This window comes from Macrosteles quadrilineatus, unplaced genomic scaffold (assembly GCF_028750875.1).
Source record: "Macrosteles quadrilineatus isolate MER2022 unplaced genomic scaffold, UCM_ALF_1.0 Scaffold_5__1_contigs__length_97177068, whole genome shotgun sequence".
Classification (NCBI taxonomy): Eukaryota; Metazoa; Arthropoda; class Insecta; order Hemiptera; family Cicadellidae; genus Macrosteles; species Macrosteles quadrilineatus.
Genome location: NW_026542598.1, coordinates 5,582,474 through 5,654,562, shown reverse-complemented (window position 1 = coordinate 5,654,562; position 72,089 = coordinate 5,582,474).

Sequence of the window (72,089 nt, the reverse complement as noted above, 5' to 3'; positions counted from 1 at the left end):
ATACATATCGATGTATTTACTGAATGTGCGAGGGTAGAGAAGGCAAATAAAGATAAAGTTGAACAAATATCAAAACTGCCCCAGTTGTTGTTCAGTTACTAATATCAACATGGGACTGTTTTGGCGTTCACTAATGTCAGTCAATTCCGTACGGACAGATTCGGCGAATTTACCAAACTTGATTTATATTTATCAGATGATTTATAGCAACTATTTATACTGGCTCTTGGAAACTATCATTCGAGGTTTACATGCAAAATGATGGTACGCTGTTTACATTGAAATTAAGCTTACCAACAACTGAATTTATGTGTTAAAAATGATTTTTATTTTATAGTCTATTCAATGGTCACAATAAAAAAACTGTGTTTTTCTGATATTTCCATAGACTAGACTTTAAACTATTAGAACGAACGTCCTTCCTAAGTGTAATTTTTAAATATAAATAGAATAAGAAATTATATTATTACGAAGTTAAAATTATTGTCAGTTTTAGAGAAAAATGTAATATTTAAATTGAGTTGCTGACATAGTTTTTTTTATTTTCATTTCTGATTTCTGATGAATATGTAAATTCTTCCATGTGGATTATATGTTTCCCTACTTAGGATATCATCTCACACCATTATACACTCATCCTTCACTCATATTTGGGCTAAAATACGCACCTATCTCAATCATTGATAATTGAAAGTTGAAAGAAATTATACAAAAATAAAAATAAAACTACATATTGAGGATAGAAGAAACAATAGTAGTGTGAGTGTTGACAATTTTGTAGAGTATAAGTGATTATACTTGTTGCATAAACCTAAATCTTTCAAACGGAATCTCGACCACAGAAACGAGGATTTACCAACGCCCAAGTACTTAAAAAACTCCTTGTGTTGTACTGTTATGCTAATCACAATATTTTCACCTTCATAGCATTTCAGAAACTGTAAAAACGGGCTAGAAATAACGTGAGGGCGAAGATACGCTGAACAACAAACCCCTCCTACCAGAAGTGTGGAGTGTTTACTAATTGACACTTGCCCTTGTGTGAACTAAGCGGTTGTCTGTCTTTGTCTTTCATCGAAAAATATTTTCTTCGCCTGCTCACCTCATCCATTACTTTAACATACTGAACAAGGAATAATAAAATCACTTAAAGCTATCTAAAATCAGTTTAAAGGGAATTGAAGACAAAAGAAAATTAAAAGTATTAAATTGTAAATAGATTCGATAAACCCTTATCAGGTGGATGAAAAAACATAATGTTTTGAACATCAACAATAGTATAAGGGACCGACTCATGTCTAGGTATAGTTTATTTCGGTTGTAAAAGCAATATAAAGGAAACTCATATTTTATTTACCACTAATTATTTTGGCTTTATTTATTTGAGTTTCAGTGGAATTTCAATTTATTATGATGGATATTTTCCTGAATACAGAAAAGGCTAAAAAAGAGTGCACACAAATTGTTAAATATACCCTTAAATAAGTGTGAAATATTGAGTTGATGCTAGTGCACTCAAACGTCACCAACACGAAACACTCATCAGCACTACTCAAACATGTTCCGTTGCAGAACCAAAAATGAAGTTGCAGAACTCAGTATCAACTTGGATTTAGGATGTATTTGTTATTTTTGCATCTTTGAAATAATTAATCTTTAGTGGTTTTTGAAGTACGTTCACTGTACTAACTGTTTAGTTTTTATTAATTCATTTTAAATAAAGGAGACATTTTTTAGTAACAGTAAAAGTTTCTATTCTCAAAAACATAACAACAACTTATTTGTAAACAGATGTAAGATAAACATGAAGAATCATATGTTATTTTAAAAGCATAGAATATTAAATATCTAAACATCTTCCCCTTTGACAAATTCAATTTTTCTTTTTCTGATGAAAAATGAGTTTCTTCTGAATTGTTTTCCATTTTTATATTGCACTACGTATGATCTTGGAGTTTCACCAACTTTTACTATGATAGCTGGCTCCCAGTTCTTGGTCCGAACATCTTGTACATAAATGGGATCCTTTTCATTATATACTGTTTCTTGTTTTGTCGTCTTATCATAATAAGATTTTTGTTTGATTCTTTTTGTCTGCATTTGATCTGCTACATCTTGAAGAATTATCTTTGGCTCTAATCTTTGATTTGGAAGAGGTAATTTTGATCTTAATACCCTCCCCATTAGTAACTGAGCTGGAGAATAATCAAGTCCTGCAACAACACTGTTTCTGTAGTTAAGTAGGCTCAAATTTAGATCTGATCCTGATTCTGAGGACGTTTTTATAAGTTTTTTAGCAATACCTACAGCTTTTTCTGCTAAGCCATTGGCTTGAGGATAGTTAGGACTTGTAGTTTGTATTTTAAAATTCCACTCCTTTGCGAACTCTCTTAGTTCGTAAGAATCAAAAGGCATGTTGTCAGCTATCATAATCTGTGGAATCCCAAATCTTCCAAATATTTGGACTAATGCATTCTTCACGGATAAACTGTTTTTACTATTCATTTTGACCACCTCTAACCATCTAGAGTAGAAGTCAACAAGTATCAAGTATATCTTCCCAGCACATTCAGCAATGTCTGCGGAAACTTTCAAGAAAGGAACATTAGGTATCTCGTGGCAAATGAGTGAATCTTTGATGTTTGATCTTCTATATTTCTGACAAATATTACATCTGTCAACAATGTTCTTCAAAACTGCTCTTACTCCGGGCCAGTAATAGAAATTTGAGACAGTTGAATTCATTTTCCTTTCCCCAAGATGGGTCTCATGCAGTCGGTTGATAATTATGGGTCTCAGTTTCTTCGGAATTATTATACGGTTTTTGAAATACAGTAGGCCTAAGCCATCATTCAACTCAATGTCAGATCTGATATTAAAATAATGTGCCAGATCTCCACCACAAGGCAATGATGTAGGCCATCCATTTACATAATACTTCACAACTTGTACCAAAACGTCATCACTTGCAGTTTCTTTTTTGAACTCTTCAAGTCGTTCATCTGAAAAATTTACAATTCCTGTTTCGGTTACACAGTGTACCATATCTAGCATGGTGAGGTCAACTGGCTCATTTGTTTTTACGCCACATCGTGACAAGAAATCAGCTATATACATGTACTTTCCAGCCAAGTACTGTATTTTGAAATTGTAGGGCAATAACTTTAGCCTAAGTCTTTTTAATCTATTATTCTGTATTTTATTGATAGGTTTTTGCATTAGTGACACAAGGGGCATATGATCAGATTGAATAGTGATGTCTTCATGTCCGTATACATAAGCGTGTAGTTTTGAACAGGAGAAATATACTGCTAGCAATTCCTTCTCAACTTGGGCATAACCGACCTCAGCTGAGTTAAGAGACCTAGACGCCATGTAAACGGGTTTGTTGTTTTGTAGCAAACAGCACCCAAGAGCATCTTGAGACGCATCACACTGTATGATTATAGGAGCTGTCATATCAAAGGGAGCAATAATCTGGTCACTAGAGATTAGTTGTTTAATATTATCGATAGCTCTTGAGTGTAGATCAGTCCACTGTCAATGAACATTCTTCTTTAAGAGCTCCGTAAGTGGCGGTTATTTGTGATAAGTTAGGGATGAAAGATCGAAGGAAGTTTACCATACCCAATAAACTTTGCAGTTCCTTCTTATTAGAAGGGTTCTTTAGAGCTTTTATAACTTAAACTTTCTCTGGATCGGGACGCATACCATTTTTGCTAAAAATAACACCTAAATATTTAATTTCAGGTAGACAGTATTGGAACTTGTTTATATTGAATTTAATATTCAGACTTCTGGCCCGCTCTAGGACTTTCTTGAGTATTTCATCATTTTCTTCTTTAGAGTTAGAAGCTATGCATAAATCATCAAAGTAGACCGTTACTCCTGGAATATCCTCAAAATATCTTGCTACACACTTATGAAATAGTTCAGGCAAATTACTTAAACCAAATGGGCAACGTAAAAATCTATAAGTTCCATATATTGTGCTGAAGTTACAAAGTTGACTAGATTTTTCGTCTAGTTTGATGTGGTAGAAGCCATATTTTATATCTAAGATGCTATAAAATTGTTTATTACCCAATTTTGGAAATATCTCATCAATAGTGGGAATCGTGTATCTCTCTCTAACGATGTACTTATTCAAATTTTGTGGGTCAATGCATATTCTCAATGAGCCATCAGGTTTTTCAACTATCACTACATTTGACACCCATTCTACAGGCTCATTGACTTGTTCAATTATACCTCTATTTATGAGATCATCAAGCTTGTCTTTAAATTTTTTGGTGATTTTCAATGGGATACGCCTAGCTGAATTGGCTTGAGGTACCGCATTATTTGTCAACTTAATAGAACATTGGTCAGGAAAACAGCCCAAACCACTAAATACATCTTTGTAAATATCACATATGTTTTGTTTGCCATTACAAGCACTCGTATTCAAGTTTACTTTACCTAGGTCATCGATTCTTTGTATCAACCCTAATCTAGTGCATGCTTCAAGCCCTAAGATAGGTGTGGAACTGCCTTTTACTACAATACAATCCATTATATCTAATTTCTCATTCGTTTCTACTTGAACAGTAATCTCTCCCAAAGGTATTATCTTAAAGCCACCATATGCTTCTAGTCGTACCTTACTTTTTCTTAGTTTATATGATAAGCCAGAGTTCTTAATGATATCATAAGGCATTACATTTACCTCAGCACCCGTATCAAGTTTGAAATTGACACGTAAGGTATTGTCTATCAGTAAGTTTTTGAACCATACCTTTTGTTTGACGGCGTTTACCAAGTGTACAGAGTCAATCAATTCAGCCTCGTTTTCTTCAGCCTCTTGTTTTTTTTTCATCAATATTATACAAAGGTTGAGGTTTGTCTTTGTTCTGCCTTGTTGCTGGAGCACGTTTCTTCAAACAGACGTTGCTGAAATGGTTTGGCTTCTTGCACCAATTACAAAATTTGCCTAATGCAGGACAGGTCTGGTTATAGTCGTGATTCCTTCCACATTTCTTACATTGGTGTTCGGAAATGTTATATGATTTTGGCTTTATCTGGTCAGTACTGAAAAAAGGAACCCGGTTGTTTTCTTTGTTTATAATCTTCAGATTATTTTCAGCAAGCTCAATACTCTTGCAATATTCAATAATTTTGTCTATTGATGCATCATCCCTTAACAAACGTTCCTGGGTTTCTCTGGAAAAAATTCCAAGTGCTATCTGTGCTTTCATTAGTTTAGACTCTTGATCTTTGAAATTACAAATCTTTGCACGATGCCTTAAGTTAGCTAGAAACTTGTCAAATGATTCCCCTTCAGATTGTCTGCATGTGATAAATTTGAAAACATCCATAATTTCATTCTTTTTTGGCAAACAATAATTTCCCAGAACATCCATGATGGATTCTATACTTTCATCAGTGACATCTGTGACTAAAGAATTGTACAGCTGTAAAGCTTCTTTACCCATCAAATTCTTCAATCGTGCCACTTTTACAGGATTGGGTTTCTTCATTGTCTCTGTGGCTATAAAGTAGTTTTCAACATCTTCCTTGAACTGCTTGAAATTTTCTGGCATATTTGCCTATTAACGATAACTTATCTGGTTTATTGAATTCCATTTTTGAGCAGTAACAAACAAAATATAAATACACTCAAATGCACGACTGCGCCATGTTTAGTTTTTATTAATTCATTTTAAATAAAGGAGACATTTTTTAGTAACAGTAAAAGTTTCTATTCTCAAAAACATAACAACAACTTATTTCTAAACAGATGTAAGATAAACATGAAGAATCATATGTTATTTTAAAAGCATAGAATATTCAATATCTAAACACTAACATTTAGACCTACTTCGTGGATTATTTTAATCAAAAATTATGTTGCATTTAAAGATTGATCTGACGAAAAAAATATATAAATATGCTACAAACAATGGGTCGTCAGATTTACATAGTGTACAGAGTTTCGTCTACTACAGTTTCGAAAGATAATCATGCAATTACGCCTTATTCAATTGATTAAATAATAATAAAATCATTTGCAGCACATTCCCTTAATGCTATTGTTTTACGTGTTTGCGAGTGTATCAGTTTTATGTCAAACAACTGTAGACTCGCAAACGAAAAGTACTTTCTGGCATCATACCTGATGATGGAAGTTGATCTTCCAAAGTTTTAGTTGTGCTATGGACACACCAAGTATAACTGAAAAATCTAAAGATACAGGTTTGTATTTTTATATTTGCATCTTTATTTGTTCTTAAGCTTGCAACAGCCTTAGTATGAGAATTGAATATACTTCAAGCAGTCTAAAAGATGTCCAAAGATACAATACAATCCAATAAATTATTTCCCGTTGAATAAACAAGAAAGCCATACGAAAATATCCTTAAGTGAAAAAATACAAAGCAATCAAATTTAATTGATAATAATAGAAGTGAATTACAATATTACTTTAGTCTGCTAAGTTAAACTTGTGTATATGTGAAGTTGGTAATTCGTGCGTATGAGAAAAAAAACGGATTGCTGGCGTAGAATTGCTAAGACTGTAGGCCTAAGTAGCCTATATTTGCAAAGATAAAAGATTAGGCCTACATAGCTAATAAGTTCATGACAGGTAAAAAATAACCCCCAAAGTAAAAGTTAAAGGTTATTGACGAATCACGCCCACCCAATCGTGTCCGACATAGAGTAGGGAAAGAAGTGCTATGCATAGTTTATATCGACGTATAATCATGTGATGCTCAACACTGTTCGTCTAATATTGATCGCAACATTTTAAATTGATTATGGTTTATATTGGTATTTGGTCTCAAATGTTTAAAAACGTAAAGTTTGACATTACATACCTCGCTAACTCACATGGCACACGAAGTAGCCTTTGAATTCAAGTAATTCATATTTTATTTAAGTGGTTAGCAGATATAATCTGGGAATTTTCGTTTAGACTTGATGAGAAGGTGTGTTGAGCAGAAGCCAATTTACTGAAAATTCGATCTAACTTTGCAATTTTGTAAGTTTGTTTATTTAATTATATCTTTTGCCTCTAGGTAAAGTAAATTTGATTAGACATTATATTTTTTTAGAGTTTTAGCCAATACTAGAATAGAACAGAAAACCTCCGGAGTTTGTTTCTGTAAAAAGAACTGTTTGAATTCATACAACAAATGTTTACTATTCCAAATTTAAAAGGACCCTTCTTTCATGGGGATTCATGAATATGTTAGTATGTATCAAATTGCAAGGTACACAAGAAATGGGAGGTAATTTTTCAGGAATTACTGTAAAGCTCACATCCTTACTGTTCAAAGGTTATATTTGCACAGTTCTGTAACTTTTACTCGGACAGAATTAACTTAACACGTTGGGTGCTGATGACGGGAATTCCCGCAATTGCTTAACATTGAAATAAATGCAACTTTTATGTTCAAACATGTCGACAGCACAAATAGTGTTAAATGAATCGAGTTTCCGTTATAGAGGGAATTTTTAAATGTATCTTGTTTTATACAGCATGTTTTGCGTATACCATAATTTAGTGAACTATTTACTTAACATGGTTATTAAATTTTGTCAGACCAAATTTCGTCGAGTTATCTGATAAAAGTGGCCTTGATTCCATTAAAGTTTAAACACGTGTTTTATTTATTTTTTATTTTTATAAAAGTAGTTCAAAGTTACAAAAATACAGACCTCATTAGAAGGTAGCTAAGAAACATTAAGCTTATGAATGCACTTTTGTATTTTGAAGGCATAATACAACAAACACATACGTTTTATTTTAACAAACACATATTACAGCTAATTACACTTGAAATATAATGTTAAGTCTACACTTAAAGTGCATTTCATATACAAAATTTAATGAACCTGTATAAAAAGGTTCATGACCTTTCAATGGTTGAATTATTCATCACTAGTATTTAACTGTGGTTTTATTACATCATTACATCAACATACATTACAACCTTTCAAAGGCTGTCCACGTTTTTCTGTTCAGTCAAATAATAACGTCGCTTCATACAGTTGAAATCCTGCAGACTGCCGTAGTTATGTTAACTGCATTCTGTATTTGCGACTTGGCTGCACTGACTTGCCAGAGATGTGACAGCTTGTAGTTTTCTAAGATTTATAACTCACTAAAGTGTTTTACGACTGGAAGTAGATTGTTTCTGCCTGTGATATGGTGGACTCAATAATTCAAAGAGATGGCATTTGAGCAGAGAATTGCTTTAGAAATCGAAACCGTATTGGTGCCGCTTCTTATTGCCTCTATATCAGTTTTCATTCTGAGGATACTGAACAAAATGTTGGTTATGTTAAACGTTTGGGAAGATATTGTAATATGTTTAGAATGTATGGTTAAAGATGCAGCATATGGCTTAAATTGAGATTACGGTGTATATTTTGATTTTATAGTGATGCTACGTTTAAGGATGAATAATATGGTTGCTTATAAGGCATACCTTTGAGAATACAGTATATGTTTGAGGATACAGTGAAGAACAGAATACTTTTGAAGATAAAGTATATATTTGAGGGTATAGAATACGTTTGAAGATATGTTTTAGCGGCTCGGTAGCAGAGTCACTTTTGGCGCTGATGATACTCGGACAGTTAAAAACTCGGACAAATGATACAAAAATATTTTTTTTTAATAACTTGAAACCTCTGACAAATAAAAGCTCGACAGTTGATTTAACAAAATATTATTATCATTCAAACAAACCTCGGACATATGAAAACTCGGACAACTGATATTTTTATTCGGACAACTGAAAACTCGGACAAATGATGTGATCTGGTTTTCTTGTACTTTTGATCGTATCGCTTACTGTACTAAGGCTCAACATGTCTTAAGCTGGACTCTTGAATGCAAAATGAACTCATGTTGAAGAAGATACGTGTTCTACACTATGTCGTCACGCTTGAACAAAATGAAAAGGATAATATCTTTTATCTTTTGATTGATTATTTACTACATAAATAATAGTTGCATCTCGGTTTTCATATCAGTCGAATATACAACTCTAAATATTCTCTTTAGTTGAGAACTGCTATTTAGAAAATGAAGAGGGCGTCTTATCTACATGGAGCCGTACCCAGTTTTGTCGTTAAATAAATTATGGATGAATAAGCCTCTCTCAAAGTTTTTAGTCTGGGTTATGTTTATCTTTAAGGTATTGATATTAACTTCCAGTGTAATTTAACTTGGTAACATTCAAAAGAGTGTAAGACGGATTTAAAGTTGAGTACTTATTCGTATTCCAATGTTAAATCGTTAAGTCATGTTAAAACTACTTGTATACCGGGAATAAATATTTGTTTTTAGCTGTAAATGATCAATTATCAATCATTGAGATGGATGGGACGCCATTTAACTTAGGTAAACAATTTCCTTAACCGATTAATCCCGATTAAATTTCATTAACGATTTGCTTGTTAAAAACCAATTAATTATCACAAATCAGCTGACCACTCACTGTCATTACGCAGAACCAGCTGCTAACATTATACAGGGTAGGCAGGGAAGTATCCCTAATTTTAAAGGTAAATTAAAAGACAACCAAAAATGTTAGAGCCAAACTTTTTATTGACATTAAAAGGTTACATCTGGGAGTTTATTTTAATATAACTTTACTTGGTTTTAAACAGCATATCCTGCAAGTTGTGTCCCTAATCTTAAATGCATTACTGTATTCTGGTTCTGGAGTTCATTATAACTTTGTGAAGCATTTGTTGTGGAAAGAGGCAACATTCAAGGTGAATTGCATCCTTCAAGGCATCTAGGGTCTTCCCTTGAACTACCCTAGGCTTAGCATCACTCCAATAGAGCACATTCTGCTTACACCCGCTCCAGGAATATGGAAGTGTGCCTCGTCACTAAACAAAACCCGAGCAGCATGAGGTAGTCCCGCAATTAAGATTTCACATGCCTGCATTCGTTGTTGCCAGCCCCTTTGTGTGAGTTCAGGAGCAACTACCCTCTTGTATAGATGGAGGTGTAAGTCCTCATGGAGAATACGAGGCACAGTACGATTAGAAAACGCCAGCGCGGATGCATGCTTACAAGGAGAACTTTGAGGAGACTGCAAAATCGATCTTCTGACAAGGTCAATGTTTTCAGGACTCCGGACCGTTCTTTGAGCTCCAAATATCCTTCGCAATACACCACCACATACACGAAAGTAATTCACCCACACCAAATTGTAACAACTTTGCGACAGGCCACCCGATAACCCGACAGCCAATGGTAGCTGCACAGCAACAATAGACAGATTTTTGAAAAAATACATCTCGAGTGCAAAAGCACATTGGTCACTCGAACAAGCCATATCTACTACTGATAGTGATATTTTTAGAAATTCCCAAAACAAAAGCTTCATTTGAGCCTAACCCCATTCCTCCAGCACACCCCCACTACTCACAGTACCATCTTAAAAGTAGGGATATTTCCCTGCCCCACCCTGTAGAATCAAAAGTAAGGAAACACATAAATAGAGTGATAAAAATTTACTACCGATTTATAACAGACTTCTAGTTGCAGTAAAATAGCATCTGCCACTGAGGAGGTCGTAGATAACGTAACTGGCATTCCAATAATGAGAATTTCATTGGATTTGCGGGTTGGGTGAAAATTTCCTCTTCGCTTCGTTTCAGTGTTCAGCACCGGTGAAATTAGTTACGAGTTACTAAATAGTGCAGAACGACTTTGAGAAAAATAGGCATTTTAGACAAACCCATACAATTTAATTAATAGTCACAATTAATTAAAAAAACTGCATATAATTTTGTAAATTTTTTGTTTAGTTTTTGGAAATCCAAACTACAGTATGTTGTACTGAAAAAGCGAAAGGATTATAGGATGTGTTTTTAACCGACTTCCCCACTACCAACAAAAGGAGGAGGTTCTCAATTTGTCTGTGGCGATGTTTTTTTTTTTTCTATGTATGTTCACCAATTTCTCTGTGATTCTCTTACCGATCAGTGTGGTTCCACCACCAAAATAACCAGGAGAGTTTCTATTTGGTACCTTATATATTATGTTTAAGTATAATATTTGTTTCGGTGAAAAATTCTGAAAACCTTAAATATTCAACATTCATTTTGTTTACATTTGTGCACATTGTTTACATTTGTGCAGAGAAGGCAATAAATAATAATAACATTCCTACAGCTGTTAGTTGAAACCATTTAAAAGACACAGACAATTTCTTCATGAAACAGTTGCTTCATATTGATCAATAAACTATTTCTTGCCATGAAGCCTAAATTAATTACATTGAGAAAAATGCATTTTGTTTTGGTTACTATAAAAAATGTATTTTAACGTTTGACCTGATTTGTGTATACAGTAATTATGTTTTTAGTATTGAATATTCTGACTTACAAAAACATACATTTTTCAGTGAATAGCTGTATGATAATGACAAATAAAGGTGTATTGTGAAAACCACAGCATTCGTAAAACAGGTATAAATATAAATCAAATGCAATTATTCCTTACACGACCTAAGAAGTGTGACAGTGCATAATCGTCAATTGTCTTAAAAGTGTTGAATATTTTAATTACTAAACATGCATTTGCAGATGTGGAATGTTTATTGATATTCTCTACCCAGTTACTATAACATATCAATACTATTTTATGCCTGCTTCGGAAAGTCCTAGAGGAAGATGATTTGCAATTTCAACTAGGCTATATCTTGAGCAAACAAAACCCCCTACATGACTTACACCACTTTTAGCTGAACCAATCTTTCATATAATATTTTCCAAAGGTACTATACGAAAGGTTCTATGGTGTTAACGACCAATTTTCCACTTTTGAGAGATTTTTTAGTGCTGGTAGCTGAGGAATAACTTTATTTTGTTCCAAAAGGCTTGAGACGTTACTGTATTTCTTTTTATAATGTAGAAGTACACCGATTGCAAAGAAACGATGATGTCTGACATTTCAATGTATCTAGAAAAGACAATTAGTTTTTCATTAGGCCTAATGTAATGGACAACTCTTTCTTTCTTAATATCTAAATATGTTTATTTTCATACCCATTGATTATGTAACCTGAACAGGTGACTCAAGCAGTTTTAAAATAATGATTGTTCTGTGGAACGTTTGATTGTTTCAAACAGTTTTGCTTATCAAAAAACCTCAAGTAATTAATACCGGTACATAAAAACTATACGGTCACTAAAAATCATGAAATAATTTATTTTTGTAAAAAAATACAACCGACTTCAAACGCTCTAAAAAGAATGAAATAATTTAAATAAAGTTAACTTTTGTATTAGGCAAGCTCACGTATTTCAAGTCGGCGCGGTTCAAACTGCAAATATGATTGAAATTAAATATTGTGTGTGTATTTTGAAAATCAATAAATTGTAGCTGGATAACATAAATATATAAAAAAACATACTGAACTGTTTTGTTTATATATTAAAGGAAATATTTTCTTGTATTTTATGTTTACTTCAGAATAAATGCATTATGAAAATAACACACACAAATGTTCTATATGAATAGGAAAATAATTTAGTTTGATATTATGATAGGGAAAAGAAGCTAGTTTAGTATTAAAACGTTACATTTCCAAGTTAGAAACATTTAAATGCGTTATAATCTTTTTAAAGATACTCGTTAATACCACTATAATGCCGATCTCTGATTACGGTAATAAAATAACACTTAACGCATAACTATGAAAAAGACATGCAGATTAACACCTTTAGTTATAGATAGTCACCTGCAATATGGACACCCTCTTTCAATTTTGTATCAAAAATCATCATAGAGCCGCGCCGAATTGAAATACGTGAGCTTGCCTAATACAAAAGTTAACTTTATTTAAATTATTTCATTCTTTTTAGAGCGTTTGAAGTCGGTTGTATTTTTTTACAAAAATAAATTATTTCCATTGGTGCTTATTCCTAAAACAAAATTATTCTAGCCCAAGATACATGGAAAGGGACTTTTTTCCCGAGAACTATTGTTCCAGAAAACAAAAAACTACAAAATTAGTTATATTTAAAATATTTATGCTATAAAAAACAATAATAATAATTTAAAATTATTTTTTTTAAACGCTATTGATGGCTTATAAACGAATAGGTCTTCCTTTGATTGTTTATATGTTGAAATAGCTGATTTAGCAATGAAAATGAAGTTTATAAAAAACAACACTTAAACCTAAAATGCCTAATAAGTGAACAGAGCGGTTTTTGTTGTGCCATGAGAGATCGTCAATCGTGTATTCTTGATGGCATACATATTTATTTTCTTTATCAATATGAATATCACTATGGTCTGGTTAAAATATTAATACATTATTTGGTATAATTTGTATACCAACAATCCAACTATTCCCAACGTCTTACACAATATAAAATCACCAGCCCAGTTTCATTGATCGTGTAACTAATTGATGGAAGTTGAAGACGGTCTGCAATCAATCTAGATTAACAAGCGCTGAACTGGAGAAAGTTATGACTTTGTAATGTAAACATACAACTATTTAACACTGGTGATTTATTTATGAATTTAGTACAAATTTGGTAGCCTACCAGTTCTCTTAAGTGAGGATTATTTTGTATTAGATTATTCCCCACACTGAAAAACATACAAAAGTTCAATTAATTTTGTAACGTTGAAGCATAGATAAAAGGAGTATAGATAATGTCTACTTCTTTTAATCCATGGTTGAAGTTTATTTAACTATTTTAACGATATTAAACAAATAACTAAGTAAACAAAAATAATATTCACGAGGTCCTTGTTAAACCAAACTTACCGTGATTTAGAATTTTTATCAAAGCTGTTGCTAAAAACGAAAGGAAATTATGACCGTGAAAACTCAAAATACGTGAAGTCTACCAACCCGAGGAACGAACGAAGAATATCAACAAAATCGTGACGTGGGGCCCATCTATAGCTTAATTCAGAATTCCATTGCCCCAACTGACGGCTGGTGCAACTACTATTATTTTACAGATATTTTATTATTCATCAAAATTAAAAACTTTGTATACTGAGTTTTAAGGTAAAACTAGCCGACCCGTGCGAAGCATTCGCACTGAATCCTCAAATTCCACTTATTCAAGTACACAGCATACAGTTAATACTGCGTTGTAAGTGCATCGTCGATTTAAGTATGGGTCTTTACTTCAGGAATATATTCAGGAATATACTTATTTAAATTTTAGGCAATTAACTTTTTTAAAAATATAAGTAATTTAAGTTTTTACATGTTTTCAGGACCTTTTTCAAAACTACATTTGAAGTAATAATACGGCCATATAAGATTTTGTGATTATGGCTTTGTTTTTACACAGACATAGTTTTAACGGAAAAAGCACACCCTTGACAAAGCCACAAACAATTGAAAATGTGTAAAAAAAACACGTTGTCTGGCACGTAAAATCCTTCCTTCGTTAGCGTCTGTCCATATGCCTTATTTAAAGTCATGGCAAAAATAACTTTTATGGAAAATTCCTTCTAATGTCGGTTTGATCGGAGTCAGCCAACTTGGCTTTGATAGGGTAGGAACCCATGTGAACTACAATCTTGGACTCTGCTTATATTTCTCTTCAATGATAGTAGAGTTATTTTTAGCATGGATTTATGAGGCGACGAACCTAAAGGGCTTAATGAGTTCAAAAACTCTAGGCCTAATGGATACAACAGAGTGTTCTACGACACAACATTACCATTCATTGAATCCTGTAGTAAAGAAAAGATAAGAGGTGATGTTTTATGACGGAATTCTTAAATATACATAGAATTGTTGGTAGCTATGTCAAAATAAAGGCTATGTTGTAAATAAAGAAATATAAAAGCTAAATAATCCATGCGGTACTTACTTTTGAGTTGTTCTTGTTTAGTCTTCTTTGAAGTGAATAATATCAATTCATATCTGGGGTTATTTATCGTAGAAAACACATAATAAGTTTGTTGGTCGTCATGGATTAAGTAAAAACAAAACACTCGGATTTAATTTTGTTTGTTTTGATTAATTCAATTCACATGTTTCAGCTGATCGAATGACGTAAATAAACATTTCAAGTTTAAATTACTTGCAGAATGAATGGATAGTTTTTGCGAAAAATTAGTAATTTGTATATTTTACCGGTGTAGTGGGCAGAAAAAGATTTAAAATGACACCTAATTTATGAAAATTAGTAAAGAAATAGGATGTTATGGCGTACCAACAAAAAAACACTTTAGAAATTATAATATATTTTAGATATAGATATTTGTAAAGGTGGTAAAGTAATAGTAACAGTAGGGATGTGAGAGCTTTATTGCTAAATACCTTAAACCTTACTAAGCTTTGTATGCTCGACCTGGACTACAAGGCTTTACTGAAAGGGAATTACACTAGTAGCTCTTTGTGCTTTGTTAACCTCAGCTTTACTATGTTATAATTTAATCAAAATAATATATAATGCACAGAAAATAAATAATTTTCATGAAATTTAATTCATGTGCTTACCACATCAAAAACAAGTCTAACAATAAATTATATGCCAATTGATTTTTTTTCTCTGTACTGATATTATGTACCTACAACGATGAAAACTTTACACTTTCGTTACTAACAGAGCATAATCATCCAGCTAAAAATTCTGGATTAAAAATCAGCTAGTATTAGTTTGTAACAAAAACTCACACCTATTCCAAAGTATCCTTAAATTTGTTGTGTACGAATATGGATATTCACGTATCAATCCTAAATGGTTATTCAGTTATGGTTATGGATGTTGGTTATGGTGTCACATTTTTTAACGGAAAGTAAATAAAAGATACGTCTTATAACACTTAAAGCATATATTTACGCTTATACTGTTACTCACATTCTCACAAGACGGTAAATATACAAAAAAGATGGTAAGTGGTCACATTTTTTACAAATCCATTATGTATATGTTATGAATAATAAATTATTCTCCATTATAATCTATACGTGATCTCCATGTACTACGTAACATGAACTGTGCTGTTTAAAATAAGCATTTATCATGGGCTTGCGAATAGTTAAGGTCTTAAAGCTGTAAATACAAAACAAACTATGTTTTCCAACTTAGGGTTTGTTCATAAATCACTAAAAACTTTACTGACTCTCAGTCGATAGATTACGGTTAACTTAGTTTGGAAGCCCAAAAGTCTAACAAATTTCCAAAACGCGTACTTTACACTTCAAACAAAACATAAATAAACAAAGATAAATGAACTAACAACTTAAAAAAATTCCTTCCTCTTTGAATAAATTATTATGACGCTAATTGATTATTTTCGGTTTTACTAACCCGGAATTATCTATACCTTAAGTAGACCGGTTATTAAAAGCACTATCAATCACTATCCTAATTATAAAGGAATGAAAAGTTAAATGTAGAAAAATAAACACTATAAAGTGCATGTTTCATACAATTATATAGAAACTGTGTTGATTATCGATTCTCTTCAGAATCAATCCTGAAACTACCTGGTTTAAAATGAGCTATCTAAACACTTCCAACTCAAAGAGTTGTGAGCTAATTAAAACCTGTATGTATGTTTACAATAAACCCACATTTTCCTTCGGTTTACATCATATGATAGAAACGTGGCTGGTTGAGATTCTGGTTTTAGGTAAGGTATTATTATTATTTATTTGTGGGCTTCACTTGCCTTACCATTTGTCTGGTAATATAAGATTGCGTCTCATCAGATACGACAAAAAACGCATCACACGCAATCACAAAGGGAATTTAAATCTGTTGTTTTGCAAATACTAAAAAATAGTTGGAAAACTTTTTTTCTTTATTATATCTTTGTTTCAAACGCGGGTGAAACACCTAAGAGACTCAGACAAAAATAAATTAGAGTTGAGGATAAAACCATTACGTCACCATAAAAATCCTTTCATATTAAACTAAATATATATATTTTCTTTTAACAAAAGGATATTATGACAGGAAAAATTCATAGCACGCCAAGCCTACCGATCCGATAACGGACAAAGAATGTCAACAAAATCGTGACTTGGGACCCAAGCTACAGCTTAATTCAGAATTTCACTGTCTACTTTAGCCACTGATAAACTCATATTGTATGCTTCTGTATACATTTTTATAGAAATAAAAAATAGGCGTATCGTGTGTCGTGTTAATATTAAGGATAGTTTGATTGTATTCTACTGAGACAAATAAATGGTTTAATACGTTTACTAATAATTAACGATACTGTATTATTAAATTTCCTAAGGTTTTGCATAAATAATTTTATTTGTCATATAAATATCATATATTCATTTCATTCATTCATCATATCATTCATATCATTTATATCATATATTTGTATTACATTGATAGGTTATTATTCACTAATAATGGTTTTATTTTCTGTATAACATAGTTTAGTATCATAGTACGAGGAAACAGACCCATATATACGGAGAATAATACGTGCCTCTTTTGTCTATGACATAAGTATACATTAACACAGACAATTTTACGAAAGAGTTATTTAATTGGTTACGAAACTATTTTCTAACAGTGTTTAAAAATAAATCTACGAGTGCTACCAACTAAAAATTCCATCGGTGGAATAGTTTTTATAATTATGATTTTACCTGATTAAATAAAGGAACGTTAAAGATGAAACATTCAAAGACGGATCAAAACAGATATCAATAGTTATATTATATGTTTCCCTCGCTGAATGACTGTATAGTGTCTGTATCAGCTGTTCATTGTTGATTGTTGACGTGTAGACGCTCTCCGTCTTTGTCTATCTCTGTCTCCACAACAATACCAACTAACTGACAGTCCAGTTGTAGCCTGTGAGCCTACAATGCCGCAGTTATGTGTTCGTGTGTTGTGCGTGTAAATTATTTTACCAAGCAAGCTTTTTTATTTTATTATGTAAGTAATTTCGAATTAGGTACATCCACTTTGATTCGGTACAGTTATAAATTAGTAAGTTAAGTTAAAAATAAGCCTTACACATTTATTTATTGTTTTATGCCACACAACAGATATACAATCTAATAACTACTGTAGTATGATAAGCAGATATATATTAAAAATTAACCAAACTAATTCCTTGGTAAAAATACAATTCATTGTAGCTCCTCAGAATTTTACGATTATAACACAGAAACGCATGTGTTGTTTTTAGCATTCAATAAGTTTCTAAAATTATTTTATGTTGGGAAATGCCAATTAAAGTGTGTTAACAATTTATTGTGATTTTACAACATAAAACTCATCTGAATACCCATTATTGTTACCTTGCACCATGTAGTCGTTGGATACAGTTAGTTTATTTTCAAGAAGAATCAAGAATATTTATTATATTAAACAAACTACAATAGGCATCGTCAGTGCTAAAATACATCACAGTCAGTCTATAATACAATCATTCTTGGCGTATAAAAATTCTTCTACATTGTAGAAAGCCTTACTTTTTACACCATTTTGTAATTACACAAATAAATTTCTTATTAGGCAACAGCCTCACAATCTCTGGTAGTTTATTGAAGAACAATAGTTGTTGGTATTTCTGGCCCCTAAAATTAGCCCCTAGGGAGTAAATATCAGCTGTTGTAAACTCAGTTGTAAATTTCGATAGTAAACATTCACATATATCGAAAGTATGTATATCGCTTGTAGCTTATTGTGCCTTATTGTCAATAGTTTGGCAAATCGATACTATGATGCACACTAACACAATCGCAATAGACGAAACGATTGTATCACTTTACTAAACAGCTGCTTATTTCCATTAGCAAATTAAATTGAAAACTAGTTAGCAGTAGTTTTAAGAGGTTATCTTTGAATTAAAAATATTTAGGTTTTGTAACATAGTTTGTTCAAACATCGGTGAAATATAACGAAAAATACAGTATAGTTCATCACACGGGCAAAAAGTATCTTTTCAACCCTCGCTCATTTTCCGACCTCGGCTTCGCCTCCATTGTAAAACCTGAGCTTGGATCGAAAAGAGTCACTTTAGGCCCTGAAATGAAATATACTATTAACTACTTAGAGAACCTAATAGCACTAATAATTTCCGAGGTGCAGTTTCAACGCAATTCAAATAAATAAAGCTTTGATATACTCTTGTTCAACAAACAGGAGTTTTATTTAAGTTATCAGTTTCTAACACGAGATATATAATTGACTCACGTAACCAAAATTCAATAATGTAATGTAAGTTTATAATAAACATCCCACAAGAGTTTGGGGTCAAAACATTTTTAGACTGTGTTTTCCTTCAAAACCTTTTCCCCACCCACATGTCTCGGCCTTTCCTATTTTCTAAATATAAAATCTTTCTCGAGGAGGTTATCCTAGGAGTAGTAACGAGTTTTATGAATCTCAACCAAAGTGTTAGAGTAAAAACTTTGAACTAAAATGAGGTTAAAAACTAGTTTGAAAATTCTTATCTCATATTCAAGTCGAAATGTTACAAGTCGATTTACATAAATATTATTATCGATTACATTAAATTTTCATATTTTATAATTTGGTTTAAGATTTTATGGACCAACGGCATTATTTTTGTAGTTGTTTTTTTATTTGTTGGTTAGGTAATTGAGGTACTACATTTGATAATATAACCTACTTTAAAATACACACAAATAGTATTTACATTCTTCAATCCACAATAAACTGCTATTTACAACTGGGGTGGTCTGCCGTTACACTTTAGACGCATAAATGAGCTAAGCAATATTTAAAGATTGTCAATGGCTAATGCAGCTAACAACCTACATTATGTTCCCTTTCAACAGTGTTCCGGTCGGCAACATTAGTCTCTGAACGTGATCCCTTTGACGAGACAGCGCAATCATAGGCACCGATGTTTCTTCAACTTGGTCTTCTTGGATTTCATCAGGACTTTCTTGGTTTTCACGTACACGGTACTCTCGTGTGAACAAAATCATTGACTGGTAGTTGTTGTAGCGCTTCATCACTAATGGTTATGTAAAAATAGAATGGGTTATTTTGTGGTTATTTGCCTTCAGCCAAATAAGTGCTTGATGTAGTTTTTCACGTCGAACTTTGAAATCTATATGTCCAAAGACGCCTTGACGTTTGGACAATGATGAATTCTAAGTTTTCGGGCAGTGTAGGTAAGACAGATGCTATTTCATTAATATCTTGCTCAACATTAATGATGTTACCTTTGTAGTGAAACTGACCATCCTGACCATTTGCTTGTACATGCAAAGAGATAAACCCATATGTCATAAACCCAATATAATTTTTCTTTCAACTTACATAAAATAACAAGCGAAATTGCGTGACCTATAAAATAAAATCCAGAAGGAAATTTGGAAATATTTTTTTACCTAAACATTTTGCTCAGTATTCTTTAGCTGTTGGCCAAATTTCATATCAATTGGTCAATCCATTACATTCTGATGCTCTTACAAAGAAGTTACAAAGTGAGGGAAAGTTCGCTTCGTTCAAAAATAATGTAATAAAATAAAATTACCATATTAAATTTCCCATATTATACAAACTATCAGATATCGTGTGGTTTACAGTCCACACATTTGTGATTTATATGTGATAACCCTAACCACTCAAATAAACGAGCATTCAATATTGGAAACTCTATACGACAAACCACAACGCTGGTTTCGCCGATACTAGCCAAGGGCAGACATAAATGGTTTGGATACAATATCAAATACAGGGTGTCCCAGAGCACCCTTGGGGGAACTATAGCTATGGGGCTTCTATAGCTCCAATATAAAAGCAAATAGAAATCTAAGTGCAACGGGAACCCCTTATTTCGACCTCAAGGAATTCAGAAAAATTGTTTTTAAACAAATAAAACAAGATTTAGGGGGTGGGGGTGGTTTTTGGGAAATTTTCAAACGCAAAGGGGTGTCGTGTTATACCTCATTTCAAAGGTCTTTGAGTCCTGAGTATTTTAGTGGGAAAAGTTTTAAACTATTGTTATCCCTATATACATGGTATTGAAAAATGTACAAAAAATATACATTTTACCTAACGAACTTTCACTGCAAAGAGGTGAATTTTCATGAGTGATAAAAATTTTGAACACAATTTGTATACCCTTTTTAATTAGCATTTACTTTTAATTATCTTTATGCATTTTATATGTTGTGTATAGGTATATACACACATAAATTACCTATAAAGGTATACCACTTTACCCATACCTTTAATTTTAATTAAAAGGGTAGACAGCAGTGTACAATTCAACGTGGTACAACTTTTGTAGAGCACCTTGTATCTCAATTGCCTACCCAGCGCCGCACCATCATTTCGTTATATCTACCCAAGGCAGCACGCCGTATATCTAGGGCCTAGGGCTGCCTCAAGTTAGGGTGGCGAGGACTATAGTAGTAGACTAACCACATTCAACTATTCTGCTACATTTCTAATCATGTGTTTTTTAGAGAGTTTAGTGGTAGAATATTGATTGTCCATTAGTTATATGTACGTACAGTACTCATAAACTCTTAAACATTAACCAGGCTTTGAAGAATTGCTTAAAAATTCACTAAGGTTGACTCATTAAAAAAGTTAATAAAGAAAATCGTAGTTTTCGGATCGATTTAGAATATTTTATGAGACAAATGTTGTTACTTGAATTATATATTTTTAACCTGGGTTAGAAGTGTCTCTTTGTTCAATGTCTTATTACTCCTAGTGGAAATCTCGCTATTTCCTGTTGGTAAATTCATGTAAACAAAAATACCTCTTTTATGTTATAAGCATTTTTTTCTATACCCTTAGCTTATAGGCATCAATCTTTTCTATTTTCATTTAAAATTTGTTACTAATACTTTTACGAGAGTCTGCGTTGTTTTGTGTTTTTTATTTTTCCCTGCAAGATTCTCTTGAATCTAAATTTTCCTGACACTTAAATATCTCGAAATAAAATCTGTATTATTTACAATAACAATCTTTTAATTTGGATGAAAGATTCAAAATTCCCTGAAGCCATTAGTTGGGTAAACAGTAAAATAATACAATGAATGAATAATGAGTTGTTACATCATAAGCTGCAGAATGTACATCATTTCCTTTAAAAAGCACAATACATGGCATTTTTGACAGGTTACACAAATTAAAGATGGAAGCATGTAGGTCTATTAAAATGTCATTTTAGGTAATTGAACTATTTAAAGTTACACTATTTGATAGTTGGAGTAAGATGAGGATTAAATTAATTTATGAACCAATAAAATAAAATTTATCATACTTCATACTATTACAGTATTTTAAATGTGAAAGTTTGTGTGTTTGTGTGGTTGTTTGTTTGAAGTTCAATCACGCATTATCTAAAGGTCGGGTTGGGCTGAATTTTGGCATTATGATAGTTCATACTCCCGGTTAACATATAAGCTTATCCATATACGCCTATCCTTTCTAAAAAATTCATTCGGTCTCCGCCCCAGTGGCTCCGGAATTTCCCATGTTAACCTTATGAGTATTCATGTTTAAAAGGAATTAAAGCATTTGGACACTTGTTTCTACTAGACAAGTTGGTTTTATGATATTCAATAGCATAAAAAAGTTATAAGGTAGTATGTATATAATATATACAAGTTAAAACCATGCTTTATTACAAAATATTAAAACGATTTTATTTCATGCCAATAACTAAATATAATTTTTGCAGGGTGTATACGACTTTATTAAAACGTAGGGGCGTAAAGGCAACCGGCCAAATTGCTAAAGTAAGCGAGAAACTGTCCTGACTGTTGTAGAAAATATGACTGCTGCTCGGTTAACGTGGGTTTTTACTACTTACTTTACAAATTAATGTTTCAGGTCCTTCCAAAATGGAATGGTAAGCTGCAATAAAACGACCAAGTAAATTAACCACTAAACACAATTGTTTCATCATCTGAAAATAATGTAGGTTTTGACCCGTTTATAATTTTCGATAATATACTGTGTAGTTGGAGTAGAAAGAAAACATAAATAGGACTTTGAATGATCAGTTATGTATTTGCCCGTGAATGCCAACCATTCCATTTAGGAAACAACATAATTAGCGTGAAAGCCACAACAAATACTAAAATTAAAATTAAAACGAAACTAAAATATTTTTGAGGCTAGACCTGGTCACCATAAGGCCACGGATCACATACCCGTTATAATATAGACGGAAACCTGTGTGTACGCGTGAGTAAACATTCGTACATTCAAGGACTTATGGCTTATATTTGCTACATAAAAATCGTGGTTTTGCCTTTACTGCAATATCATTTATACAGCAATACATTAATATATTTCCCCCCTGGTGATGCTAAAAAATACCCCCACCGCCGCAGACTAAGCGAATTAAAATTCATCCATAAAAATATGGCCACAAACAAGTAATATTTATTCCCCATTTAAATAAAACTAGATTCAACGGGTACTTAGGTCTGCAGCTACGGGCAAGGTAAATCGTGTTTTTTTTTACCAAATGATAATAGTATATGATGAAATAAATCAATTTGCCAAATTGTATCGACATTTATCAATAAACAAGTAAACTACAATAGTTTTTTTCCTACATAAGAATAACATGAGAATTCTAATGCACAGTTTATTGATGATATAGTTGGGTATAAATTGACAATTGCTATATACAATGTGAATTTGGAGATTTTTAGGCATGAGAATGGTTGTATATTTTAAAGTGTAATCATCTATAATTGGTGTCACACCAAGGCGCATATATTTATAGGACTTAATCCTGCCTAATCTTAACATGAAGTATGAGGCTTAACCAGGGTTTTCAGTATTGTGCTTGATTTTTAGGCTGTTGAGCTGAGCACTAACGTTTTACCTTCTAAAAATGTAAATAATTATTTTATTACTAGTTGCTCAGCCCGTGCTTCGCTACGGGGTGAGAATGCAGGGTGAAACACTAAATTTTACGTTAATTTAGAATGTTACAATTCACCCAGTAATAGGTAGGTTTGTACTGTACATTTTCAACATTCACATCTCTCTTTTTCCATAAAAACCTGCTGTAATATGATCCTTTATATATTTGGATATTTTAAATTTGTTCAAATTTATTTTTTTATGTCAATTTTATTTTTACTTTAATCTACAGTGCTCGGTATTGACACATAGTGCGAAATCAACTGCGGTAGTGTAGGTGGCTTTGAACTAATTTTGGATCTTGAAAATACATTTTTTATTTTTTTTACTCTGCACATAATATTTAGAACGTATATAAATATTTAGGATTGGAGTAAATGATGATTCATACTTTAATCAAAGGAAACTTGCAATGTAGCCTATTGTAAAAAAACCCCGTTGCTATACTAAACTTATAATTCATTATTTAATTAACTGGGTACTTATCATTTACGAAAATCAGGTAAACGAGGAGAACTAGTAGCCAAGCACAAAAGTAAAAAATACCAAACAAAAATAAAAAAAAGATTCATGAGAAAAAATAAACACGAATGACAGAAAAATGTCTTAGCACAAAGGTGTGCTCAATATGATGAAAAGTAAATATAGGAAGGAAAGAACAACAGATTGATTACAAATCACACTAAAATATTCTGTCTAAACTTCAATGACATTTTACAGGCTCTAACATACTAGAACTTGCTAGCTACAGCATAAATCACTTTAGTTAGCGATAAACTTCATTTGCAAATCCAGTGCAGTTTCCCGTTTACAACTTCAGTCATAACTTGAATAGGTTCATAAATTTAGTTTCATACCATTATTATATCTAATGACGTAAGTATAAAGATAATTGGTATGGGATTTCAACAATGTAGGCTATACTCTTGAAATTATCACATGAAATACAATTATATGTTAAATCTACTTTACAATGGTTTGAAAAGTAGGTTCATTATATAAATAATTGTTTTGATAAGTTTGACACTAATGAACTTAAATCGTACCTAAAACATTTGAACAAAATTCGAATAAAACTAATTGTATTATTCTAACAACACTTAAACATTATCACAATGTGTTTGTTTAGCAACAATTTTGCTCTTTAATACATATTTCTCACTAGTTAATGTTTAACGTGATCTTCAATGACACATTATAAATATGATAAACAATATATTTGCTGTAAAATAGTTTTCCAGTAAACTCGGGGTAAGAAAGATAACACTTCATTTCAATTATCCGATGAAAGAAATAAATGGTGCTCGTTATTTAAAATAGTGGAGGGTGGAATAATGATTTACTGACGATTTCAACCCCATTACTATGTTATTTATCAATGTTAGTAAAGTTCCTCACTATGCAACACTAATAAAAAGAGATTCGGAGTAAAAAAGTCTTTAATATATACCACTACACGATCGTTAAAAATTTAATTTATTTTATACAACATAAAATAAAACAATAAACATCCGTCATAGTCCTTGCAAAAAATTTTAATGTTAATAATTAAAAGCATGACATCAACCAGGCTTCATTCACTTTGTAATAAACGTATTACTCAGCTAGCTCTATGCAGCGATATAAACAACAGCTAAGTTTCTTACATCGTTGGCTCTGTGTTGCCAGATGCCAGACATCAAGGGTCAACTGAGTTAGCAAAGGTAACCAGTATAGTTTATGAAACATTTATTTTATATTACGAGGGTATTTCGTGTACGGTATACAATTATTTTGTAAAAACTGATATTTTGACTAATATAAATGAGTTATATTAAAATATCTACCAAGTTTAACACTTAAGCTACCAATCATAAAATGATCAAAGTGTTTCATATGTTCATTTTATTCACATTTAGTATGGTACTTTGGTGTTATACGACTGAATGTTTAAATACCGTCATAAAGTAATGTTCAACGATAACGCTAGTAATTAGTTCCAGTTTGGGAGATCGTATTTTAGGAGCGATTCTTTGCATCTTGACGACATAAAGGAGCCGGTAGTAAAAAAATTACTTAAATTATTTTAAATTATTTGATCAATTGATTAGAAGTTTGATAAATGGATCAATACATTTAGATATTTTCCCGACTGATCCATTTATCAATTGTTGATCAAATTATGAGTTCGTTTACTTTCAAACAATATATAATGTGTGAGATCTTATAACATTATATACAAACAATAGCTTGGAAACCTAATATTCTATTTAAACGAGCTTCCAAAAAAATTATTGAAAATCAATCGTTTTCTACGTAGCTTTATCGTTATGTTAGAAGTTAAATTATAAAAAAAAAACTGTCATCTATAACACTCGCTTAATTCAAAAGAAAATTTATAGAATAATTAATACATAAATAAAAAGAATAAATATGGGATGTATAGCCTAAATATTTTGCTAATATACCTTAAACAATTGTTAAGGCTTAAGGCTTTGAGAAAGGGGGAAACAGGCTCAATAACTCCTAATAACACGTCAAGTCGGATAAGCCAAGGACGAGCGGAGAATGATATTACCGAGACGTGACTTGGGATACATGCCGCAGCTGTACCAAGCTAGCTTACACTTATTCCGCCGCCATGACGGCGCCATGACCCCACATGATGGCCATGATGGCACCATGATGGCCCACATGATTATATAAAACTGGTACATCGTAACAACATGAAACTATATGACCAGTAAGTTAAATCTTTTGGTGATTAGTAAAGGGTTAAAAAAGTAGAGACTTTTTGAAATGAATGTTGAAATGTGTTGTGAAATGTTCGCTGTTAACCATAAAATAAGAAACGGAAATTCAAAATGTTAAATGCTATCTCATATATATTTTCTTAGTGAATGGCAGTTAGTTTTATATGACGTTTTCAACGGGAACAAACCTAAGAACATTTAGTAATCAATAATCAGATGTCAAATTAACAAAACGTGTTACAGTTTTAAACACTTTGAACTTAAAGTCTAAAAACTCAAAATGGGGTACTTTCCTGTTAAAGAGAACATTCATTATTATCGATGATTTTTTTCTCGATATATCGATATTAACAAATTGATACATATCAGCTGACAACTACGATAAATATTGTTCAGTATCAACAAACAATAATGAAATGAAATGTTTCTAAAAATATAACCCAACATAGCTAACCAAACTTGCTGTAACATTTAAAAATTCCGTGCTTAACTTGCCTTTTCTATTATCAAACCCAAACGGAATTTTTAAATGGTACAGCAAGTATGCTTGGTTATGTTAGGTTAGCTTAGAACAGTTTCGTTTCTTAATCCATATAATAGACTATTTTAGCCTAAACAAGATCAGTTAGTTGTTGTCAATTTGTAATGGGTCGGAAAACAAAAATATCGATATATCGAAAAAATCATCGAAAATAATGAATGTTCCCTTTAACAGGAAAGTACCCAAAATGTTGCTGAATAATTACTGTAAGGGGAATAAATGCAAATATTCAATTATTGCGCCATTCAAAAAAATCACCACTAATAATGACACAAAATTATTTAGACCACTGTTGCCGTCTTTTATATGTTAGAAAGGTATTTCACCGATCATATACTAGGTCTATATACAGGTTGTTGTGCTATCTGGCAAAATAAGAGCGATATGTTTCATGTATCCTTGCACTTTCCATACTGACCTACTTACTGTCTTTAGACCCTAATATCTTGCATTTTACACTTTAACTCATCGTTTTATATCATGTAAAATTTCTAAAAACTCCATCCAAAAGTCAATTTTAAACCGATTTATGTCATCAATGTAGCCCGTTTTGTGGAAATGTAGCCTTAAAACACATGTAATGATAAAACTAGTTTAAACTTCAAAACCATCTTGTAATAAACTTATCAAAAACCTCTAAGCCCTAATATCAAAATGTCCGATGAGATATTTAACACTAAGACAACCTATACTTGATTTATTTGCCTCAGATAAACGGAAAAAAATTGTCAAAAAGTTATTACAGAAGTAGAGAATATGATGAACTAAAACTGAAGTAAAACTATCCTGGTGAATTGTGGGTTTGAATTATAGTTCAGTAAAGCAATGATAAATTAAATTCAAATGTCCTATCAAACTGTCGAGTTTTTACATACAGCATATTTTTACTTCGCAAGCTTTTACTCTTTACATGTCACAAGCTACTGAAAGTAACTACGTTATATTTCATACAAAGTGTTCTCACAGCAAAGATAAAAGTTTCTGTATTATATCCTTTGCAAGAAGTTGTAAAATGCCATCTTTCATCTTTTCATGTCACTTAATCTCTACTCATCGTTATCATCCTAGTTTGGCCTTTAGCACAGAAAACGTACTAGTAGTGTGTTTCCTGTGCCCCTAGTTATTCATGGTCTAATTGTGGCATCTACGCATTAAAAATAATTATGAAATCTGAATCAAAGTTTTACTACTATTTTATTAATAATAAGAAACCGTTAAGACCTGTTGGTACACGAGTATTTCATAAGATGCTTCATAGTTCGAAGCTGGACCTAGCTTTTAAGTTTATGTTGAATTATTCTATTGATAAGCAATTCCGGCATGCCAGCTGATACTTGAACGATAAAAGCCAAAATTAGTTTTAGATGTGAGTGTCCTTTATATTGCGTTTGCAAACGAAAATAACTATACCGAGCCATGGGTTTGGTCCCCCGGTACTTCCTGTTCAATGTAAAAAAAAACTCCCATTCTAAAAAAAACAAATTTCCTTCTTGTTACGAAGAAAATGGCATGTTTTTAACGATGTGGTAGGATAACGTCGAACAGTTTCCGCGTTTGGCACAGTTGTTTGGTTTACAGTATCAACACTGGACCATGTTGGTGCTTGTAAATTGACAGCTGGTCCCAAACTATCCTGAATATCCTGGCTATGATTGTGGATATCACAATAAACCTATGTATTCTCCCTAATTGATCCATTGTATTCCTCACTAGAATTAGGTGTCATTTGATTTATTCATTAATTTTCAATCTAACTGATAGGCATCGTACTGATAGGACGTTGTTGACTATATTATCGCAATACCTCTAATTATATTGAATAATTATACTTTTCACAACGTTACAATACATCTTAAAAAGGGATAAAGTAAAGTTATATGGAAAAATACCTGTTTTAACAATAATGAATGCATACAGTTCCGAGATCCATTTGGATCCAAGACACTCAGTTTGAGAATGATTTAATCCGATAACTGTTTTCTGGAGTGTTAGTAGCAAACATCCATACAAATACAAAGTTAAATAAATAATTCAAGATTTATCACGGTGGGTAAATTTATCATTTCTTAAAATAGGTATTAATTATTGCTTGTTTTATGTTACAGGTAGGTACAGGAGGAACACACAATATTGTATAGAGGATTTGTACACTGACCAAATATTAACAGGTAAACCATTATTAAACCTTTATTAATAATCAAATTATCAAAATAATCCCCGAATCGGGAACGGATTTTGAAAATATATTCATGGTAAAAAGTTAACCTGGATGGCATTGCTATGTCATTTACGTAAACAAATTTAAATCTTCCTAATAAATCTACGTACCTAATAAAGCCAATATTGTTTTATTTAGCTAATATTTTTCTTTAATTGCCCTCTATGCATCAAATCTGACCGTATTGTGAAAAGGAAGCTTTTAACAATAATAATTTTGTCCAGCAGGGAAGTAGAAACTTTATTGTAACAGTTAATTAGAGATATTTTTTTAATGTTTATTTAGAGAAGTTTTAGTTAATATAATTTAAATACGTAATACGTATACTATTTTTGTCTCAAGTATTGTACTGTAAACTAAAAATGTAGAGTTTCGTCCTCAAAGGATCTACTTGCAATGTATTTGATTTTATAAAAAGTACGAAAATGTTATAAATGGATACCCACGAATGTGGTTTGTTGATCGATACATCAATCCCCATAATCAACACAGACATAGGAACGTGTTGGATTAAACCTTTGAAACGCTCTTGAATAAATAACAAACCAATGGAATTTGTACTGTAGCTCTATTTAAGTGCGGGTTTACATTGTAACAGTGGTTATTTCCAGTAATAGCTTTGCCTATATTGCTTACCCAACATTCCTATGCCTAAATTCATAGTTCAATAACATGGCTATTGTGGCTATTGAACAACATGGCTAACAACAACAATAGTGTCAACTGCAACGCTGGATAAAGTTAGGTAATTACCAAGGCAATATGTTCATTCATCTATACGATTATCTTTAGCTTTGCGGTTGCAATTCAATTATTTGTAGGAACATTAGTGATACCGGACGTAGCCTGCTATTCCGTTATTGATAATCAAATTTTGTCTGCGTCCTATTCCCGTAACAACCAAATAGCAATATCTCGGCCTTTTCTGGTGATATTTTACAGCTAGAAAAGATTGTGGTCAATATAGTCTCGAAGTGAACAGTAGTTCCGCTTCAACATGTTACATTTCTGCCAAAAACTTGGATTCAATAAATAGTTGAAAACGAATTTTTGATCACATGAATTTGAACCTGAACATTTGTTAGTGAAACCAATCTTTTGGATGGATTCGTGATATAGTTGTATTACAGACAAACCTATTATATTTCTCTATTACATTTGGAAAGCGTCGTTTTTCATACAATGATTCGAAATGGTAGAGTATTCATATTTCATTCATATTTTCGTAGAGTACAAATGCTTGAAAATATTCTTTACGAGATGTAGTGTATTGAGGGTAGTCAATAAATTATAATGGTGTTATACAAGTTTAAGGACTTAATGTTGAACAGATCTCTGATCTAAATCCTAATAAAGTTTGAATGTTCTACCTTGGCCATGAGCTTTTATCTCCATTATAATGTTTTGCTGTGCAAATCAATACATTATAACTGTTGAAACCCTTTGTGCTGGGCTAAACTAACTTGTTACCGCAAAGTAATAAAAGTACATATTAGTTTGTTTATTATTAGCGATTAAACTTAGAAGATGTGTCAGCAAATGAACTCAACAAAATAATATTTAATTTATTACTTATGGTATATTTACAATTTTCATGTTATTTAAACGTTATAATTAATAGACATGTATATAATGAATGAGGTAGGTCTATAAATATGGGATTAATTCATATATTACATGTAAGAAACAAAGTTGTTTGGAATGTCTTGGGTACGCTGAACAACAAACCCCTCCCTACCAAAAGTGTGGAGTAAGAGGGTTTACTAATTGACACTTGGTCTTGCGTGAACTAAGTGGTTGTCTGTGTTTGTCTTACGTAGAAAACTATTTTCTTTAACACTTATACTTGGCCGTACATGACAAGAGTTATGCAACTAATCGTTATAAACCCTTGAACACTTAGGAAATCAAGACTAATATTTTTATATTCTTTAATTGATCAAGTCAACATACTAGGTGGATGAAAGGCAGCGATTTTTAGAACAACAGTCATGCCCTGTTGCAGAACCATGAAACAAATGGCAGAACCTAGTGCCAACTTTGCTTTTGCGGGACTTCTCTTATTGTTTCCTTTTATACTTTTGAGAGATGTAGACAGTAGTTCTGAAGTATTATCATTAACATTTACCCACTCTCCGGGGCTATAGGGCTATAACTAAACAAAGATATTGTATTTTTTAATATAATGTCTCCTAATCTGGTTCCGAAAGCATAAAGATTTGGTCTCTTAACCTTTTTAGTCTTACTTAATTTGTCTACAGAACTAGCCTACATATTTTTAGATAAGGAGGAGGTACATCCATCATCAGGTTTATAAATTACGATAACCTCAATGAAGAATAAAACAAATTTCTTGAATCTGTTCTGTAGATGGAAACAGCAGCATTCCTTTAGACAAAGTAAACCTGAAATCAGAGTAGGGCGATTCAAATTTTTTTAATTTCTTTTGTTCTAAACTTACACATCTATTTTCGCGGGGATGTAAAATATACGTCACTCAATATAATCTGTAGTAGAACGGAGTGTGTTTCTACAAAGAAATTTGCCAAAGATACGATTAAAATTAACAACAATAACAAGTGAAACACAACACAATTACCCTATTACTGTATTTTATTAGTTTCAATGGTGTAAAAGGTTAGTGATACATGTTAGTAAGATTTAAAAAAATACGTAGCCTGTATACCCAAAATAATAAAAACCTAACCTAAAAAGTTAAAACTAATGTTCATTGACGATGACAGATTATTTAACATCGGTTATTGACAAGCCACGCCTTGCCCACTCACTTGTTGTTCGACATCGAGTAGGGAAAGGAGAAGTCTCTTGCATATTTTATGTCACTGTATAATCATATGATAGACACGATTGTTCACCAGTCTATTGATTGTAACCTTTTTTGTTTAATATTTGGCGTTAAATGTCATGAAACTAATATTTAGTAAACAATGGTATATTACGTGAACTCATACGTAAATACAGTGGTTACATTTTAATTTGTGTAGTAATTCAACAATAACTTAGTTTCCACTAAATTACGATGATTTTTGCCGTTTTACAAACGTTAATTGGAGGCTGAATGCTAGCCTCCAATTAACGTTAGGCTAGCATCATTGAAAAAGCTAGCATATCTATGCCACACCATCGTCATTTGGGCACCGAGCAGGGTTTTACACCCTTAGGGCCGAAAATGAGCTGTTCGCTTATTTACTTGAATAATTAATGTATATTAAATACACAAGCAGTATCCATGTTGATATGATACGTTGAAATGGACATGTTTTATTGTCACCACTGCTTAGCAACTATTTATTATCATTTTTACTGATTCCTCTAAATATTTCTTCACATAACCTTACAGTTGCAGTTGTGTTGACTGTTAGTGTGCATATTGTATATATTTTCTCAATTTCTTATAGTGTGGTGAAAAATAGCGTTCGCACCATGGGCCGAAAGGGTTTTACAGGTCTCGACTTCGTCTTGAACTTAAGAAATGATCTTGAGCTGACAAAACCTCATTTTCGGCCCTAGATACGCAATATATTTCGTGTGGTTTATTGAGTATACTTTGTGAGTAAATTTTATTTATGTTTAATCACATTATACAGCATTTTAAAAATAAAAACGTGTGGTTTGTTTCATTTGTAAAAACACATAACACTTAAAATACTTAAAATACATGAAAACTCAACATATTAAGCCAATCTTATTTTCAATTGAGTACTGATACTTTTACTGTAGCTTACATGTATGTTACGAGAAGGACATATTATAAAGGAAAATTATTTAGTGGCGGTTGAGTCATAATTTATTATTTTAATAGTAGGATAGTGTTAATTCAAATAAAAAACTAGTATACGACTTTAAAATCCATAGGGACTGCTTTCAAATCGTTCACTATACGTCTAAAAATCACGATTACTTCATAAATCAAATTCCAAATACACGGACATACATTAAAGTAGCTGAGGGTTATTAGTTAGTAAACTGACGAGCAATATAAATAATCTATCTATAAACACAAAAATGGTACTTTAAAACTCTTATCATTGACAATATAATTACAAAATCTTTAACAATATAGTTCAAAATAAATACTTGGTAGGAGATAATTCGGTTCCTTTATTACGTCTTTTGACGTACTAACGCAAAGAACATTCTATTTAAATTTTCAGCTATTTCCAGAAGACAATAATAGAACCAGTTTCATTTGAGCCACCTACGCTTCTTTAAAAATACTCTTTCAATTTAATGCAGCAACTTTTATCATGTAAAATTGGAAGAGCCCTAAATACTTGGGATTATTAGTATGTTTGTAAATAGCAATTCGCGTACATTAAACGTTGAAGGAAGGTAATTTTCCAGTTGGGCTTGCAAGAAGCACATTTAATATTGCAAGATACGAGACGCTACCATTGTTACGATGGTTGTATTCGTACAGTTATGAAACTTTTACTTTGCCTGAACAAAATTAATAAAACAAGTTTCCGTTTCAATTTACATAGGGAATAACTTTTCGAATCTTACCTTGTTTTGCGTAGCATGTTTTTCTTTTCGTATAGCCTAATTAACAAACGTGTACAATAATTTAATTTATATACCTATTTTAATACGCAACTTTTGAAATTCAGAATTAAAAAATGGCCTTGATTTTGAGGGTGTTCAGTACACCCAAGGTTATACGAGTCCTCCTTTTATCTCAGGTCGTTTAAGGGTAGAATATTTAATTTTGAATTTAAGGTGGAATAATTACTTGACTATAGTGGTTTATGTTTAAAGAAAATTAAAAATAGCAAATCATTTGGGTTTTTTTTTAAACGAATACTTTAAATAACCAGTAAGTATTATTTAGCGTAAGAAAGATCGGTAATAACATATAAAATGAAAATTACACATTACTAGGTTGGCTGGCAACCGTTGGCAAGCCACACGAGCAGTCTGCAAAACGTAAACAATAGCCTTGTCAGTCTTTGTCATAACGATGTTTCGATGTTGGCATGACTGTGACAAGGGCTCAGGTTAAATTAAAAAATGTAATATTATTCTTTTTAAACTAGAATTAAAATATGAGATAATACAGTACACAGTCTGGCAGTTTGATAATACTGCCTTGTAATGTTTTTTCTAAATTCTAATATTTTTGTGTTTGACGTTTTCCAAGACGACTGACGAAGTCTTGCTAATGTTTGTATTAACATTTTCTGTAATAATACCTAATTAAAACAATATTTTGATTACAGTTATATTTCATAGTTTTCACTAGTTACGTATATTGTTAAAATATGTATTTCTCAAGTATTTGGTTTCCTTATGTGGAACCGTAACTACAAACCTCAAAGTATATGCGACCACTATGTTATCCGAAATTCTCGGTACCGAGGTAGTTTGATCCCAACAACCTCGGTTGATCAGGAATGTAATTTAATTGTAAACTAATATTTTGATACTCAGCCCAATAAAACGTGAAATGTATCATTCGTATCCTGCAATTTCCAAAGGGAAAATAATTTTCAATACAAATATTGCTATATTATTGAGCGGAGCGAGCGAAGCGAGCGTAGCTCTTTGGGATCAACTTCAATGCAACAAATAAAGCAACATCACTCAATAACGGCAGAACGCATTTCAGCCAAACTTAACAAAATTACTTAGACTATTAGTGAGATGGTTAATAAACAAACAAATTTCAATTAGATAATGCTAATTCAATTTAAAACGAACTTAACATTTCCAAATTTTAACATTAGGCTTATGGGACTAAAGTAGCCATATGACAGTTTTTTGTTTACAAGAAAAATGTAAACAAGAGAATCATAAGGTATTTCTGAACTTTCTAGACTTTTCTTTTAAACGTTTTTAAACCATTCCTATGATTTTAATAAACAAGAAAATGCCGTTAAAACATTTTTTTTTAGGCGCGGAATTCACTGAAAATCGAGAAAATATACGGAACTACTTTCTCAATGCGAGGAGCATAAACAAGGAGCGGAGGGATACGGACCAGTGACTACTTTCTTGGGAACCTATTTGTGTTGCCAGCTGATTAGAAACAGCCAATGTTAGAAATCAGGATTTAATAAGCGATATATCGAACCGCATCGAAATCGATATTTAATCCGATAATACATCACAGGTTATATTATGTTGAATAACATCGACGGTGCAGTAAGTTATTACACTTATTAATAAAACGCAGATTGAACACTGATCTAATTTAGGCATGTGGGGAAGGTAGGTCGGGGTTTATGAGTTAAGGTTAGATTAGGGAGGTAAAGTGTAGGTTATAGGTAGGTGATCGAGTTGTTTATTTGTGTTGCACCATATAATTTTTATCTTTTGGAATAGTTGGTTAAACGGGGAAACGATTTCAAAAATGTTTGCATATGGTCTTAACAAACCATCTACTGTATTCTAGCATTGACTTTATATAAAGTCAATGATTCTAGCAAATTGCTACATACAAACCAAATGAAAAGAACACTTGGATTTGGACCTTTGACCATAGCAAAACTAACGTATAATTTATGAAATGTGAAAAGTTGTATATCATTAAATACTATTCTGTAATATTAATAATTGTTCGGCAAATCCTCATTTTAATGGCTGGGCTGAAAATGGAATCTGCGTTTTGTGAAACAGTAATTTGGTAACAATTCAGTAATTTCAAATGTTGACAACAGTAGCCTATCCTATATAAATACTGTTATTTGATTGCCAAGCCACGGACTATACATACGTCCAGTTACAACCGTAAAGTAAGTCTGTTTGCAGTTTTTACACATTGAAATAGATGATTGATAATTCAGTTCATTTTAGTCTTTTAAAGGTGTTTTACATTTGAGTCTTACATTAAAATAGCCCTACATTTTTCGTAGGCCTATGTTTTATCTTTGACTATCAATACAACTAGACATTCCATCCCCATGTTAAATTTGTAACCAGCTTTTTCATCAAAATCTTCTGTATCCAATGGCCAATGGTATTATTAAGGACAGTATTAAAATGCCGTCTCTAAATCGTCCTAATAATGGTAGAAGACCTACATTCCAGTTACATTACAATCATATCCTCCATCAAGAATACTTGGTATTAACAATAATAAATTATTTCCAGCAAAGAAAGCTGAGTTTAACCGACTGCAAGGGTTGAAATGAAGACCAATGTTTATGTTGCACAGTTGAAGTTAAATGTAAAATTTCCCCTCCTGTTGTAATACTTTAATACTCGTTTTTCTAATAGTTACTGTTTTTTTATACTTTAATATACCGTAGCCTACTTTAACCGATTGTAAGGGTGAAAATGAAGTCCAATGTTTTTGTTGTAGGCTACAGTTGAATTTGAATGTTAAATTTCCTTTCCCTTTTTTATACTTTAATGCCCTTTTTGGATGTTAATACCAGATTCCAACTACTGTAATATTTTCCTGGTCAAAACTACCATAATGCACTTTTGGAAGAGGTATCTGAATAACAAGATGTAGTAAAAACAAATCTGAATTATTATAATTTTAATCAATAAAGCCAGCATTAGTACATCTATTGACTTTTTTACATTTAGTTACTTATAAAAATATCAAATCACGTTTGTTCCGCTCAACTGGCTTTCACCTCTCTGAAAGCAACCCTAGTTATAGTTGTACAAGGGTAGCTTGTAAATTGCAAAGTATTCGGAGATGGTTTCAAAAATCCGGGTTTGATACGTTATTTTAAAAGTAGTCCAAGTTTTTCAATTCAGACCAATAAATGGGGTCGCTATCAAGTTTTTTACAGTTATACCGTTACGCTGCAGACTGGCATAGTTATGTTTACTGCATTATGTATTTGCGACTTGGCACCACCCATAAGTGACCCACCAGATAAGAGACAGCTTGTAGTTTTCTAAGATTTATAACTCACCAATTTTACGACTAAAGGTAGATCGTTTCGGCTGTGTTATGGACTCAATAATTCAGAAAGGTAACATTTGAGTAGAAAATTGCTAGATATAGAAACATTATAGACTGTTCCTGTTAGTTGTTGGTTCTACAACTTGAAGTCTTCGTTATGAAATATTTTGTTTATTTTTCCCTTTGATATTGATTGCATTCGGGTTAAGGATAACACATAAATATTCATTGGCGAATATTACTATTTGTGTTTCGTAATAGCCGTATCCCTAAAAGCTTTTTGGAGAGTAAACTGGCCTGAAGATTCGGGCCCGAGGTCCCGGGTTCAATTCTCGCCAATCACTAAGGGATTTATGTGATAATGCTGCGACCCTCTAGGGCTAGCCTGAAGAAATGTACAAAGCAGTTTATAAAAATTGAGTGTATGTCGTATGATGTGAATGAAGGTGGGAATATAAATATAAAAAAATCCCTTAACGAATTTAAAAACTAAATTTATTTAATACTCTGATTTTACACTAAGTAGCTGAATGAGCTTTTATAAATAATAAATAAAGGAAAAAACGTAACACGGAAAAGTACCAGAATGATAAAATTCTATTAATAATTAAAAAATAAACTATGTTTTAACTGAACAACATCTGCCACTAAGGAGGCACTGAGATACTGTAACTGTCATCCCAATAATTGAAATGTCATTAGATTTAAGGTTTGAGTAGAAATTTCCTCTTCTGTTCTATTCTTTACTCCAGTGAAGTTAACTTAAATACAAGTGTAGAATGACTTTGGGGGAAAGGAGATATTTTAAATAAAACCAAACATAAAATACATTTGAAATATCATTTGGTTGTTATTATTGTAAGGCGGTTTTAAAAATCATACAAATTGATGTTTATCAGTCGTAGGCGTAATTAATTATGTGATGACACAACCATGTCGTTCTGAGGATTAACTCAGCAGGATTAGTTATTTTTACCTTTAATTGTGGAATTTCGATCAAAACCTGCTCCAGGGTATGTGCTGTATTACATCAGTTGAAGCCCGCCGCAGGAGTATAGCCCAGTTATCCGAAAATAGAAATATTATAAATCGCGTTATTTCACTGCTGACAATGTACTTGAAAACATATAACGTAAAACTAATTACTTATATCCTACATGCTAACATTTAATTGATTTTATTTCGAATACTAGATCAATAATTTCTAATTTTTTAATCTTCCTATTTTACTTACTTAATCTTAGAACTATCTTTCTGCTTCTGAAATTGGCTTCCATAACATTTTAAGATGTAGTATAAGTTAGTAAGGTCGATTCGAATATTAAATAAATATTGGGTCACAGAGCTACGCACATTGTTAGTCGTAATACAGATTTGTTTGTAAAGAATAGCCCCTTTACCTTTTGTCATGAACTGGTATATTTTATGTATACAGTACTAACGGTGTTTTCAACTCATATCCATAATAAGAACATAACTAGGCTGATATCCATAATTTTACTTTAAGTAAAGAAATGAATTAATATCGTGTGTAATTGAAATGAAAATTTTAATTGACATCTAAGACTAAACGTTTGAAGGAACGATTGAGTTTTTTTTTACATGTCGTATTATAAAACAAACACTTAGCAAATGGATCTTGTTTACTTTCAAAAACTGCATTTTTATATGCTTCTAGCCCATTTTATACATTACATAAAACCTACCCCCCTCGACCCCTTAAAAATATATGTTGTGTTTGAAATAGTTGGTAAATAGCCTTATAACAATAGTAGGAAGTGGGAGGGGTAGTTAAGGCCATTCCAATACGTAGTGGACACCTGTGCTCACACTACAGTTTGATGTAATGTGATTTATAAATACATTTATACTGTGAAAACAAAGTAAACCGACTAATAGACTTGATGAATTGACTTTCGAGAATTAAGTATTCATATCATCAATATGGATTGGTTATAGCAAGTTTTACTCAGGGTAGACGAACGATAAAATTTATTATTCCTCAATGTGAAAAAGTAATAAGTATAATCATAAATAAAATCAATAAGACAACACTTTTAGTGGTCATTAGAACAGAAAGAGTAAGACGAAAAGCTTCTGAGAAATTTTGTTACAGCAACAGTAAAAATGATATTTGTAAAATGTTTGTGAATTAACAATATCAAGATATAATATAAGTGATTTATGGATTATTAACAAATATGCTTTTCTTTTAGAATATACAATTGTCCAATAATATTGTCCATTTAGTAATGCAAACACGATTCGGCTAAAGCAACCATTAAGCCCTCAATAGCGACCAATTGAACAGAGCTCTTCCATTATGAAATTGTTTCAACTTTAGGCTAAATACAATGTTACAGCGTTCCTAGTCAAAAGAAAAAGATTTCCATACTGAATGGATCAATTTTACATAAATACAAAGTTAAAGTTATATAACTTATATCTTTGACTATTAATCCAATAGTCAATGCTTATATTCAATGAAACTGATATTCATAGTATAAAATATAGCTCTCAGTAGGAACAAGCTCCTTGGTAGGTCTATAGAAATGTTGTAAGTACTGGTATGATAGTAGCATTGTACTGTGTAGTAAATACAGAGAATACGCTTATGATACACAAAAAATAAGACAAACATTTTGCTGAAGGGTTATTCAGAATAATAAAAAAAAGTTTTAATCAAACATCACCCATCAAATTGTTAACTCGCGTAAATGTACTATATACTCAAATCTTATTAAATTATTTGGTACAAACATTATTTATTTGGTACCTTATTTATTTATTAACATTATTTGTCAGCATTTATAACAACAATCTAACTATTCCCAACGTCTTACACAGTATAACATCACCAGCCCAGTTTCATTGATTGTCTAACTAATGGATGAAAGTTGAAGACGGTCTACAATCAATCTAGATTAACAAGCGCTGAACTAGAGAAAGTTATGACTTTGTAATGTAAACATACAACTATTTACCACTAGTGATATATGTGTTAATTTACGTAACATTTTCTCAATTTCGTATTATTATAAATTTAGTATAACTCCACGTATTTGAGAATTATAACGTATTTAGTATTTTTATACTTTGCAGGGTTTTAGCACTTATTTGGGGTGAGGTTCATTTGTCCGAGTTTTCAACTGTCCGAGTTTGTCAAAAATTACAAAATATTTGAAAAATAATTTGTCCGAGTTTTCAACTGTCCGAGTATGGTTTAAATAATAATAATATTTCGTAAAATCAACTGTCCGAGTTTTCATTTGTCCGAGTTTTTAAATTATTAAAAAAAATAACAAAATATCATTTGTCCGAGTTTTCAACTGTATATGTTTGCAAATAAGGGGATCACATCATTTGTCCGAGTTTTCAACTGTCCAAGTTTGTTAAAAATTACAAAATATTTGAAAAATCATTTGTCCGAGTTTTCAACTGTCCGAGTATGGTTTAAATAATAATAATATTTCGTTAAATTAACTGTCCGAGTTTTCACTTGTCCGAGTTTTTAAATTATTTAAAAAAAATATCAAAATATCATTTGTCCGAGTTTTCAACTGTCCGAGTAGGGGCAACATCAAAATGTGACAATGCGCGCCGAGACTAGCGTGTCTAAAGCGCCTGTTCAGAAGTCGATGTGAACCCCTTCTGTGAAGGAGTCAGGCATTGTGCTAGCCGCGAGAGGCCCTCACGTCGACTTAAGAAAAATTATATTATTTTTATTATAAGAATAATTTTACAATTTTTAATTATAAAATTAAACTGTCATTACCAAACACAACCAACCAAACTTGCTGATAATATAATAATGGCGGGGGTATTTTATATTATCAGCAAGTTTGGTTGGTTGTGTTAGGTGATGAGAGTTTAATTTTATAATTAATAATTGTAAAATTAGTCTTATATAAAAATAAAATAATTTTTCTTAATTCGACGTGAGGGGCTCTCGCGGCTCGCACAATGCCTGACTCCTTCACAGAAGGGGTTCACATCGACTTCTGAACAGGCGCTTTAGATACGCTAGTCTTGGCGCGCATTGTCACATTTTGATGTTGCCCCTACTCGGACAGTTGAAAACTCGGACAAATGATATTTTGATATTTTTTTTAAATAATTTAAAAACTCGGACAAGTGAAAACTCGGACAGTTGATTTAACGAAATATTATTATTATTTAAACCATACTCGGACAGTTGAAAACTCGGACAAATGATTTTTCAAATATTTTGTAATTTTTAACAAACTTGGACAGTTGAAAACTCGGACAAATGATGTGATCCCCTTATTTGCAAACATATTTAAGTAAATTAAAAGATCAAACATTTTAAATTCCACCATTTTTAATTTTTAATTACCACAAGTACAAAATGTTATACATTGTGTAAATATTGTTCCTATTTGTCACGTCTTTATTTACTGAGTATGAAGTGAACCGCACCTAAGCAAAGTCATTGGGTGTTTCATAAAACTACTTATCTTCTTTTACAATACACACATTTTTACAAGATCCCAAGCTTTTAAAGTCCGTCAATGTAAGTGGGAGAATGCTAATTTGTCCGATGTGTGGAGATTTGCGCTTCATGATATTCGTTTACTTTCATGATAATCGATTTAAATCGATAAAATATTTTATTTTATAATATTTTTTAAATAATAATATCTATGGTTCTTACCGTCAACGCAATCAGGGGTAATATTCCACTACGGCCGTTTCGGAGATGACTCCATCGTCAGGTGCGTAGTGGTACACTAAACTATAGTCCTTTCACATTTAACACGAGTTTTCTTCATTTGCATTGCGTCAGGGGTTGAATAAATAATACACATATATGTACAGGACGGACACACGAAAACACGAATACACGAAAACATTTAGAGCACGTGCACGGCTTGAAAACTGACGACCGACTGTTCAATCCTGGTCACTGCAGGAGTTACGTGGATGACTTGGAACAGCTGATAACACGGTGCGCCAACCTTATCTACTCAAATTATTACTTTCCTGTTTGATTTCTATTATTATATAGAATTATATTGATTATATATACAGGGTGAGTTTTAAATGAGTTCCCCCCCTACTTTTTTCTACATTTCTTAAGATATCAACTCCGGACCACGTCAGATCATTGTAGAGTAGTAAGTTCTTCATTTTGACTGGGTATAAATTTTTGGCCGCCATCTTGGATCCGCCATATTGCATACAAAGTTTTTTTTTCAAATGTAAAGGTAGGGTTGTGACCCATCGTTTTAAACTAGATTTTATGCTAAATACGATGCTGCAACCCGTTTATAAAAATCTTGATCCATTCTAAAGTTATGAGAACTGTTTGTAACATTATTTTTAGCCCATTTTAACATTGTGCATTTAGAAACTAAGAATATAATCGCAAAATAGTGCTAGATAAAGATAAGTATACACCACATAATATACATAAATCTTTATCTAGCACTATTTTGCGATTATGTTCTTAGTTTCTAAATGCACAATGTTAAAATGGGCTAAAAATAATGTTATAAAAAGTTCTCATAACTTTAGAATGGATCAGGATTTTAAAAAACGGGTTGCAGCATCGTATCCAGCATAAAAATCTAGTTTAAAAAGATGGGTCACAACCCTACCTTTACATTTGAAAAAAAAACTTTGTATCCAATATGGCGGATCCAAGATGGCGGCTGAAAATTTATACCCAGTCAAAATGAAGTACTTACTACTCTAAAATGATCTGACGTGGTCCGGAGTTTATATCTTAAGAAATGTAGAAAAAAGTAGGGGCGGAACTCATTTAAAACTCACTCTGTATATATATATATATATATTATTACTAATTCAACAAGCCTAGCTTTATTACAACTCGATACTATTTAAAAAAATGAATATTTTAACGCATCGAATAATGTTTTAAGTATTATGTTACTAATACGCTTTTTTGCATTTAGTACTTTTTTTATTTTGTTGTCATAAATCTATTCTAGGATAAGGGTGGATACAGAATAATAGTAAATAATAGGCAAGTTGGTAATTTCATATAGTATTAATGTGAGAGTTTCACATACCTTAATTCTAACTAAGCTTTCAATAAGGCTTTGCCAGCCTAGTGGGTATTAGACAAACTCTTTATGTTGTACTGGTGCCCTTAGTTCCACTTTGCTACACTTCAATTTGCCCCAACGACTTGTGTAGTTACTATTTGATTTAACAAAATATAGATATTATTAATTAAAAAAAAATCTAGGTATAACTAGTATTATTGTACTAATATTTAGATTAAATTGGTTTTCCTGTATGCAACGGTTGAGCATGTGTAAAGCAAGTATGGTGAACATGGTTGCTATAACAACTCTTGATATAGTTCCATCACTTACTGTAATATGTATATGTATATGTAATATGTATACTGTAATATGTAAATAATTAATTCCATGGAATAGTATCTTGAGAGATTGAAATTTACTTATACTGTTTTGTTTTACGCAAAGAGTCTATGAGAGTAAAAAGTATAAAATAAAAATAAAAATATACCATTAGTTACTTATAATGTTTAATCGTTGCCATAATATTTCGTGATGTATAGAAAATCTATTTTCACAAGCTTTTCCAGCTCAGTACATTCATTATTCATTTAAGATAATAATTATTAAAGTAATTTGTTTTAAATATATTTGAAGATATAACTATTTCGCAATAACTTTAGTAGTACTTTCGTAGTAACTTTAGTAACACGCCAAGCGTACAAAGTCACGTACGAAACAAGTAAGTTACAACAGAAACATGACTTGTGTCAGAAGCTGTAGCTATACCCAAACAACAATAGGAAATAGACTAGGCGTTCTTATGTGCTACAATTACGGTTCAAATAATCACATAGCTTGTAGGGGAGAGATTTCACACTGTAAAACACACTGTAACACATTATGATACATCACGCGATCCAATTTTCCCTTTATTGCTTAATTAGAATATTATATTTAGTCAACACCGGTTCGTGCCTTTATAGCTTAGTTTTTTTGTGTCCCACCCTTACATCCTAGAACGCTAGTTCTAGCCCGGAACTATATCACACATTAGTTCAGGCTAGTCCTATAGCGTTGCATCATTATCACAAAGATAAAAATCCATTGGTGATTGGCGGAATTTGAACATGGGACTTCGGGCACCGAAGCCCATGTTCTACCACTAGACCAGCTCACTTTCTTTAAAATATAATTAACACCCAATGATATTTGGCACGATTTAAAATTGAGCCAATAGAATGCAAGTCTTGCTCCTCAAAACATCGGCTCTGCCTCCCTAAAAATAAAATATTTTAAATTTAAGGTATAACAAGTAAATTATGACTACCTATACGCACTATATATTTCTAGCAGTATTCACCGTATACATTATTTTTAACCCAATCAATACAATTAAAGGTCCAAATGCAGCTTAACAAGTAAAAAACAACAATAATAATATTGTTTATATTGAGGAATTTAAGGAATCTATTTACATGTTCCCGCAGTGACTTCCAAATTTGAAAACGTTATAAGTTCAACTTACGCCTTCCATATGACATTGTATTTATATGTAAAATAATGCATGTTTAAACACGTGTAACCCAAATTTAACTATATTATATGAACAGCTAAGGATAAACATCTATTATAAGCTTGGGGTCAAAGTTAAAACACTTGGTAGAAAATTGTTTCACCACCTACTCGTCTCGTCCTACTCTATTTTACAATTTGTAGTTATATACTCAAAGAGCTTCCTACGATCATTAAAAACTTTCATTATTCAAGAGCAAAGTTTAACAGGTAAAACTTTGAACTTTGAACCTGAAATAGTCATTTTGAAGTACTCCTGAGGATCTTTTATTATGAACTTGGCTTGAGGTTAAAGTCGAAGTTTTTAGACTTCTAATTTAACTATAATGTAGTATAATATGTAGAGATTATGCTTTTAGCCTATACTGTACGTTAGTTTTAGTTGTAGTTTGTAAGCTAAAGCGTTTACAAGAGTGTAAATAAGGCGTTAAAAAAAAATACGAATTTATTCATGTTAACAAAATATTCAGTTTAAACTAAGTTACGTCCAAGATATAACATTTTACGTGATACCACTAATATACCTCTACATTTGATACAAACAATCAGGTATCATGTACACAAGCCAGATTGTGGTTAATATTTAATGAACAGATCAAATAAACATGCACAACGACAAATTCAATATTGGGAGCTTTTTACGACATACCGCAACACAGTTTGTGCCAGGACTAGCATTACCTCTACTAACGTTAAATTGTTTTGATTGTATTTAAACTTAAAATAGTTTGAATTAACATTTTAGGGTGGTTAATTTATTAGGAAATTCCCCTATAGGGAAGTAGCTATTACCAAAGGTTGTGGTAAGACCTAGACCCGGGACTGATTAACTTTTTCATTCTTATGTTCCCAAATGTCTTTTACGTAGCCGTTATTATAACTAGCCGCTATACCCGTGCCTTGCAACGGGGTCAAAATTTTGGTTTCTTGAAAATGTCGTAAATGGTTGTTTCATCCTTAATTTAATTATTCCCTTCCTTATTCGCTATATGGGAAATTTGCTCAAACGGAATTCAACTGTCCCACTTAACTTGATAACAGGCCGTTTTTAGCGAATTTCCCTATAGGGAAGTAGCTATTACCGTAGGTCTCATGGTAAGACTTAGGCCCGGGACCGATTTACTTTTTCATTTTAATGTCCCCAGAGGCCAAAAACACCATTCGTTCAAATTTTTATATATGTATATATATATATATATATATATATATATATATATAGATTTATATATATATATATATGTGTCCGTGAACACGATAACTTGAGTAATTTTTATCCGATTTTGATGAAATTTGGTTTGAAGGTGTAAGGCGGGATAAACTTGAATGAGTTCGCGATCCAGCATGATCGGACCATGGGAACAGGGTTTTATGGGGGGTTTTATGGGGTAAAAATTGGTTTTTCTCACTTTTTACCCTCAAAACACAAAATTTCCCAATTTTTCTCTAAACCTTCTTAAAGAGCTTAAAAAAAAAAACAATTCAGTATATCAAAGTGTTTTTGTACGGTTATTGGTTACGGAGAAAACTAAAAAAATGGTAAATTTAAAATTCCCATGTTATTCTTATGGAGAATATTGTAAAATGTTGTAGTTTGCTTGTTTATGGATATATTTTGATCAAACTTGGCAAATTTATTTATTTTATAGTAAGCTATCAATATTTTACTAAAAACACACTACTTTATTAGTTTCCTTGTAGCAGCAAACCTAGGTACTCGTTAAACATAATGTTATTTAAATAGATCAATTGAAAATCAATTCGGCCAAATGGAAATTCGCTTAGACGGCAGGTTTGCTGCGGCGGGGGTATTGTTAACTAAGACTGTAAACACTTATTCAGGCTACCTAGGATGGTGTAAAAGTGGTGCCAATTCACTCATAAACATATTATATGTAGACGTATATGATTTTTTTTATGCTTACTAATAAGGATATTTACTTTGAAAAAGAATTTTGGCAGTAATTTGTTAGGTAAAACGAATCCCAAGCCTAAGTGTAACGTGGTGTATAACAATTCATTGATGATTATAAATGTTACATAAAAAATATACAAATAGCCCAAATTCACATTGCCACCTTTAGTTTATCAAACATATCCTTGTTGTTAATTATCCCTTGTTGTTAATTACTACACAATTTTCATTATCGTAATTATTTTATCGACAAATAACTTACAAAGAGCTGTTTAAAATTGGTAAATCTTATGGAAAGTAATAAGTAAGTTATCACTTTGACTGTTTTAAAATTTTCTACTCATAAATTTACACTCGTACCTTTGATTATAGAAAATAGCATTAACACCTTTTCCAATGATTTGAGAAACAAAAGTCAACTGCAAGCAGCTTTTTTAAAGTATTGCCACTAGTATAAAACAATACGCCATGATCAAGTTTAGTAAAAATAAGAATACATTTTTTCCAACACCAGAGCACACACAGATCACAAGATGCTTGAGATATAACGATAGGATGCAAAACATATAATTTTCTGCTTGTTGCAGTATTAAAAGTCAATGATAGATTTTATAAATAACAAACAACGTAGTGAACAGTTTGTCTTGTAAACAAAAAACCCCACGATAGTGGTAAAACTCATTAAACTCGATATATATCATAAACATTAAACAAAGTCACACTAAATAATTCCAAAATGTTTTCTAACGCAGTTTTACCATCTTACCTTAGCAAAATTATATAACTCTTAAAAACACTTTAAAATAACCTAAATAAGTTTTGAAAATAAACTGTATTAATTAGCAAACTGACATACTTCTCCTCTAAGGTGGTTCAAACAACTTATAATGGGTAAAAAATAACTATGACATTTGATGGGTAAATTCACAAAAATCTAAATAACTTTTGAACAGTAATTTTTAAACAATTGGGATATAGACCATTTTGTTTAGAGTTGATAGGACCATAACGTAATAAATTGTAATCAACATTGTTCTAGCCGTTTTTATCAAAATTTTCAATGAAGTGAAAAGACCTAGAGATACCGTGGATTAATTATTAATTTAAACTTAATTAAACCTTGCAATCAAAATTTAAAAAAATCTAAAAACCTGACCATATAGATACTAGTCTATTTTGAAGTACTGTATTTGAATCAGGCCTAATTAACGTGTATGGTAAACAAAATACAACATTTGTAGCTGAGTAACTATGACATCATTAAAGATCCTAAGATTAAAGATCGTAAGTCGCTCACTTTATCAGCTGTTCATTGTTGACGTCTAGACGCTTTCCGTCTCTCTCTCCGCAACCATACCAGCTGACAGTCCAGTCGTAACACGCGTCGTTATAACATGTTGTGATCGAAGTGAGTGTGTTTTGTGTTGTGTGTGTGTCTGTGTGTGTCTCGGTATTCAATTATGTATCAATTCCGGAAAAAGCAAGTGATTTGGTTTGTATTAGTTATTTTCTTAATTAATTTAGAAATAAATTGAAATATATACAGAGGTAAATTGAACGATGTGTAATTGAAGTAAACACTTTAAAAATACTATTTAACACTGATCTTTAATAACATAAAATGTTTAAGACAAACCTAAAATTAGTTATAGCTAGGTGGATTTTTTTGGTAATCAACCAAATGGTTTTAGTTTGTTGTGTATAGCCTATAACACACTTATCTGCCTGAGAACGGATTTATCTTGTATTTAAACACATGTCACAATGCTCTAAGTTATGTTGTACGCAATTCTATGAAATAGCTGGGAAAATACTGAACTTAACTTATATGAAACAGGATTAACTTAGCTTGAACATAGGTTAAACTATTACAATCCAAATGCTCTAGGAATTTCAATAGGTTATTTGTTTTCTGGCCAAGTACAAGAATTGTTTCAATTTTATACATTTTTTTAAGATACATCTGAGTATTTGACTAATTTAGCAAAACTTTGATTGGCTGTTTACGGGTCGAATTGGGTAACAGACTTCTATATCAATATAAATCAATATAGACGCAGATAAATGGACTTTAGCAGATTAAATGGATTTTATATTCATTTAAAATAGTGTTCAATTATTTCTTGTTATTTGTTACAGGTAATTTGCATCTGGTAGAAAAGAATCGAGCTTGATGAGAAACTGTGGGTCAACGATTTTCTGATCGCTTAAATGTCAACAGGTAAACTATTTAAATTAAAAAGGCCAGGTTTTCGTTACGTGTACATGAGGTTTACATATAACCTGACAGGTGTAGTTTTAAATAAAATGATTTTCCTAATATATCTTCACTACACCTCTACCTATTACTATCCAAGTAGCATACCTTATTTAATAGGAGGAGCTAATATCCATCAGGGATGAAACTGATTTGAAAATAATATCACATCATCAATACACTTTAACGTATAAAGTAATAAATAAAACTACATATAAATACGGCCAAAAATATATTAATAAACTATTTTTAACGTGAAAATAAAAATTGAAGATATTTTACTGTTATGTTTTAATGCCTTAGAACTAAGATTTATGGTAAAAAATAGGTTTTTGGTTCTAAGTTTTTGTAAGATAAAACAAAATTCAAACAGGCAACATGCTTCAAAAATTTTAGTTGAATTAAATGAATTTCAAATTAGAAAATGAAACAGACGGAGAAAAAAAGTACGCCCGTCTTCTTAAAAGAGGATGACATGTTCCGCAACACAAATTCCACCGATCTTAGGATATTTGGCTACACGTTCTAGTGAATATTTGATCAGGATTTTTAACTTTGAAGTTCAAGTTCTGAGTGGGTTTCATAAGTAAAACCTTTACTGCTGACTGCACCTTGATCAATGTATTAGTTACAGACTTCATTATTTAGTTAGTTTTATCATCCTACAAGCATACAGAGTTTATGAAATATCAAACTATATATAAATTGAAACATAGTCAAAGAGTATATATTTAGGCAAACATTAGAGAAAACTATATTTTTTGCATCAGGGCAATGACACATTGCACGCAGATATAAGACTTTATTTTTGAATTTTTAAAGTAAATAATCGTAATAAATAATTATAATTCATCTGTATGAATAATAGAATTCTACAAAATGCATTCGATTCCTCGCAACGGCATCTTTATTGTAAAAACCAATTGTAAAGACCCACAGAAAATAATCTTACTTAATGTTAAAAGAAGTTTACAATATGGTTCATTGCATTCTTTTGTGTGCATTCTTTTCAATTGCAAGTCAAATTGATAACATAATGTCAGGTTTTTTTTTAAGAATTTTAAAACACAACATACAAATTTCATAGTAGCGAAACAAAATATTAGGAAACTCATACAGACATGTGTTTGTTCTGTAGAATCTCTTTGTTTGAGAGGTAATTTGAATCTTTCTCTTCGGTGATCTTTGTTTTCAATGTATTGTTTCAAAATTTGGCTTAGGACAACAGTTTGGAATTAGACTGGAGATGTTTGTATCCAGTGGCGGCGATTGGGCTTCTGAGGTGGGGGGGGGGGGCGAAATCTAGATTTATTGTTGATATAATTCTATTTTATAATTTTGATAAATATTCCTTATCAAAGTTGGGGGGGGGGGCAACTGCCCCTCCTGGCCCCCCCTAAACACCGCCTCTGTTTGTATCACTAAACATACAACTATATGCTAAAACCCGCATCAAACTGATCATATTATTTTAATAATAATAGGTCAAATACCTTATTCACGTCTTCAATCCAAGTCGTCTTATTTGATGACTATAGTTTCGGGGCAAACAGCCCTATTGTCAAATGTTCTGTCTTGTTATATTATGAACCAATGATCATAAGGACCAATGATAATATTAGTCCTCTTACCAGTAAACACTCACTACTAACAACTCAAAATAATTAAGTAACGTAGGAAGGGTTTACGGGCTGTTACTGGTTGTCCTATTTGATATTTAGTTGATGATGTTTTAATTTCATTTAATCGTTACAGCCGTGATAGTTAATTTGTTTTGTTCATCAATGGCAAATCCACGAATGGAACACTACTTAAAAATTAAGTACTAGAATTACTTATTGGCGAATTCTGAATAGATATACGTTACTTCTCTTATTTACTACATCTGCTAACCGGTTTGCATGAAGTTTAAATTTTACCTCAAAACGTTTGGTACAGTCTCATAGAAAAATATCTGGGATAACTATTGCTAGAGTTTCCAAATTATGCATAGATATAACTTGCGCAACACCCAACCAATTAAAACACATATATTATGCTATATATTTCTTGTAACTAAGCAAAACAAGGTAATGCTAAATCACTTTTGTTATTTGTTATTCCTATACAGACGTATCTTATAAACGACAGTGTATGTAATGTATTCATGAGTAGGGAGAGTGGCACACGCATAAGGTCCAACAAACTCAGTTTTGTGTCTTGTGAAAGTTTGAGGCACTCATCAACCTAACAACGACCCATGGGAGTAAACTGGGTCTGTACAATGCGAATACTACTGTCTACAAGGTCTTGAGTTCTGTTAATTATTCTCTTCATGACATGGAGTTTGAAAAGAAACGTACTATTTTAAACTTAAAATTTAGTAATCGAATCACTTACTTTTTAATAATTCGGTTACTCTAGAAATATACAGACTACGGCTATTGTTTTATTTGTCAATAAAATTTGTTTAGAAGTGGTAGAGTCGCATGCATATTAATCGTGCTCCTGCATACTAAACAAATGCATCACCACTAAAGTTTCGTTCCGAACTTATTTTGACAGACAACTAAAAGCTTTGAAATATGCTTTTAACATTATAATATCAATACGCTGTATATAAAATCCACATTTACCGTACAAACTAAAAGCCAATCTTAGTGGATCGTAATTCTTTTTAATACTTTAATCACCAAGCATAGAAATATGTGTTTCAATTTTTGCTAGTGCTAATTGAAATGATATTTGCAGTAACATGTACATTGAGTTGACAAGTATACATATAGAACACGTATTCAGATTTATAGTGTATCACACCATGCGTATTAAGGACTATCCACCAATGTGATTTGTTGATTGATACTTTAATCTCCATATAATCAACACGGACTGTGGCTCGTGTTGGATTAAACCTATGAAACTCTCTTGAATAAATAACAAACCAATGGATATTTGTACTGTAGCTCTAATAAAGTGGAGGTTAGCATTGAATTGAACCTTTGTTTATTCCCAACTTGTTTATTTACTGTGATGTTAGTTTATTAGATTGAAATCGGAACGCTTATGTGATCAAGGTTTATTAATTGAGTATAATTTATATCAATCTCACGCAGTATAAAAATCAAAACATATTCATATTATTTCAACCATTGTTTATTTATCGGTAGACTTTAGCTTAATGGCTGCTATTTCATATTCCTTAAAAACGTCATATATTTAACGGGATTAGCTTTTACATAAAAACGATAATAATGTTGTTGACCAACACAGTGGAAAAGTTTAAATGTACAAATAACTATCTTCATTTAAATTAAATGTAGAGTAGGAAGCAGGCATGTTTAATTGATTTCTTTTTAATTTTATTTTAAAAACATCAATCATCGAAATTGCTGGTGACGGGCAGCCCGGCAATCCATTACTGTAATTCAACTTTGATCCACCACCCTTACCCTCCAAACATTCAGCTGTATATTGGTCTTTACTGTTGACCTTTTACAATTTTTAAGATGTGTCTTTGAAATATTTGTTTGGATTTGAAATTAAATAGTCAACAAAATTTAAATTTTTTAAAGATTTAAATGGTAAAATAAATTATAATCCTCTTACTGGGGATAAAGGGTTGATTAAAAGTACTTTTTACAGAAAACAGAGTTTTTGATGCAATTGTGTTAACATGGTCAATCACTTTTATAATCACTGGATTTATAAAAGAAATATATGGATGACTGCACTAATTTGTTCCGGTAGGAATTGGAATACAGTGGCCGCCTATTGGAATTAAATGTTTCAACGCGAACCCCTGCAATATTTTTACTATTGACACATACTTCATAATCCTAGGTCTACCAACTAAACCACTGACTCACCAAACCGTTATATTTGTAAATATAATTCAAGTTATGACAATATAATACCCCATTTTTTTATGCACGATGGTATTCTGACAAAACACGGAACACCCTCATACAACCAGAGCTGATAACATGTACTGTGAATCCATATTAGTCAATGTTGAAAGTCTGTAACACATAAAGTGCTAAACATCGTGTATATATCATTTCCACACATGTTATAGACCAAGTTTACAATAATGCAACATTTTAGTGAAAAAAATGACATCCAAAACACTAAAGTTTAGTTCTCACACAATTCCATCGCGTGACTTCCTAGACCCGCCCAGATTATCTGATAACTCTATTTCACCACAGTATTTTACCGTGTAGATGAACATTTGGGGAGTACCACATTCTAAGAACAGTGTTTGCACCATTTGTAACGTCTCAATACACATAATTTTGACTCTTGAGATTTTGGATTTCGGGTTGGATACACCTGGTTTACGGAAATAAATGAGTCAAACGTATTAGTATCGCCACTTCAAAGTTTTTAAACTTTGCTAGGCTAAATTATAAACTGTTATCTAATCTCAATCTTAAAATTATGATACGCGAATTCTACATTGGTAGGGGGCATGCAGCTCCCCCATGAGTAGTGTAGCCTACATAGTTAATTGTTTAGCACAGTTGTGGTTTGGCGCTACTCAAAGAAGTTCAAGTAGGGTCCAAAATCAGTCGTGAGACTTTATTTTAATTTAGCCAATGAGTCGTACTGTTAACCTATGCTTTTTAAGACCATCTCTAGATAGGTTACAACCAATTCCAGAACATTTAAGTTATATTCGATTAGGTTATAAGATTGAGTTTTGTAAAGACAGGACCGATTTGTCTGAAAATCATATTTACACACGATATTTCACTAAAGCTCAGGAATATCAGCTTAAATATAAGTATTCTCGTCAGGTGTCATCATAAGTCAGTTCCTCAAATTCCTCATGTGTGACAGTTTCTAAGTTCCAAGAATGTTGTACTCCTTTACCGATCTCTGTTTAAACTAAGCAAAAGCTGAACCTCAAACTTGCCTTCAACCTTCAATCTTCAGAGCGAGTTTCACAAACAGATTAAACAATCTAAACTCTGCCAAATTCTGAAAACACACCATTAAAACAGTTAAAGTTTGTTTGTCAAATTATTTCTTAATGCCTTCAATCTTGACTTCAAATTGCGTAATTTCTAATAGCTGAGAGTAAATACTTAAAATAATAATAGTAGATTACTTATGCATTAATACTCTGAGCTAACAGATTGAGCGCTAGGAGGGCCTTAAATAAATCAATATTGTTTTTTTAGAAAAGTTCAATTTATTATGGATACGTTTAGTAAGCTGATAGGGATTGACTATTGGCAAGTCATGTAAAAAAATCATGTCACTTCGTTCGTTAATTAAATTGTACATTGTGTAATGCTTTGTTTAGTGTTGCTGCATCCTCTTTGTATACAAAACAGCCATTGTGGTAAGAAGAGACAACTTTGGTGTTTTGTCTTCATACACTAATTACCTTCTGCATAAAACAATGTTTAATCCAAACCCCTCTTAATAAAACTGTAATAAAAAAGTACTGATTTAACCCTTTTTCTATGGCTAGTGACATTTAAACTGACTTCCGTTTGTATTTTACATAATTAGTTTTTTTATAAATATTACTATACAATACGAATATTTAAATCTTGAGTTGTTTAAAATAGCTCATCAATGAAAATAGTGTTACTGCAAGTGAGTTTATGTATAGTACATAAATAATAGGTATGTAATAAAAAAATATTTTACTGGCTGAGGGACGTTTTAAGGAAACACAAGTTTCTATCCGCGAAGCAAATCTACATCGAATCCAATATAAATGCAAATCGTAAACATTATTCACTTACATTTTAGGTTAATGTTAAAAGCAGAATAGAAATATGTCATTGTAAATCTATTAGGCGATATAAATGTCATATCTACATCGAATGCAATATAAATGCTAATCGTAAACATTATTCATTTTCATTTTAGGTTAATGCTTCAAATCGATTAAAAATATGTCATTGTAAAACGATTAATTTAAATAAATGTCTAATTAAAATCAAAAGCTAGTTTCACTGCAAATGGACTTGTTTTATAAGGTAGATAAATTTATTATTTATGATTGACGGTGCATTATAATAATTTTAGTAATTGCACTTCATGTATGAATAATAAATGCATTTGCATCTAAAATATTTTTAGAGCTTTTCATACCTATGAACCCCTTCTATTCGGAATATGTAGGATTTATTGCGGATACGAAATGATAATTGTTTATGTCAAGATTAAGGACCCAAGATAACTATTTTATACAAAGACCTGTTCACTTTTCTATATCCTTTCATTGCAAGTGTTTCTATTTTAATCAAAGTTTTATTGAATCTTAGTGCAAAAATTATAATGTAAAATTACTACTAGGGTAGTTAAACTACGAAGATGGGTTTTTCATGCAGAAAACTACATTATATACAGTATAAGGTTAAAGGTTTCGGTTACGATGCTTCTGATTTCGATAATATTCTACGATAACTACATGCTAGATTACATTTGTTAGGATGCTGGTATTTAAGTTATAACTAATATGCAACAATTCACTAATGATATGGTTCATTAATAAACTCTAAAACGAGTGAAATAGCAAAATGTTAGACAGTTAAGAACAAACCTAAAGCTATAAATCCTTAAATTAAAGTCAAATTAAGTTTATGGAAAATTTATTTCGTCATTGAATAATGTTATAATGAACTATTTGTTCACACATTCGGTAGGAAAAACTTTAAAGAATGCTCTTAACGAAAAAGGGATGCACTATTTCAGTCTCGAGGAAAGTTGTCGACGAAGCTAAATGTTGCAAAAGATGTGGTTTTACTAGGGCAGAACTTGACGGAATATTCTACCTGTTTTGACTTCAGAACTCAAGCTAGTACTTAAATAAACTGTTACGTTAAACTTTTGGGAAAAACAATATCTTTGGAGTTCTTCAAATCTTTATAAATGGGTTAGTAAATTTATATTTATTGTTTTTTCTGTTTTTAACAGAAGAAAGGACAGGAAATATTTACTAGAAATTATGTTTAACAATAATATCCAATGTATTTTTTAATCTATAATATAATGAGAACTTATGAAGTTAATTTCGTTTGAATGACTTCGTGTCTCTTGTACTTCGTGGTTCTTGTACACTTCAATCCCTGTAAAACGAGATATCAAAATATAAATCAATGGATCCCTTAAAAATATTCTTAATTTGTGTACACGGATTTTTAATAATAGTATTGCTTTGCCAGCAGAAAAAAAAACAATATACTCACAACAAATTCACACACATTTATTTTACTAAAAACACAAAGTATTTTTTTACCGTAAAATAATACACCAAACTCAAAATAATAATCAGTAATCAAAGTAAAGAATAATTTTAAAAAAATTCTAAAATTGATGTTTGTGTACTTATTTAAGTGTTATTATACAAGTAAAAATTATCAACTATATCATCAATTAATTGTATCACTACTATTTTATAAATGTGTATAGCCACACAAGAGTTTCTGATTATATACAAATATTTTAATGGAAACGAAATACATGATTATAATTAAGAAAGAGTATAATCATAGTCATGGTTGAAATGAAATGAAAATTAATGAAAATCTTTGATTTCATCTGGTTAAGTTACTTTTAACATGCAACTTATAAATATATAATAAAAACATTATTCACACAGACATTATAAAAAACAAAACCAAAAAATAACAAAAGTTATCTAAGAAAATGGTTTCATACACACATTCAGCAATCATGCAACTGCCAAAAAAGTCTTAGGACACACCAGCCGAGGCCAAACGACGCCCAAAGTAATATTTTTTGAGTGCCACCACAAACCGGGGACGACTATCAAGCGTTTTAATATGGACAGAGGTAGATTGTTCTGCAGAACCTCTCATCACTGGGGAGGCATAGCTTTTTTCACCAAACAGAACCTCAAAACCAACTTCGAAGAAATTATATTTGAAGAACCAGACCGACCAGAAGAAATGAGCTTCGAAACCATTGCCCTCAAAATAAAGCTAAAGAAACAACACCTTATTCTCATAGGAACATATAGATCTCCAAACAAAGAAACAGAAGAAGCTTACATTGATAAATTAGGCCACTTGTTAAATAAATTTTCCTCAAAAAAACACAAAATCATAATTTTGGGCGATGCCAACTTTAACATACTAAAACCGGAAGAACAATGCATAAAAAAACTTAAGAACATGCTTACTGGACATGGATGTCGCATAGTAGACATACCAGCAACAAGAATCAACCCTACTACAAGAACAAGCATCGATGGCTGCTATACCAACATAACCGAATCTGAAATAGTAATAAATGCAATAGAAAACTCCATCTCTGACCATCATTACCTCATCTGCAAGTTATCCTACTCAATTACACATCAAAAAGCAATCTACAAGTATACAAGAAACATCTAAAAAAAAAACTTGGATACACTAAAACAACAACTAGACGAGGCAGATTGGACCAGTGTCTACAAGCCTTCATCCATAGAAGATAAATACAACAACTTCCTGACCACCATTCTACTTAATATGGACCAAACAATGCCTAGTACCGTGAAAAAAATAAACATTACAGGCAACAACATTTTCTGGGACAAAGAAACCCTTTCACTGAAGGAGACCATGAAGAATGCCAAAAATAAATATAATAAGACAGGAAGAGAAGAAGACAAAAAAGCCTACACTGAACTTAAGCATGACTACGACACCAATATTAGAAATAAACGGAAAAAGCAAATATCCGACAAAATTATGCAGGCGGACAACAAAAGTAGAGAAGTCTGGAGATTTATTAACACAGAAAGGAATAAACACACCAACAATATCAAGGAAATCAACCTCACCTATGACAACAAATTAATACAGGATCCTCAACAAACCAGCAACATTTTTAATGATTTTTTCCTTAATGGACCAACCTTTGATCAACAGACTACAGACAAACATCTCCCTATAAAACAAACTCCCAACAACATACCAGCCTTCACAACTTTCAAAACAATATCTCTCAACGAATTGGACAACCTTCTAGCCAAAATACCTTCAAAAAATTCAGCAGGTTTTGACGATATCTCCGGAAAAATTCTGAAACACTGCAAGGAAGCATTAAAAAAACCTCTTCTCCACCTTCTAAACACATCACTTCTTCAAGCAGAAATTCCTAAAAAACTAAAAATTGCCAAGATATATCCGAAATATAAAAAAGGTGACGCACACGACCCTGGAAACTACAGGCCTATAAGCAACCTACCAACAATATCTAAACTCCTGGAACGCATTGTCTACAATCAACTAGTCCACCACCTTGAAACTTACAACTTAATTGCAGAAGAACAGCATGGGTTTAGGAAAGGTAGAAACACCAACACCGCTATTAGTCAACTTTGTCATGAAATTACAAAAATATGGGAAGACAAAAAATCTGCCTCAGGCCTATTTCTTGATATGCAAAAGGCCTTCGACACTATTAATTGGGAAATATTAATTAAAAAAATGACCTACTTTAATATAAAGGACAAGGCATTAGACTGGATCAAACACTACCTAACTGACAGATTTCAATTTGTTGTAGTCGAACAAATAAAAAACAATGCAATACTAAAGACAAGTTCTTCCTTAAAACAGTCCTCAAAAGGAGTTCCCCAAGGCTCAATACTTGGGCCTCTTCTCTTCCTACTTTACATCAACAGTTTCCCAGAACAACTTGAAGATCAACAAAGGTGTATACAATTTGCAGATGACACAACAATCTTAATCCCCCACATAAATCTTCTCAACAAAAACACAATAGTAAATTCAACCCTGGAAAAGGCAACATCAATCTGTCAATCAATAGACCTCAAGATTAACAAAAATAAAACAACACACATAAACTTCACTCCATCAAACAAAATAAGACAGGAAAACGACAATAATTGGAAAGATCTGGAAGTACCAACAGCTAACTCCACAAAATTTCTTGGAATCATTTTAGACAATCACCTGAATTGGCAAGAACATATCGAATTTCTATGTAAAAAGTTAAATTCCTCACTACATGTCATAAGAAGAATAAGAACACTGACAAATGAAGAAACTGCTTTCATAGCTTATCACTCAATCTTTGCATCACACATAAGATACGGAATCACCGCATGGGGAGCAGCATCAGCAGCCAACATCAACAAAATTCTTGTCTTACAGAAAGAGGCTTTAAGATCAATACTGAGACTAGAGAACCCCCAGGAACACTGCAAGCCACATTTCCAAAAAACACCATATCCTCACCATAATCTCAACCTACATCCTCGAAACAGTTATCCTAGCAAAAAACTCCTCACCACTTCTCCGCCAAAATCAACATACTCACTTCACCAGACATAGATCCGACATTGACCTACCGCAACACCGTCTTAAAAAATCTAGTAACACCCCACTACATACAGGGTCACGTTTCTTCAACCTACTTCCAGATCACCTCAAATCCTTAAACAACAACAGAAAATTTGCCAATAGATTAAAACAATACCTACTTGACAGACCATATTACACCATTACTGAATTCATCGAAGAACACACCTTTCAACATCTAAGAACTCACATTGCCTAACACACAATTACACAAAACAACAATCACTCTACAGATAAGGAGTGAAGAAATTTGAAGAGATGAAGAAGATGACGACTCCCCTTTCCTTGGATAGTGGCGAGGACTTCGGATGGTAAATGGTGGTAAATGGTACAAACGGCAGGCAGCTACAACAAAGGCCCTGTCATGCTGTACCTGTACCCTATGATGGGGTATGAGCAACGTGAAAAAAGTGCTTGAACTCCTCGACCTAACTGGGGCTACAAATCTAAAATCACTTTAAAAATATCTTGGAACTCATAAAAAAAAAAAAATGATTTGTACTAACCTCTGATCATTTAACTTTACTATTCTTGATTCAATATAGAAATGCGTGATGAGCTCAAATCGTCTTAAACCATAAGCAAATCGCAAGCAATAATTCTGTGAGGGTTGCAGCATACCAGCAAGATTTATAATCATGTCAGTCATGGTTGTTGTTTTGTCCAGCTTCCAGAAATATCATAATGTCGTAAAATCTTATAAAACCACAATATTTAAATTTACCGTCTTAGGAGGCCTGACAGTTTGATCAATATCCCTTTGAACATACCATGCTGTTTCCCCATAAACATTATTTACACATTTGATTTTACGAACAGGTACTGCAACAAGCTAGCAACGAAAACGTGATAAACATTACAGTAATTAGTACAATCTTAATTTAAACTTGAAATAAATCAGGGGAAATGTAAAAGAAAGAAAATTTAGTGGCAGGTATTTTCATTGCTCGGGGTCAGACAAAAGACCTTTCAAATAAATTTCTAACATGACGGAAGATAACGAAAGTCAACACTTTTTATTTTACCTCCATTAATGTTTCTGGAAAAATGGTTAAAACCATACAAAAATGAATTCATATATTTTTAAAATATGGCGCAGTTTCTTACAGCTATTCATTTGAAATTTAAGGAACTCATAACAATCCAACGTCATAATAGGCCACTATTACAACATACATTTAGTCACTTCAATTGTACAACAGTAAAAAAGTATCCATTGTGGAATATTTTGAGTTGTTTGTTACAGAATATATTAATTGCTTTTATTAGGAAATATACTGTTAAAATGCAGACCATTACGTTGCCATTGCAACGTGGGTGCAACAGTATTGATTTAATAACCAAGTATTCTATTGCCTTTATGAAATACGTCTTTCAATTTCTACAGAGCTTAAAATAAAATAAAGTCTCCATTTAAGGATTAGCTCCATACAATTGAGTTTACGATGTGTAAAATGTAACTACTCTTAATTGAAACCAATGTTATGTAATAGTAAAAGTTGGTTAATGCATGGACAATAAATACATTCCTATTGAAACGTTTTTGTGAAGCTCTGATAATTCATCACGTGCAACCTCCAAAACTAATAACAATCCAAAGTGTGTCACACACCTTTTACAAGTCCACTGAAATCGTATTTAACAATAGTCCATATTGAATTTTTATTTGGATCATTGTGCTCTCCTACAACAGTGTACCTGTTGTAATTTTAATTTTATCCAAACTAAGTTTAATTTAGTAAGTTTGTAAACATTTTGAGACCAAGTTTATTGTGCTATATACAATAGTTTATCGTCAATACATATATTTAAAATCGCTGCATTTATATTTTTTTGATTTTAATATATAGATTGCAGAAGAACTCTGATTTAAGATATTACTTCTAAACGCTCATGGATTTTGTCGTTGTATATGAATTGTTTTATTGTAAATATTAATAGTGTTAAAATTTATCTAAGTCAATTTAATTCTTATCCAGTTCTAGTTAACCACGGATAATTAGCTATATATTTATTTTTTTGTAACGACATAATTATATTAATTGAGTAAACTGAATTGCTGGCTATTTTAAAGCAGTAAAGTTTAGTTATGATGAAATGCTGCAAATTAGTTTTTTTTTAACTAAAATTGCTATACAGGGTTGGGCAAATGTGTGGATACCCCTAGTTAACTTTTTAACGCGTTGCAATAGGAAAACTAAACTCGGCACATATTTACAACATAAGACATTGCACTTTTTCATCAAAGTTACAACTTTGCCCCAGCCCCCAAAATGGGGTATTTTGGGGGCAGCCCCAAATTTTCAAATGTAAACACCTATCATGTGACCCATCATGTTAAAGGGTTTATCAAGGGAAATTGAATGGCCCAACCAGAGGTCAATATCCCACGCCTAATCAAAATGGCAGCCATTTTAATTATTTAAGATGAGCAATCATGATAAAGTCTATACACCCCCAGTTAACTTTAAAAATTTAATATTTTAATACTGACCAAAAGGTGAATTCTCTTTTTTCATAAAGGTATGCTGAGTTTAGTTTTCCTGCTATAACCTGTTAAAAAATTAATAGTGGATATTCCAAAATGACTTGCAATTTTGATTAGGGATGCGATATTGACCTCTAGTTTGCGCCATTTAATTTTTCTTGAGAAACCATTTAAAATGAGGGGTCACATGATAGGTCTTTACGTTTGAAAATTTGGGGCTGCCCCCAAAATACCCCATTTTGGGGGCTGGGGAAAAGTTGTAACTTTGATGAAAAAGTGCAATTTCTTATGTTGTAAATATGTGTCGAGTTAGGTTTTCCTATTGCAACGCGTTAAAAAGTTAACTAGGGGTATCCACACATTTGCCCAACCCTGTATAGTGATATAGAGGCTTAAATGTATTGTTTTAAGATAAACAAAGTACGAATTATTTTACAAATGGCCCAATAAAAGCAATAATTAATTTCAATCACGAGAATTCGCAGGTATTTATGGGATCTCTTAATTTTTATGCTTGTGTTCATGATTATGTTTAATATAACAAGACTTAAATGTATATGAAATACATGCTCATTGTTTGGCGGTTTTGCATTTATTCTATGTTTTTAATTTAAAATGTACAAATGACTCACGTTTAATCAAAATAATTTAACATGTCTGTAGACGGAAATAAGGCCTTTTGGGCTTCAAAGACGGTTCAGTGTAAAATAGCCTAATTAAGGTTTCAAAGGGGTAAAATATGCTTTGACAAACTTATACTTAGACCCGATCTCAATTACAGATTATCTGGTTTAGAAAGGTACTGAGAGATAAGAAGTTTTATTAATTAACTAAACTGTAGCCCGGAATATCCAAGCTTATTGTCACAACTCAAACAATGTAGCCTAGTTTTGTAAATAACTAAAGTCATACATTTATTAATTGGCTACGTACTATGAAAACATCATATGTCCTACTGGAATTAAATATTCAATACTGCAATATGAGTCTGATTTTGCTTGCCTTTGTGATAATTTGAGAGTTCTTTCTACGTCAAAGGCACTTGCTTGATGCGAAAATCTGTCAACATACAGGATTATTATTTTTCAGAAAAATTATTTTCTTTTAATTACCATTTGGTAATATAAGTGATGTTGAGTGACAAAATGTTTTTGGTGCAGAGGTTGATGTGTAAGTAGACAATTTATTAATCTAAATTTTTTATTGATGGATAGGTAGAGTGACACACTGATAGAGTTATAGTGTAAAAGTAATAGAGTGATAGACTAATATATTTGAAGTTTCGCAGAGAATCGTACAGAGAAAGGGTGAAAAAGTGTCAAAATAACATAAGTTCAGTACCTATGTCAAAGTAACGTAGTGACAAAGAGACAACGTGACAAAACGTAATAATTGAAAATAATTTAGATAAATGGATGAATGATATAATGCGACAGTGTGATTGAATAACGACTTAATATGACGATAGATTGACAAAGTGACAGTGTGAAAGAAATCAGAGTGATAGCGTGAAATAAATTAGAATGAGAATGAGACAGGGTAACAGAATGATCGATTAATATAGTGAAAAATGAAAGGATAAACTTAGTAATCAGTAAGTAAAGTGGCAAGGTGACATTATATCAAAGTGACAAAATAATTGATAAATAGGACAGATGGAAAACAGACTGATAGACAAATATAGTAAAAACGTATTGCACGGTGTCTGTTGTCTATGGTGGATCAGTAAACCTGGCTGCACATCTGCATTGTGGTTTGAATATTCATCGGTGAATCATATGCTTTTAAGCCACGATTCAGGTCAAATTTTCAATATTCAATTTGAACAACTGTTTTTACAGTTTTACACGTAGTTTGTAACGCAAATGCATAATCAACGTTGACTATTTTTAACTTTGAATCATTGTTTATTGTTACTGAAGTTGGTTTAATGGTCCAAGGTTGAATGTTGATAGTGGTTTCTGCATTGGATAACGTGTAAGTGAGTGGTAAAGTAAATTAATAACTTGTTAAATTATTTATATGATTTTCTATTGCGAAGTTGAGTAACTATTTTCTTTAGTTTTAGTTCAATTTGAATGGGCACGATATTGAATACTCTTGTCTGGTTTATTTTGTGTAGCAATAATATATAAGAATGGTAGGCGGAGTAGGAAATGGTAAGCAACCAAGCTGAATTGCCAAGGTAATAATTAGAAATGGTAAGCTGAGTAAGAATTTAGTTGATATACTGGTGTAGATTAAACAAATTAGTAAATCGGGACAATTTAATAATATATTTAGTTTGATATTTTAATTATTTTATATGTTAACTTACGATCATATTAACTTAATTTTAAAACGCTGTGATACAGGGATTTTCTTTTTATAAACTATGGGAATACACACGCCGTGGATTATTGCGTTTGAAAATACTTCAAATCGTTAATAAATTTCAATAAGATTAAAAACGCTCTTATTATCAACAATTAGTTTCAGAATTCGTGAACAAAAATTTCTTCATCATACAAATATTTATTGCTTATTTGATAATGAATTCTCTTTTTTTAATATCATGTTGTGTAGGATAAGGCTTATAGTATTTACTTGATGCAATCAGAATTGCAACTGCTTTTGCTGAGTTGATGATGTTTTAATTCTTGCAAAATATTGGCATGTGAATTCTTTAATTTGTTGGCTTAACGTACGTTCCTTTTAGTTCGAAAAAGTAATTTGTGTATAGTTTAATATTGTTGGCTTTTAGACGTTTAGACTGCAGCTAATGAGAAATGCTTAATTGTTTACACTGAATACAGAATAGTTATGACCACATTCTTGTTTTGTGACTTAAGTTATTGTTTGTATGCCATATTGTTATATATTTTTGTTTTATGTCTTTAATCTTATTAGGGTATAGTTAAGTTAGTTTATGTTTGAAACAAATTTGGAATAATGGCAATACGTTGGTTGGTGTCAGAATTCTATCTGTACCTGGACATATCGTAGATTGTATCTGTTGGTGTAAATCACCAGATCGCGTGATTCTGCAGCTGTTGGTGGGAATTATGGTTACTGTGATGTATTACGGTGGTTTGGGGGGGGGGGGGTGGGGTAAGAAGGGCAGTTATTATTTTGTTAACATATCTTCATGCATTTGTAGTTTTTAAACAAATAATGATTTATAATAAATAAACCTCAAAAGTCAGATATTTATGTTTGAATTAATTTCTTTGATCGTGTACATGTCATGCACTATGTATATAGACACTAAATCGTTCTTTCCAAAGCAAATGGAGCAAGATCCATATGAATTATTCTTTAATTTTTGTGGAGACTAAATCATTAGGGGTCAAGTGCTTGGTAAGATTTCATTGCAGAGAAGTGAATATAATATTTTCTTGTATTTCTTCGCACCTTCATTGCACTACCTAACATTTTGTCTTAGCACACTTGAAATAATGTTTAAGTTAAAAAAACTCACGTTGCAGCAAACCTACATAATAAGCGTTTTCCCATATCATAATATTATTAGTTTTATAAGGAGTATTACCAGTATTATTTTAGCAAGTTTAAAGTAAAATAATATTTTCGTTTCAAAATCATCACATTATTATTACATTATGTTAAATGACAACCTAGAGGCTAACTTAAACGTCTTTTGTTTTGTAAAATGAAAAAAATGCAAAATAAAGAGTTATAAAATACTGATAAGGATGTATTAGATAAGGATGTTAGCAACGTAATGTTTCAGATATATGAAATAAAAATAGAACACTATTTATAGTGGTAAAAAGCCCACTAATTCCAATTCTATTTGTGGTTGGATCGGGTAGGTCCACGGTCATTTATACAGCTTTTGCTGATCATGATGATTTAAATATCATGAATATTGTCACACTAGTTGTCTCGTAAAACAAGAATGTGTACTTTTTACCACGAAGACTACGACATAGAAAAACTCTAACTAGGGGAATTTGTGATTATGGTACATAAAACTAATTAACAAATAGTTTATTTTTATATGTGACCACGACCAAATTGGACATTTTTCTAGGTTCTTAAATTTATGTATGTTGGGAGGAAATTTCACCTACAAACTCGTAAATTTGAGTAGGTAGGATCTAGTGATATTTATTTGTCAAAATAACCTAAAACAAAGTTAAAAACAACGTTTATATTTAGTTAATTATTAGTGTTTAAGTTTGAATTTAATTTGTTGTCAGTCCCTTGTTTCTAATATACTTTTTTCTGTTTCAGGTCAGTGTCAGCTCTTTAACATTCAGAGTGTTATTGCGACTTTGCGATTACACCAATAAGCCCAAATTAGTCATTCAAGGTAGAATACCATTTACATATAATTTGTTTTCGATACATTAAGTAGCATTGCAAATAGACACATCTTTTTGATACTGTAATTATCTGCGCATTTCGTTTGTATATTCCGTTAAGTCTTAATTTCAATTTGATGTTTTATTTGCTAATGGAAGTTTATTTATATTTGTTATACATTGTGGTCCAAGCTCTGTGTTTTTTTTTATATCTAACAATCTGCTTTAGAAAGCATCGTTAGTAGATAGGCCCAATTTCAACGGCACCCAGGCGTAATTAATATCGATCCCCTCAAGATGGAATCGACGACCTTAACATTTTTAAAGCTTAATCATTGTCTGTTTTATGCATTTATAATTAAGTAAAATATAGTATATTTAAAAATTTTTTTATGTAGTGCAGTTGTATGCAGTGTCGTGTGTAGAATAACACTTAATCTAAGAATGTATACTTGGTGTATACATTTGGTATACTTTTGTGACCTAAACAGTTTTTTGTGTTAAAACAGTAAAGTACCATGTATTAGAAATTAGATATAGTCAGTTTAAAATACAGCATAAGAGAAATCAGGTTACTCGTGCTTTTATTTGTTCTGCCTGGCACAAAGTGACATAAACCTTAGTTTATACGATTATGAACACATTACTGTTTGGTGATGTAGCGCTTCCTTTGTACATGAACACTTCAGCTAAATAATGCCTTGTCAATTATCTAACATACAATGTATATACGTCACCCACATATTGCCCCTTAGGTAGTGCTCTTGTTTTGGATCACATTCAAGCTCAACAAAAGATTATTGTACCGGATTTTAAACAGACATTTCGATGAATATGAGAAGTTTGCTCTAAAAATCCAGACATCTCAACGCAATGTCTCCTTAAACCCATTAGCTAATATATTTTCTGAGCTATTTCGCAAATCTTTGCCACAGGCAGAGTCTGTGGAAATTTTGCTAAAAGGTTACCATCAATAGAATCGTAGACCTTTACTACTGTTTATGTGCATTTGAGTACTAAGTATACTTTGTGAATTTATTCTATAGTATAGTAGTTATTACCGTAGGTGGCACGATAAGAACTATACCCTGGAACGATTAAAACTTTAATTTTTTGTCCCCAGTTTTAAACTTTTATATCTTTTCGTGAACACAAAACTTGTTATTTTGGTTTGGTAAAAAGAAATTTGATACGAATGTGCCCGGACTGGATGAACTTGATTATTGGTTCATTTATTGGAAAAAAATTTAATGACATAAATTTACACTACTTAAAGCGTCAGTAATATCTTGTACGCCACTAGACATTAAACTCTCTTTAAGTGATAAACATTGCTCACAAGTAAAATTACGTAATCATTGTGTAAAATGAAGTGTAAATAAAACAAATTAAGAACCACGATTGTAGGTCATAAATCCGTAATTATTATATTCCACCTGACACTACAAAAATATGTATACCACATGTATACTATTACAGGAAATTTACCATTTTTGAAACGAACTCCTACATAACTACACATTTATAATTTATTTTATAGTTTATTTGTAACAATATTATCGTACAAATTCTTACTATATATTTTATTTATCTTTTGTTTTATATCTATATTTTGAAGTGACAACAATGTGCTCATTAACATTGGTCGCTCAAATCCCATGAAATCTTCTTTAAAAGTTTGTTTGTAAGTAGAAAAAGTTTTGTCCGTTTGCAGTCCTTCTAATTTGAAAACTTACAGGTTTACGATCGTTTTATTTTTGAGTAGTTTTATCAAAATTTTCACCTAAAAGAATGTAGGTGAATGTTTCAACAATGGCAAAACGCTGTAATGGAGTTCATTCTTCATTCTTACGTCTGTTGACACTGAGTGCTAAGTCTGTTTTTCAAATTTCTCCTATAGGAAAGTAGTTATTACTGTAGGTGGCACAATAAAAACTAGATCATGTACCGATTAAAACCTAAATTTTCTATCCCCAAGTTTCAAATCTTAATATGTTTTCGTGAACACAAAAACTTTAGTCTGATTTTGGAAAATATCTACATATTATTAAAAACACTCTTTGTTATACCTTTTTCGTAGCAGAAAACTTTAAGACAGTATTGGACAAATTTAATTTAACGCCATTTTAATTAAAATCAAATCTGACTTTTAATAAAGTATTTTAGTGAAATCCCAGAGAAAAAATCCTTACTTCGCTGAGTCGTAGGTATGCTAGAAATATAAATTCGTAAAAAAAATTTTAATAGTTGTTTGTAAAACTTTTTTGTCTTTAAATAGATGTTTTAGAAGTTAACAACCACTTAATTTAGCTGACATGACTTTTACTCAATCACGTTATCTTTTACTGTAGATATTCAATAATCGTAAAATGTCTGCAGGATTTTTAAAATAATTGTGTTATTTATCAAAAACATACAACTATGATACACGGTTTAGTAATATTGGTATTAAAACTAATGTATAATTATGCCAATTGCTATAATCCTTGCTACTTGATCTCTGGGATGTTGACAGGATATTAGATGTTCCAAGCAACTACCTATCTCGAACAGGAAGACCTATAATTATCAGAAGGCGAATCAAAGTAGGAAATGAGTTTAAATGTCAGTTGGTGGACAGGTTAGCAAGTTTTTAGCTTTAAAATATAGCTAAAATAACATACCATATTTATTGTGAACTATATGCAAAATATTAAACTTAGCAAAAAGTATTTTTTATAATACTTTTAAGTATATTTTTGTATAGACAAGTATAGAAAATGTGATCTTAAATAACAATTAGTTTAATAGACCATTTGAAGGACTTTTTTATGATCTAAGTACGACACACAATTGCGTTCTAACTATTCAACAACATACAGTCAAATTATAAATACTGCTTAATAGTAATTGTAAAATTATCCTTTGTGTATTTTTTAATATACTAAGTTTACATGGTATAATGGGTAAAACTTTCCGATATTTCCATTTCTACGAGTGTTTAAATTAAACTAAAACTATTTATTTTTTGGATTGCTGTCGGTTGTTTTGTATATTTATTTAAATTTGTTCCTTTGTTTTAAAGAAGGTATATAAATCATGTTTTCACGCCTTCCTTTAGGTTATTGACACATAAAAAAATTAATACGAAACTAAAATCTAAAGCAGTATTAAAGTTTATTTTGATTTTAACTGAACAGTTTTTGCTTATTATTAACATTAAAACTACAAAATCACTCTTGAAATTTCAATTTTAACTACGATTATACAGTGCTTTAAGAAATGGAAGGTTAATTATATGAAAGGCAGCTAATGCGTCATTCAGGAAGTGTGTAATTAACATGCATTAAATACCACTTGTCTCTTAAAATATAAAAGAGGTCAAAGTGGCCAAATTACTCTTCACATTCTTTTATTCTTGCTATAAGACGTACTTATTTGATCAACAAGTGTATACATTGAAAGTTGAGTGTAACCATACAAGAGAGCGAGTTTATATAAAATCGAGTAAAAATTTGATGGTAATGCAATCATAATAGTAAATCTTTAAAAAAGGTTTTAATTCATAGAGTTGTCTAAATATATATAGGTGTTATATATATATGAAATGATTTTAACTATAATGGTATTGGTTGTAAAATGTATGTCCTGCATTATCGTCAAAATTCAAATAGAGATTAAAATTTAACCTATTCAGAAGCAACACTGTTGTTTTAGGAGAAAACAGTTACCAAAGAGTAGAAAATAAAAAATGCACTGTTCAGAATTATATTTAACCTTTTTTACTAAACCAAAACAAAAAACTGTGTAGTTAAAATTATTCTGTGATAGCAAACTTGTTAATAAGGTTATGTGTTTATGGTTAAGTGTATTTTTTTCCTAAATAAGTATTGCACCCTTATATAAGATGCCAATTAGGGGATACACTTTATTTAGAGATTAATCTTTTAAGCAGGATAGAAGTAGTGTGAGAAATTAATAACGCAAGATTGGATATAGAATATATTCTTGACAATATTCCCAAAATAAATACAAATGCATATCAGTTCGGCACAAATAAAATAATTTAATTAATTCTAACCCCTTCGCTAAAATAAAATAATGGATGGGTCTTACTTTAAATATTTGTACTGGCTGTAAAATGGACTCTATAAGGAGGAGTGGTTGATCTCTGTCTGAAAACAAAACAAATCTAATAATTACAATGTTTAGTAAGTTCTAATAAATAAAAGTGGATTGATGATCCTTATAAACATTTGTGAAAATGTGCTTTTCAAAAACAATACTAAACAGGTTTGTCTGAAACTTAACATATTTACTGCACTTGTTAAACATCTCAAAATGATTTAAGTCAGTTCTTTACTTTACTGTATCATCCAAATAAAACTCTGACAACCTTTACATACATTGATTTCTCAGAAATTTACCTATAAAACAATTTAAAATTTACTTACAATTTCTACAGCAACCACATGCTTGAAATCTACAATTTCCAGTAAAACCTAACTGACAACCTACTTTGAACTCTTATCAGCCAGTGCTACCAACTTACAAGGTAAAATACTCTGTTCACTTTCCTTATATTTCTGTAGCATTGATTAAATATAATTTTGGTTTCAGTCATTTCAAAAGTGGTATTAATAATTTACCTTGGTAAAGTAATCAATGGCCAAAAGCTAAAAACTAAATTCACTTAGATAGGTAGGTTTATGTAATTATGTATGGATACCATCTTCTAGGAGCCAGTTTTATTCTAAGAGCGCAACCTTATGCACCTCAAAGGGAATGTTTATTTACTATTATTTACTATAGTTTTCATAACATGCAAGTTGATAAGAACAAAACATCTTTAGTTTAGAATTCACCCTTTAGTATTTTTTGATAGAGATATTTGGTGTGGACAGCGACAGTTCACAGATAATTAAACAATCAGAGTCTTTTTTATCTTAGTTTTCTTTATGGATGGCACCTTCACCTTGGTGGTGAGACTATAATCATTAGTATCAGTCACTACCACTGGTATACATATCGCAATTTGTCAAGCTTAATGCGATTCCAAAAAGGAAGTAATAACAGCAAGTGTGGAGAACAGTCTATTTCCTATATTTTTTCTGGGGCTTGTCTTTATAAGGTTTAGCCTAGAGCAAGATGTTATAGCCCAACAACAAATTTCCAATCTTGTATGGGTATCAAGCGAATTACTTTGGCAGACGCCCAATCAAGGGCTGTATTGTAACGGTCATACCTTGTGATTTCATCACACTAAAACACACGATTCTGTTGTGATGAAGATAACCTAGCGGGGTTTTCGCACTGCAGTTATCAAATCTTAAGATGATCTCCATTTAAAGTTACTTTTTTATGAAAATAAAGATTCTGTTATGCGTCAAAAATAGTAGTCGACAAAGTTAAAAAGAATTAACTCAAGATTTGACGGATAAAATAATAAAATTTTACTGTGAAGGGAATTTGGAACCAATGAAAATGCATAAAAGTCTATGTTGCTTAGAACATTCATGTAGAAATAAACACAATATACTCGGGCATAAAAGAAATATACTCAGAAGTTGGTTTAATAGAATTTTAACGTTTAGTTAAATTCTAGAAAACATAGAATTGTATTCTGATTTGAGGTTACGTTATAGTTCAATACAAAAACTATAGCAAGTATAGGTACCCTACAATAGTTGAACCGATTGATGTATAATAAGAAGTCAAAGTAAGGGTTAAAGATAGGATTAGAATTGTTAAGCTATCTGTAGCATTTACTGGGTTTCCCGCTTCAAAGGTTATTCGGAATCCTTTGTAATTATCCTTTGTAACTGTTAATATGTTGACTCAAACATATTATTGTATTTAGCTTATAAATATCATTAGTAATAATCATAATTGTTGTATGGCTTTTGGTGTGGGTTTATCCAAAAACAGCGATATTTATTCCCTGAGAAAGAGGCACTTATCTTTTTCTAAGCATGATTTGAGGGT